This window comes from Notamacropus eugenii, chromosome 3 (genome assembly GCF_028372415.1).
Source record: "Notamacropus eugenii isolate mMacEug1 chromosome 3, mMacEug1.pri_v2, whole genome shotgun sequence".
Taxonomy (NCBI): domain Eukaryota; kingdom Metazoa; phylum Chordata; class Mammalia; order Diprotodontia; family Macropodidae; genus Notamacropus; species Notamacropus eugenii.
The window spans coordinates 192,395,224-192,467,312 of NC_092874.1; the positions used below are offsets into that span (position 1 = coordinate 192,395,224).

At 39.8% G+C, this 72,089-nt stretch overlaps 1 protein-coding gene, 3 long non-coding RNA genes and 2 pseudogenes across 4 annotated transcripts; 4 read left to right on the top strand and 2 right to left on the bottom strand.

Annotated features, from left to right (window-relative positions):
- Positions 1 to 2,578: 2,578 nt before the first annotated feature.
- LOC140531334 (tubulin alpha-4A chain pseudogene) lies at positions 2,579 to 3,923 on the bottom strand (annotated as a pseudogene).
- A 5,608-nt stretch (positions 3,924 to 9,531) lies between these two features.
- On the top strand, positions 9,532 to 37,441 carry LOC140531336 (uncharacterized). Its single transcript, XR_011976326.1, has 4 exons — positions 9,532 to 9,633; positions 17,933 to 18,014; positions 18,390 to 18,497; positions 36,788 to 37,441. It is a non-coding gene; the product is annotated as an uncharacterized lncRNA (long non-coding RNA).
- LOC140531335 (DDB1- and CUL4-associated factor 8 pseudogene) lies at positions 32,403 to 34,636 on the top strand (annotated as a pseudogene).
- Positions 37,442 to 57,439: 19,998 nt separating the features above from the next.
- Positions 57,440 to 58,764, top strand: LOC140531337 (uncharacterized). Its single transcript, XR_011976327.1, has 2 exons — positions 57,440 to 57,748; positions 58,226 to 58,764. It is a non-coding gene; the product is annotated as an uncharacterized lncRNA (long non-coding RNA).
- A 7,835-nt stretch (positions 58,765 to 66,599) lies between these two features.
- LOC140531339 (uncharacterized) lies at positions 66,600 to 68,073 on the bottom strand. The gene is made up of 2 exons (XR_011976328.1): positions 67,853 to 68,073; positions 66,600 to 67,316 (listed from the first exon to the last, which is right to left on the bottom strand). It is a non-coding gene; the product is annotated as an uncharacterized lncRNA (long non-coding RNA).
- Positions 68,074 to 69,225: 1,152 nt separating this feature from the next.
- Positions 69,226 to 71,553, top strand: KCNA1 (potassium voltage-gated channel subfamily A member 1). The gene has a single exon (XM_072650325.1). It carries the CDS (start codon positions 69,808 to 69,810, stop codon positions 71,290 to 71,292), a length of 1,485 nt encoding a protein of 494 aa, XP_072506426.1. The 5' UTR covers positions 69,226 to 69,807; the 3' UTR covers positions 71,293 to 71,553.
- The last annotated feature ends 536 nt before the right edge of the window (positions 71,554 to 72,089 follow it).

Consider the following 72,089-nt stretch of genomic DNA (forward strand, 5'->3'; position numbering starts at 1 on the left):
ATAAGGTCAAGTATAGGACAGCTATTTATTTCCTTTCCACAAAAGAATACTTCAGATACAAAAGACTCACAAGCCCATACTGATGACGAAGACTGAAACTTGAAGCAATAACTTATAACTATTATAATGTTCTCCCAGGAGACTGATACTTAAAATATTAAAAAAAGGAAGTACTTAGATATATTTTTGATTAGCCATTTCACCTTTACCCTGGCTTTAAACTATCCAAACAACTCCGTTCATGTCTTCTGGCAAACTAGGGCAGGGGTTGTTCTCATCTTCTCAGTGGTTATGGAGGTTATTTACTGAAGCAGCTGCAGAGGGCACTCATCAAAGTGCATCTAGGTTAGACTGAGGGACTCAGGAACTCCCAACATAGCTATTCCTATAAAAGACTATCTCTCAGTATGGCTATTCAGGCCTCTGTAGGCAGGGAAAGAAACACCAAGCAGAAGAAGTAATCAGATCCTGAGGCTTAGGTTATGGCTCATGTAGGGGACATCTATATTCAAGACCACCATAGGAAGAGGGAGAAAGTTTCAAGATGGAATGCCACAGGGTAGTCAGTCTATTGAGTGGGCAGTTTTTCTTTTTTGGCCTCTGTGGTGAATCCTTATTAATGCTGGCCCTTCCTCTGCTGGTATTATGGGGGTCAAAGAATTGATGTGTCATCCCAAAGCACTAAGTCTTTCAGCTCTGAACAAACATTCAGCCCACTAGAAAGTGATAGAGCAAATGTATCACTGGAAAGGGACCAGATCCAAGGACAACACATGTGGTACTGGAAGAGACTGAGATACAATCATGTTCAGTGAGGCATATTCTAGCCGGAGATGATCAGAGGGTCATGATTACACCTATTACATTTATACTACAAATATCTAGGTAGAAATAAAAAAAAAATATGCTTTATATTTATAGCAGCTCTTTTAGTGGTGGCCAAGAATTGGAAATTGATGGGATGCCCAGCCACTGGCAAATGGTTGAATGAGTTGTGGTATATGAATGTAATGGAATACTATTGTGCTATAAGAAATGATGAGCAGACGGACTTCAGAAAATCCTGGAAAGACTTATATGAACTGATGATGAGTGAAGTGAGCAGAACCAGGAGAATATTGTATATAACTGCCACATTGTGTGATGACTGACTTTGATAGACTTAGCTCTTCTCAACAAAGCAAGGATCTAAGACAACTCCAAAAGACGCATGATAGAAAATGCTATCTACATCCAGAGAAAGACCCATGGAGTCTGAATGAATATAGATTGAAGTATACTATTTGCTCTCTTTTTTGTTGTTGTTTTATTTTGTTTCTTCTTTCTCGTGGTTCCTCCCATTGGTTGTAATTCTCCTTTACAACATGACTAATGTGAAAATATGTTTAATATGAATGTATATGTAGAGCCTATTCAAATTACATGCCATCTTGGGGAGGGGGGAAGGGATGCAGGGGGAGAAATTTTAAAACTCAAAAGCTGATAGAAGTGAATGTTGAAAACTAAAAAGAAGTAAATAAATTAAAAAAAAATTTAAAAAAGAACTAAAAAGTGGATGTGGGAATGTAGAAGGTAGGGAATAGTAAGGGTTGTAATAAATGTTTGATATATATACATATAAAGGAAAAAATGCTTTAATAAATATACTAATAATATTTTTGTTAGTATTCAGTCATTTTTCAGTTGTGTCTGACTCTTGGTGAGCCCATTTGAGGTTTTTTTGGCAAAGACACTGGAGTGGTTTGCCATTTCCTTCTCCAGCCCATTTTACAGAGGCAGAAACTGAGGCAAAGAGGATTAAGTGACTTGCCTAGTGACTCTAGGCCTAGAACTCTATCTTCTGTGCTATGTAATTGCCCTAGTATTTATCCACTATATTAATCAGTCTTGTTCTATTTATTCCTTTTTCTTTACCCACATGTTGATCAATTTTGGTCGATCCTCATCACTTCTTCATGGAATATTATAATAGCTCAATTGATCTCCTCACTTCTGGTCTTCCCCCTCCCCCACTTCTCTTCCATTAATCAAAATTTTTTTTTTAAATTTTAAACTTAAAAATGAGAAAATAAAAAAAAATTGCCATATATACAGCAGAACATGAGGGAACTGAATATAAAACAATAAGCTTCCATTTCAAGAAAGCCTAGCTTTTTTTTGTTTCCTTGTAGGTTTTCTTTTGTTCTCTGCTATATACTTTCTTCCTCCCTCCTTCCATCCCATTCCAAAGAAGGCTACAATTAAACATGGATATAGGTGTGTATATACACACACACACATAGATATCTATAAACATACATATATACTTGCACAAACAGACACACATATATATGACTGTACTATGCTATTTTCATTTGTCATCCATTTCTCTGAAGGTGGATAGTATCTTCCTTCATAAATTCAAGTCTTTCCACATTTTTCTAAATTATTCAGCACATCATTTCCCTTACCGCAGCAAATATTTCAACCCAATCAATCCTATCTGAGAGACTGTCCATGAAAAATTTTCTCCAGTTTTCTGCATTTCTTCTATCCTTGGCTGCATAGATTTTTTTTAGTTTCAAAACACAGAGACTCTATTTCGAAAGGATTTTGCAGCAAACAGTAAAATGGCTTCAAGTGGCCACTCTACTCTTCCCCCTTATCCTCATCCTCATAGGAGTCGATGCCCATCTCCTCGTAATCTTTCTCCAGGGCTGTCATGTCCTCCCTAGCCTCAGAGAACTCTTCCTCCTCCATGCCCTCACCTACATACCAGCGTACAAATGCCCTCTTGGCATGCATCAGGTCAAACTTGTGGTCCAGGTGAGCCTAGGCTTCTGCAATGGCTGTCATGTCGCTCAGCATACACACTGCTCTCTGTACTTTGGCCAGATCTCCACCAGAAACCACAGTGTGTGGCTGGTAATTGATGCCAACCTTGAAGCCAGTAAGGCACCAGCCTACAAACTGGATACTTTGCTTGGTTTTGCTGGCTGCTATGATGGCATTAACATCTTTGGGTACCATGTCACCATGGTACAGGAGGCAGCAGGTCATGTATTTGCCATAATGAGGGTCATAGTACACCATCTGGTTGGTTCGCTCAAAGCAGGCATTGGTGATCACAAATACTGATAGCTGATCGTGGTAGGCCTTGTCGGCAGAGATGACAGGTGCATAGGTTGCCAGGGGCAACCTATTCGAGGGTAGGGCACCAAGTTTGTCTGGAACTCTGTGAGGTCCACATTAAGAGCACCATCAAAATGAAGAGAAGCTGTGATGAAGGAGACAATTTGGCTGTTGAAATGGTTGAAATTGCTGTAGGTGGGACATTCAATGTCTAGATTTATCTGAGTGCTCAAGGGTGGTGTGGATAGTCAGAATGGAGTTGTAGGTCTCCACCATAGCTGTAGAAACCTGGGGGCTGGATAGATGAACAGCTCTAGCTTGGACTTCTTGCCATAATCAACTGAGAGCTGTTCCATCAAGACGAAGGTGAAACCAGAGCTGGTGCCACCCCCTAAGCTATGGAATACCTTAAAGTCTTGGAGTCCTGTACACTGGTCAGACAGTTTGCAGATTCCATCCAGCACAGGGTCAATGATCTCCTTGCCAGTGGTGTAGTGACCACGGGCATAGTTGGTCGCAGCATCCTCCTTACCAGTGATCAGCTGCTCTTGGTGGAAGAGTTGTCAGTAGGGGCCATTTTGGATCTCATCGATTAATTACTGTGGGCTCCAGGTCCACAAAGCCAGCCCGAGTCATATGCTTACCAGCCCCAGTTTCACAAAAGAAGGTGGTGAAGGAGTCATCTCCTCCTCCGATGGTCTTGTCACTGGGCATCTGCCTATCAGGCTGAATACCGTGTTCCAGATAGTACCACAGGCATTGCCCATCTGGACACCTGCCTGTTCCACATGGACTGAGATGCATTCATGCATGGTGGGAATCTGAGCTGGAATGTCTCACGTTGAATCAGCGTGATGGATCTTGGTGAGAACTCCATAGATTTTATTTATAGAAGAAAATTTTAAAGTAATCAAAACTATCCATTTTACACTTCAACAAAACCCTCATCTTAGTTTAAGGTCTGATACTACTGAATCTGCTTCCTTTACTTCTTTTTCCCCTGGTTTCTTTGAAGTTCCCGACCTTTTGTTCTTCCAAATGAACTTTGTTATTATTTTTTCCAGCTCAGTAAGATTTTTCTTTAGTAATTTAATCGGGATGGCATTAAATAGATTAGTTCTATAAAATTGTCATTCTTATTATATTAGTTTTACCTACCCACAAACAATAAATATTACTATTTAAATCTGACTTCATTTGTATAAAAGGAGTTTTATGTTTATGTTTATATAGTTCCTGTGTCTGTTTTGGCAGTATACTGTCAGACATTTTATACTGTCTAGTTATTTTAAATGGTCTAAAACAGTATTGAATAATATGGGTAACACAGTGTACTTTCCCTATTTTTCTATTTTGATCAAATCTACTTTAGCTTTTAACTTTACCTGAGGTCATGATTATTACCCTTGCTATTTTTTTTACATAATAAATTGTAGTCCTACACTTTTTTTTAATCTTTGTATTTCTCATTTTTATTGTGTTTCCTGAAAGCAACATATTGTTGAATTCAAATTTTTAATCTGCTATCCATTTCTGTTTCATGGGCAAATTCATTCCATTCACATTCTAAACTATAATTACTTGTGTATTTTCCTGCTTCATATTTTTCCTCACTCCTTCTCACCCTATTTATCTTGTCGTTCCTCTCTCCTCTACTTTACTTCTATCTGCTACCTTGCCTTTCTGTTCCTTAAGCTACCCAACCCTCTAAGAATCTCTCCCTTGGTTTTAACCCTTTGTCCTCATTTCTTTTTGAGTTTAAAAGATTTTTATGACCTTCTAGAAATATATGTTGCTCCAACCCATTTTTGAGAGTAGGGTTCTCTCCCAAATAGTTTCTTCTGTATCATTTTTTCCTTTTATGCCTCATTTGTATGAGATTATTACTTTTTTTATCTCTCCCTAAAGTTTTATATTTTTAGGATTACCCCATCATATTCAGCTCAGCAAAAACTCTTCTTTCAAACTACCCAAATAATGACAGTCATAAAAGTACTGATAATATTTTCACATATAAGAAGTAAACGATTTTGACCTTAAGTTCTGCTGTTTTTGTCACAAATATGAAAGTCTCACTTTGTTATATATCCATTTTTTTTTCATTCTGAATTATGCTTAACTTTGCTGGTTAAATTACCATTGGTTGTAACACCAACACTTTTGCTGTATGAAATATAGTATTCCAAGACCTATCTTGCTAGGTCTTGTGTAATCCTTTCTGTAGCTCTATGTAGATTTTTAAATTGTTTGTTTTTCTTGTTGCTTCCAATATTTTTCCTTAACCTAGGAGCTTTGAAACTTGGTTATGATATTCCTGTAACTTTTCCTCCTGGGATCTCTTTCAGGTGGTGATTGATGAACATGTTCTATTTCTACTTTGCCATCTTGTCCTAGAACTTCAGGCAATTTTCCTTCATAATTTCTTGTTGTGTTACATCAAGATTCTTTTTTAATGGCAATTTTCAAGTGGTCCTACTATTTTTATATTATTCTTATAGTATTTCTCCTCAATCTCCTCTAGATCAAATGTTTTCTGATGAAATATTTTATGTTCTCTTCTATATTTCCTTCTTTTGATTTTTGTTTTATTGTTTCTTGGTGTCTTAAAATATCGTTAGCTTCCCTTTGCCCAATTTTAATTTCAAGAAATTTTCTTCCTCAAGTTTTTGATTCTCTATTTGAAGTTGGTTGACTTTCTTTTCATAATTTTCTTGAATTGCTCTTATTTTTTCCCTTCATTTTTCCTCAATCTTTCTTATTTGCTTTTAATGAACCTTTTAAATTCTCCAAAGAGCTCTTTTTGTGCTTGAGACCATTTGACATTTCTCATTGTAAAAGCAGTGGCTTTTCTTTTTGGCTCCGTTATTTTCCTCTGACTATGAACCCAAGTCTTCTCTGTCCCCATATTAGCTATCTGTGGTTGGGTTGTTTCTCTTTTGCTTACTCATTTAAAATATTTGTCTCATTCATCTATCTATCTATCTGTCTGTCTGTCTGTCATCTATCTATCTATAGCAGTTATTAGTGTAATCAATTTCTAGTCCAAAGGTATGGGGAATGACTCCCCAGGCTTCAGGTCCTTCTTGCTATTATTTTTTGAAGTCTGTCCTGTCCTGGGGCTTAAACTTGGGCTCTCCTCTCTACTACTAAGCCATGGCTGGGGCCCCCAGCCATACTGTTCCACAAATAATCTTGCTCCCTGCGGTCCCTCCAGTGGCTGCAAACTACAGTTGTCCTCTCTGAGCTGGAACTGAAACCAGGGACCCTTCTCTCCTGCAAATGCCCACAGCCAGCAGGGTCCCTGCCACCCCTCTGCTACTGCACTCAGCAGGTGTGAGCTAGTTCCTTCTCCCTCACAGTGGCAGCCCAGCCCAGGATGAGTCTGATCAACAGAGCTGGGCTTGGTGTCCCTTGACAGTAGAAGGTCCTTCAATCTTGTCCTACTCAGCCGTTAGACCCTTACACAGTCTGTGAGGTTGAGGCTGCCTCCCAACCCCCAGCTGCCCCCAGGACTTGCTTTCATAGATTTCCCAGGGTTGACCTGGACGTGTTTGCATTTCATTCAGACCAAACCTCCAGTGCTGGGGGTCAGGTCTTTCCTGGGGTCTTCTCAAGTTGTCTTAGGAGAACAACTGCTTTACCCTGATTTTTGTTTATTTCCACTGCTCTATGATGTTCTGTCTCTTTTTGTGGAGGGAATTTGTAGAGTCAAAAGTTTTCTGACCTACTCTGCCATGTTCCCAGAATCCTCTCCATCTCTCACCTCTTCAATCCATGCTCTATGTTTATAGCTGAGCCAATGTGCCTAATACACAGTTCTAATCCTGTCATTTCCCTTTGTAAGAAACTTCAGTGACTTCCTATTATTTCCAGGATAAAAGACAAGCTTCTCTGTTTGGCAGTTAAAGTCCTTCATAACCTTACCGAAATCTCTTTCCAGACTGATTTCACAGTCCTCCCCCTCATGTTCTCTACATTTTCACCAATTTCATCTATTTTCTGTTTCCCATACATGACATTAAATTTTGATTCTTTTTATTTTCCATGGCTATCCTTTATTCTTCCTAAGCTCTCATTCCTCGCCTCTGCTATCTGTAATCTTGAGCTCCCTTCAAAGCTCATGTCAGGAATGATTTCCTACACAAGGCATTTTTTGATCACTCTTTTCCCCAGAATTATTTTATATTTATTTGGCATGTGGAGAGATCTGTGGGGTGTGGGTGTGTGATACTAAGCTATGAGCAACACACTTGAGGACAACCATAAAAAAACACTATCCTTCAGTCTGTTGTGGTTTGATTCCTTGAAATTTTTTTTTTTAAATCAGGTCCATAAGTTTGCAGTCTAGTGCCAGTTAGGAAGACCTGAGTTCAAATCTAACCTAAGACATTTATGTGTCCACTAGCTGTATGACCCTGGGCAATATACTTAACTCCAATTTGCCTTGGTTTCCTCCATTATGAAATGGGGATAATAGTAATGCCTACTTTTCAGGGTTGCTATGAGGACCAAATGAGATAATCATTCTAAAGCACTTCATACAGTGCCTGGCATGAAGCACTATATAAATGTTGACTATTATTATTATACTCTGAAATATTATCATTAATTTCCAATGTAGCAGGTGTAGAGATGAGTACACTGCACATGCAAATTAGTTAAGATGGAGTGGGCTGTGCAGTCTGGGCATTAATTAACAATCAATCCAACCCTCATTGCTCTCTATTTGCTATTGGTTTATTTCCTTATGAATCATCTACTTTGGTTCCAAGGCAATCAAGAATCATGTTCTGATTTTACCTCAAAGTAATAGGAAAAAAAACTCTCATGAATCAATTAATTAGCTGCAAGTCCTCATCTCAATTTATAAAAGAGAGCAATATTTTCTCCCTAAGTGTCTGATCATCTCTCTATCTCAGATCTTCAGGTTTTGTTGATTTCAATAACTTATTACAGTACCAAATAATAACACAGACATAAACACGTATTTACAGTGTAACTAGAAGTCACAGCCACAGTCACGAAATCCACAGCCTTTGGGTTCTTTCAAAAGCATGGAAAAAAAGATATGGAATAAAAAATTTCACTCATGCTGCTGCTGACTTCTCCTCAGCTCTGGAAACATTTCTCTGAGGATGGTAAATAGTTTCAGAAATTTTCTCCAAAATATTTCTTCAGATTCTCCCAGGATCTAACAGATAACTTTCATACTCTTCTCACACACTCCTCACTGTGTGAGATGGTAAAACTCTCAGTCTCAGCCTTTCACATGAATGACAGTTCATGTTCTCTTACAAGTTCCAGTCTCTCACAAGAGGAGAGGTAATTCTCAGGCTTCTCACAACTCCTCTCAGCAAACAGTTAACTTTCAGTCTTTCCCTCTCCACGTAGGAAACAGCTATTTAAACCTAATTCTCTCATAGCACTTCTGTAGACTACTTCTGCCACCGTAGTTAAATGTCAGATCCCAAAGATTCTCTTTCCTCTTATATGTATGGTAACAGAGTCCACAGTATGTGGGATAGGCTACTGAAGAAAGAAAACTCTCCCTGTCTCTAAAGGGCTGTCACCATCCCCAGATACCATCAGGGACTTAGCTTCTTCCATGAGCTACTGTTCCCATACTCCTTTAATCTCAAGCCCCAGACTTATAAACAGACAAAATCATGATTGATGGGCATGTCATTTATCAGTATTATGACCCCATTTATTAGTGTTAATACCCCAAGACTCTGGACTGCATTACACAAGTAATTATGCAAGCTAAATAAGGTATAGGCTGGGATGAGGCTCACGGTCATAGTCATCTTTGTCTTAAAACAAGAGAAAAAATATTGGACATCACTTTCAACAACTCTCACCAGTTAATTGTTCAACCTCTTTAGGTTCTCTGACTCACACATATAACAAGAGAGTTCCTTCTTTGAGGTCACTGGAACTCCCAGAGTTTTGAACAAATGGAAACTTTCCATTAACAATCTAGTTTTCCTTTGAATGTCTGTTGAGCTCTTCCTAGAATCTGTTAACAGTATGGTCATCATCATCACAATCCTTGCTAGCGTTTATAAAACACCTACTATGTGCTACACGGTGCTAAGCACTTTATGATTACCATCTCATTTGATCCTTCTAACAATCCTGTGAGGCAGGTACTATCATCATCCTTGTTCTACAGGTGAGAAAACTGAGTCAAACAGAGGTTAAGTGACTTATCCAGGGTCACACAGCTAGTAAGTGTTTGAGACTGAATTTGAACTCAGGCCTTCTTGACTCCAAGTCTAGTGCTTTATCCCTTGCTTAACTGAGCTGCTTTCTTAGAATCCCAGTGAACAGTTTTCTCCTTCTCAGAACATCAGTTAACTGTTTCCATGAACTCTCAAAAGGCAAAACATCAACATTCTAAGTCTTTGTGATGCTGGGTCTTAGCAACTCAGGGTCACACATATATATTATATTTCCTTTTGGGCATGCATATGTCCTCCCTTCCCTCCACCAACAAGTAGAGTGTCAAGTTCCTTGAAGGTAAGAATTGTTTTCCTTTTTGTCTTTATATTTCCAGCGCCTAACAAAGTGACTGACACAGAGTAGGCATTTTATGAATGTGTGTTGAACTTTTGATTTGAATTTGAATTGAATTAAGAAAATAATATCTTTAAAAATTGCATATAATTAATGAATGAAAAATATGATAAGTAGATATTCACCATCCTATGATTTCCCCTTTACTTAACTGGGTAACTAGGTGACACAGTATACAGAGCTGAAGGCCTGGAGTCAGGAAGACCTGAGTTCAAATCCAACCTCAGACATTTACTATCTGCATGACCTTGGGGAAGTCACTTAACTTCTGTTTGTCTCAGTTTCCTCAGCTGTAAAACAGTGATAGGGTTATTGTGAGCATTAAAGGAGATAATAATTATAAAACACTTAGCACAGCAGCGTCTGGTACATAGTAAGCATTATGTCAATGTTAGCTATTATTAAACCATCCATATAAAATTTTATTTTTATTATTATTTTAGTTACGTTCCCAATTCTGAACTTAAAAACCAGATGAATAGAACATTTTAAAAACTTTTAAAAACAAATAACAGTATAAACTAAACTGATTAAAATCACATTTTATTTAAGTGATTTTTGATTGATCTTTTTTCTCCCTTTCCTTTCACATGTATCCCCTAACACCTCCAGCAGTTGTCCCTCATCATCCTCCCTCTTGCTAATCTTTAATCTCTCCCTATTTAGTGGTTCCTTCCCTATATTGTACAAATACACGTAGGCTTCCCCTTTAAAAAGTCTCTCTTGACTTCACAATCTCAAGCTACTGTCCTATAATTCTCTTCTTTTTCATGACTCTTTAGCGGGAGATATGATGTCTTTATTTATTGCCTCCACTTCCTTTTCTCTTACTCCACAACCCTTTGGAATTGGCTTCCTTCTTCATCACCCAACTGAAATTGCTTTCTCCAAAATGATCACTGATCTCTTATTCAAATGATTTTTTCTTAACCCTCATCATTCTTAGGTACTCTGAAGTATTTGACTTTATCGACTCCCATCTTGTTCAAGACTATCACTTCTCTTTGTATTTTTAGGACTCTGCACTCTCTTGGCTCTTTTATTTCCCAAACCCAGTTCTGAGCTCAGGCTCCTCTCTTGCATCATCATCCATGAGCCAGTTCATAACTGTGGATATACCCCAAGATGCTGGACTGTATCCTTTTCTTCCTCTCTGTCTCTCTCTTTCCCTCTTTCTCTCTCCCTCCTTATCAGTTCCTACATGTTTAAACGTCATGTCATTGCATACACTCAGATATAGAAATCTAATCCTAGTCTCTTTCCTAAGCACCAGTTCCATTTTATCAACTGCCTTTCAGACATTTTAACTGAGATGCCTGCTAGGCATCTCAAACTCTACATATCCAAAACAAAACTCAGGTAGATCCCACCAAACCCAGCTCTCTGCCAAACTGTCCTATTTCTGTTGGAGACAAACTTATCCTTCCAACTACCCAGTTCACTCTTCCTCAACATACATATCCAATCAATTACAAAGCATTATTTATACTTTCACTGCATCTTTCAAATCCATTCTCTCTCTGTAATTGCACGGCTACCATGCTAGATCAGGTTCTCGTCTTGTGTGGTTTTGTATATCTTCTCACCTGGTCATTCCATCTTGTCTTTCCCTTCTCTAATCCATTCTTCACACAGCTGCCAAAGTGATTTTCCTAAAGTTCAGTCTCAACTTTACTGTCTGAATAAGTCAATAAACTCCACCACCTTCTTTTTATGTCTAGGGTCAAATCTAAACTCCTCTGTTTGGCATTTAAAGCCCTTCACAAGGGGACTTCAATCCACCTTTCTAGCTTTGTTGTGTATTATTCTCCCTCATGCACTCTACGATCCAGCCAAACTGGCCCTGCTATTCTTTACCAATGACACTTCATCTTCCTCCTCCATGCCTTTGTATGAGCTGTCTCCTATGGCTAGAATAATAACGGTAATAATAACTAACTTTTACATAGTGCCTACTATGTGCCATGCATTGGCTAAGTGCTTGACAATGATCATCTTATTTGATCTTCACAACAACCCTGGGTGTTAGGTACCTATTACCCCCATTTACAGATGGGGAAACTGAGGTAGACAGGTTAAATGACATAGCTAGTAAATGTCTGAGGCTGGATTTAAATTCATATCTTCCTGACGCTAGGTCCAATTCTCTAAACACTGTACCACCTCATTGTGCTAAAATGGCCTCCTTTCTCACCTTTTGCTTCTTAGCATCCCTAGTTCATTTCTGTAGTGGGGGATTGGTACATGTACAGACTACCTCACATGTCTTCCAATTCAGAGAGGCTGGGGAGCTTCCTGCCAGGAAAGTTGTGATGTGTAATAACATGGAAGTAAAATGGAGAGTTGTTGGAGATTTGTGGAGACATTCTATGAATAGTCCTGGTTGGCCATGTGAACAGGAGTCAACTGTGATCAACTGTGGAAGCATTCAAAAAAAGACTAGCAGTGAGAGCCCTGCCAACATCACTGGGGGGCATCTTGGACTCCTTCACTGATGCTGTTTGATGAGAGACAAAATCATAAGGGGAGAGATATTAATTCCTCTCCTCATTTGGGTTAACATCGGGCCTATGAAAAGAGGCCTTAGGTCTTTGTCTGCCTTAGTGGTGTTTTCATTTTAAGGAAGAATGACATCCTGGTGTCTCAATGTCCAAAATTTTGCAGCCATTCCCTTACTTATGTCCCAGGAAACACAGTTTGGAATTAAGTAACTTGGTGGAACCAATTTTATGTAGCCATTATGTTAGTAGTGAACTCAATATCTCCAAAGACCTAGACAAGATTGGGGAACGTAGGCTGCCAGTTTTTCCCCAAATTGTTGGGGGGAAATGTTTGTACTTTTGTTCTTGGTATCGAGTTCATCCTTTGTTGCTGAAGAAGACCATGCCATCAGAGAAATGATGACACGACTTGCACTTGACTTTGTTTTGAGTGAGGGAGGGCTGTGCAGGTCACGAGCCTCACTTCTCCTCCACAGCCATCTGGATCCAGTGACCTGATATTCCTCAGGATGACTGGAGATGGCCCAGGATGCACGGGGCAACCTTGGACCCTTTTGGCCAAGGTCTTTGCAGGTACTCACTTAGGGCTCATTCATTGAATAGGCCTGTTTAAGAAGTCACCAGGGCATGGCCTCTTTAATGAGGTCAGGAAAAACAAAGACATCATGCTGGGTGAGAAACAGCAACAGTTCCTATTGATAATTACCCAAAAGCTAGGGCCCAAGGTCTCCCAGTGCATCCTGGAACTCCCCTAGCTTTAGAGTGTTCTTGGTATAACTTCAAAGTAAATATCCTTTTGTAAAAAGCAATTGACTTTAGTTAGAACTGAGGGGTTAATCATAAGCACCTACCAAAGGGAGTAAAACAATTGATGGGAGCTTGAGCCGCTAGGATTAGTGAAGAGATATGCCAAATCTATTAGGGCACCCTAGAATGCAGACATAACCAGCCTTGCTCTAGGAGAGTGAGGGCAGTGTCTTATTATACTTATAGTATAGTAACTATACTTATAGTTACTATAGTCACTTATAGTTACTATGCTTTGAAACAGCTCAATCATTCATTACCTTGTACATGATGGCTTTTTAGGCCTTCCAAACTGCTAGTGACTTACCATCGATCTTGCATTTTTATATTTATTTTGCATATCTTTTCACAAGTATTTAGGTAGTGGGAGTTGGACTGGAGTAAATCCCATGGAACACGTGCTGGACACCCCAGGCAACTTTTGATGACATGTGTGGCTAAGAACCGATGGGTTTGTCTCTTCATCCCTCACCTCATAACAGATTTAGGGAAAGGAGATGCTGAATCAAAAATGTGTCAGAAAGGACTGGCCACTAAGTTAGGAAAAGTGGGCACTCAGCGGATTTTAAAAGGAATGATTCTACTCTCTAGACCACTATGTCTCTTCCCATCCACTGACCATGTCTTCAAGTCTCTCCCTGGAGGACTGTGGGAGAATATAGTTATCTCCCCTACGGCAACATAAATGTCAAACGTTGACAGCTAAATTATACGTGTTGGCCAAGATGAGTTTGAGTCTGTGCTTTGGTTCATTGGTTTCACCTTCTGCTTTGTTTTTTTTCTATTTCTTTTTCTTGAGACAGTTAGCAAACCTTGAGATAAACATTTTCAACCTTGTAGGCAGCTGTGTGAGTTTGAAGGTTTTAGAGCTCCTGGGTCCTCTTATCCTTATGGCTGTATTTCAGGAGTCCCCAGCAATTAGGCCACAACTTGGAAAAAATGACCATCAACAGGAAGATGAACCCAATTCTCTGACCTGGAGGGATCTGATTGGACAGTGTACAGATGAGGTGAAGGTCAAATGCTGATTTAGTAGTCTTACAAAATGTTTCATGCTTTGTTGTATTATATTATCAGTCTCCTGGGAGAATACCACAATAGTTATAAGTTACTGCTAATTGTTTAAATCTTTGACAGGGAATGCTTGTGAGTCTCTTGTGCTTAAGTGTGGAGGAAATAAATAAGTGTCATATCTAATTTTCATCGCACTTTCTACTTTTTCCTTTTGGGGAAACTCTAGATATGAGCCAAACCTAAGTTTTAAGTGATTCTCCCCGGAACTCTGCATTAGGGATATAAAGAGTGAAATAATTTAGTAAATTTAGGCCTCTTTCTTGAGAGGCCAGCATCTTTCAGTATTGACCCTGGTCCCTATGTGTGGGTCTTCAGTTGATTAGAGTCCCTTAATGGAGAGGGAAAGAGCAAATGCCTTAGTCTTTGGGCCTAGAAACAGGGTCTTCTTGTTAGCATTTATATACATACGTGGTATCTCCCCAGTAGAAATGCAGGCTCCTTCAAGGCAAAGAATATTATTTTTCTGTCTTTGTATATTCAACTCCTAACAGCACCTGGTTTTAGTAGGCCTTTAATAAGTGCTTGTTGATCAGTTGATTGATTGTATCACTGATCAAGTAGATCAGTAATCCTTAATAGGAAAAAAACTGTCTTTCATCTATTTAAGTCCTACAGTTTCTATGTCTTTAGGGCGATACAGTAATTGTGCATATGAGGATGACTAGGAATTGTTGAAAGATTCAAAAGTAATTTAAAAACATTAGAAATTAAATTATTTTTAGTATATCCTTTATGAATTTTGAAAAATTATATGCTGATTCTTTGAAAATTGGTCATCTATGTATGATAATTTGATTAACCACAATATTCAATTACAACAGTACTTCATTCTTAAGCAAGAAGTTACTGTAAAACCAACAAATATAATGATGGGTTAAATAATTAACTTGGGAATTTGAATGTCTGAATTTGGGAAATTATTCAATGCTTTTAATGATCCCAGACTTCTCACAAAGACACTCATCTTTCTATCATCAATATTCTTCATGTGATGCTATATGGCTGTGAACCATGGAATGTGACAATCTCTAAAGAATAAAAGTTAAAGGTCACCCAAAGGACAAGAAAGAGATACATGATTGTGAATAGGCTGCAACACATTACTAATGAAGAATTATGTAAGAGTTACAGGGTAAAGGATGCCATAAGAGAGTCATATGGCAATCAAGAAAATTGTCATTCTTAATTGGTGTACTAAAAGGTAAAAGCTAATTTCCTAGTCTTTTTCTTTTCAGTTCTGAGAAATGGAAATTCAGGAAGTAGGCATGAAAAAGATGTCTTCACAGTGAGCACCCCATAACATTTACTATAACTATTTAGAAATCCTTGGGTTTGATCAAAAATATAGTCATATTTTCAAAAGCAAAGAATCAATTTTTGTGTAAGAATACTACTTTTTATGCTTTTAAAATGCTAGCTGAAATGACAAAATTAAAAGTACATAGTTTGATTTTCTATAAATATTCTAATATTTGTATATATAGATAAATCTTGTTATTAACTTATGACTCTATGCTTATAATTCTAAAAACAATAACACTCCATTTCCCACTGTAGTATATCTGCTGTTGACAGAGTTCATTTTGATATCTTTTAAAGTGTTACATATTTCACAATTTCCTTCAAATGTTTTTGATGTCTCATTCTGAATTACAAAAGCATATCAACTGGAGGAAATAGAGGTTTAGAAAAATCACAGAATTAAATAAAGAATGGGAAAAATATTCAGAATTAAGTGGTAGATCTAGAAATTGATTAAGATACAGTAACCTTAGTATTGTTAACAACCCTGAAAACTTAGAAAAACAAAAGAATATAAACATTTCTATCTTTGGAAAAGGGGAAGTCCAAGTTTAGAGAGGTTAGGGCCTGGAGCTATGAGTTAGTTGGCAAAGGGATCTTACAGGTGAGGTAACTCTTAGTAACCTTTTTTGCAACTTATAGACTTAGAGAGGAACCTAGAGAGAACTGACAAGATAAAAGACGTGTTCAGGGTAATATAGCCAGAATTTATCAGTGGTAGAATTGAAACTCAGATCTTCTTTGCTTCAAGGCCAGCTGTCTATCTTCTAGGGCACTACAATGTCTCTTAAGTGAGGATTAATGTAGAAAAATAATAAGAAAGTTTATATTCTCTTCTGATGGAGGAAAATATACCTCTAATTGTTGTAAAGCTAAATGTTAAGGGTCTAAATTATCCCATAAAATGAACAGGCAAGGAGATAACATATTTATTCCACCTATGGAAGAGAGGAATGGTTTTATCAGTCAAGGAAATTAAAGATATTATTAGAGACAAAGTTAATGAATTTTATTATATATGGGTAAAATGATTTATTACACCAAAGATTACTACTTCTAAAATAAAAAAAATAAACAGATTGAGAATATACTAGCAGTAAATATATAAAAATTTGATAACTAGAATACATATATATGTGTGTGTACCTAAATACATATGTATATTTATATATGTACATATATAAATATACATACATATTTATGTTTATATACACATATACACTTCTCACAGGAATAGTTATCCAAGGACATAAATAGCTACTTTTCAAGGTATACAAACTGTTAATCACCAAATAAAACAATAATTCCAGCTCAAACTGTAAAACAATGACTTCTTTGTATAAATGAATAAGTAATACTGAGTAAGTAATAACTAAATAAGCAATTTTTCATAACTTGATGAGTACCACAAAAATATGGGCTAGTTCTTAGTATCACAATAAAGAAAGCATTTGGAAACATATAGAAGTTGTTTCTATGGAAAAGCAGTGGTGGTTATTTTCAGGTTTTCTAATTCACAGGATATTAATATTGAAATGAATCCTTTTGTATATCCTTCTTGTATGTCCTAGGCAGTCAAATACAAAGAGTTGTCCAACTTATCCCATATATATATATATATATATATAAGTTTGCAAATGAAAGATCCAGAAAAATGAAATGATTTTGTTCAAGGTCAGAGAGATTGCTAATTGCAAAAGCTAGAACTTGAATCCAAGTCTTTTGACTCTGTTCTAGTGTTTTCATTAGTATGTCATGCCATTTAAGCAAATCTCCAAGGTACCAGACTATTTCCAAGGTATAAGGCTGTAGAGAGCATGGAATTTTGCCAAGGTCAAAGGGCACACAGAATGAGTTGGGTCAATATTAACAAATACTTCTATTTGTAAGTAGTAGGCAGCTTTGGGGGTATGTGTAGTCAGCTACCTGATCCTCTAAAGCCAGTGGAAAATCTTAATAGCTCCTAAATGAAAGCCAACATTCGATTTCAGTTTCTGAACAGAATTCAAACATACTGAATTTTCTATTTATTTTTCCATTCTAGCCTTTGAATGATGCCCTGGGTTCTTTAAGAACAAGGATTGTATCTTGCTTTGTGGTGTGCACAGCTCCTAGCAAACTAATGAGCACAGAATAGGTGGTCGATTTTTGTTGATTGAAATGGCTCTCTCCAACTTCTGTTCACACCGTGTTATTTTTCACCCAACTTATGAAGCAAGATTGACCTTTTGAAATCCAATTTAACTTTAACAAAATTCTGGACTTACAGTCAACCATTTTTTTCATTTATTGATTCAAATATTTATTGATGGAAAACCTATAGTTGATCATCATCTTATGCAAAAAAGCTTCCTCCCCTGAACAAAGTAATTTCCCTATCATCAGTCTGTGTCATGTTCTCTAACTCTATTCACACACTCAATTATCACCTATTTACAATCAGATAGCAATGGACATCATTACTACCCTCAGTCATCATTTTAGCTTGTTTTCAAAAGTGACTCTGCAAAAGAAAAATTTCTTCCGTATCTTACAGGAGCTGACTTTCTTTTTTTCAGGACTGAACTCCATATATCCCACTATAGGTACTCAAATCTCTGTTGAATGATTCATTGGAAAAGAAAGGACTATATGATAGAGGTAACTTTACCATGCTTCTCTCCCATCATACCCTTCTTTGAGATATCTCTAGTTTCTCAAAAGTAGAATTAGATAGTGAAGTGAAACAGTGTGAGCCATTTCAGAAGACCAGCCTGTAAACCTGGTGGACTTCTCATTGTTCCCTTATTTTTAACAGGCATAATGATCTCCCTGTCTTGTAGTGTCAACACTTCAGAAGAAAGATTCTCTACCCATTATGATGTTTTAGTACTGGAACAGGTCATTTATTAATACTGATCCTCTAGAAAGTGGGGAAAATGTTATTCAGTTAAGGCCTCTTAAAACTTTTTTGTATGCAGAGAGGAAATTCATGCCCTTGAAATGCTACTAACCTCAAAGGTTTACATTGTGTAGATTTTCAGAGTGACTTCAACTTGGTCTCATTCCAAGAAGAGTCAGAAAGGACAAATGGCAAAGCCATTGGACTATGACAGGCTGTGCAGACTGTTTGAGATGAGAAAGGTAAAATGGGATTATTTCTTTATTGCTTACCTTGAAAACTTACAGAATACTTTTTATCAGGTTTTGAAGTTAGAGGAAAACTGAAATTGAAGGATTTTATACTTTTACAGGCATGGTTGATGTCTTATATTTCTATCAGAATTAAGGCAGTCAATTCTTTGGGGTTTGTTTCCAAGGAAGAATTAATGTAGTAGGATGTCTTGCGTCCACACAAATAAGTGGAATGGGTTATCTAAATGTTTGACATAAATGAAAAAGAGAAGTGAAATAATCTAATACCCTCTTGAATAGAATGAAATACTGTCCTACCTCATTTAGCTTCTCCTTAAGCTTAGCCTTATGGCACCAGAACAGAAGATAAAAATGTTTACTGTTTGGAACACACTATTGATGAGAGGTCAGAGAGCACTGGCTGCAGTGATTCCACTCAGAAGGATATGCTTACAGTGCAATACTACCACTACCCCACAACATCTATATAACTTCTCTCCTGTGAACATACCTTATTTACTGGGTAGAATGACTTGTCTGTGCTTTTTCACCACCTACCTGTCCAAAACTTACCTCAACCAAGAAGTCCTCCCAGATTAATGTTACTCATCACTTATCAATGCAACTCTTTGTAAGAGCAAGAATCCAGGAAAGTACCAAGAACTGTGGCAGGTGCTCCAGGGAATAAAAAGAGAAATATGACACTTTTCTTGCTTTCAAGTAGCTTAAAATTCAGTAAGGGGATGAGATATCTATATGACTATGTAGCATTTATGATACTCCATCTATCGATCCCATGGTGTCCCCAGAATAGCTACTCCAGATTCAAGGTCTTCTTTGGGTCCACATCTACTAAAAATGGTTCTCTATTCCTTATTGATGCATGTTTTTCTTCTATTGAACCAGAGGAAACAATTTATTTGAAGCAAAAGTATTTAATGAAAAAGCTCAATGAGATTTGCAAGAGAACATTCTTCCCCTAAATGTAGAGTACACTTTCCCACAAATATATGCCCCATGAGAGTAATAATTAATAAAGATCATACATAAGGAGCCTACTCATGGAGTATATTTGAGGAGGGGCAACTCCTACATGCAATGATTAAGGATCCCTTCTGCTGTCTTCTCAATGCTGTCACTTGATCTGTTCCTACTTGGGTGTGGTCTTTGCTGGGCATGTTGCTCTGTGAGGCTCACTAAGCCTTTTCTTCAAAGGGCACAACATCTCTGCTGGTCCTATCCCTTTGATGTGCGTTGCTCCAACAGGCTCTGCTGGTCTGGGGCTCTAGTCTCCACTGGTTGCCCTTTTGGTCCCAGTATCTTTCTTCTGGGTCTGCTCTTTGCTGCTACTATCTTTTGGGCTTGCCTCTTCAGGACCAGCCAAGTCATCTCTGCTTCAGGCTGCTAGGGTATAATGGCTAGAACCTTCTCCTTTTTAAGATAGTACTGAGAGTTCTTTAGTCATAGCCATTATTAGCAGTTAACAAAAGAGACAGAGGTGTCCCAGGCTAAGATTAGAGATTTGCTTCCTGATTATTACATCTAGGTCAGAAATCAAAGCCTTTTGTTACACATAATGGTCTAGTTCAAGGTTCAGACAATCTTATACATCCCCGAATTCCTCTAATACTCCAAATGAATTTAAGCCAGAGAAAAAGGTACACCGATAGCTCCGAACCCACAACCCATAGAACGGCTACAGGGAAGTAACTCACGGCAAATTCTGCACCCAGAGGCCACGGAACATTGGAGCGAGGGAGATTTCTGTTCCAGAGAGACCTGCAAACCTCTCGCAAAAGGTCCTTCACGCTGCGGACTGGGTGCCAGGACTGGGAGCTGAGTGCAGCCCTGCAGTGGTCGCGGCACCAAGAGGAAAAGATCCGAGCAGGCTTCAGGGACAGGATCTCCAGCGGCCACGTGGGTCCCTCCACCCACAGAGGGACCTGCAAACCTCTCCCGAGGGGTCCTTCGCGCTGCGGACTGGGTGCCGGGACTGGGAGCTGAGTACAGCCCTGCCGCGGCCGCGGCACTGAGAGGAAAAGATCCGAGCGGGCTTCAGGGATGGGATCTCCAGCGGCCATGCGGGTCCCTCCACCCACAGAGGGACCTGCAAACCTCTCGCAAAAGGTCCGTCGCGCTGCAGACGCGGAGCCCAGCCCAGACCTGCCGCGGCCAAGGCACCAAGAGGTACAGATCCGAGCAGGCTTCAGGGACGGGATCTCCAGCGGCCGCACAAGTCCCTCCACCCACAGGTGACGGGGGTCGGTGAGAGAGTCTCTTTGGCGGGTCGAGAGGGGAGTGGGGTGCCCCCATAACTCAGGCCCCCCCGGGAGGTAGAAGCTGAGAGGCGGCCGCAGACCGGGGCTCCCCAAGCTGGCGGGAGCCTGGATCCATTGTGGAAGGTCTGTGCATAAACCCCCTGAGGGAACTGAGCCTGAGAGGGGGCCCTGCCCCGACCTCAGCACCTGAACTTAATCTCACACTGAATAGCAGCCCTGCCCCTGCCCAAAGCTCTAAGGCTGGAAGCAGCATTTGAATCTCAGACCCCAAACGCTAGCTGGGAGGATCAGGAGGCGAGGTGGGTGTGAGGAGAATATTCAGAGGTCAAGTCACTGGCTGGGAAAATGCCCAGAAAAGGGAAAAGAAATAAGACTATAGAAGGTTACTTTCTAGGTGAACAGGCATTTCCTCCCTTCCTTTCTGATGAGGAAGAACAATGCTTACCATCAGGCAAAGACACAGAAATCAAGGCTTCTGTGTCCCAGCCCACCCAATGGGCTCAGGCCATGGAAGAGCTCAAAAAGAATTTTGAAAATCAAGTTAGAGAGGTAGAGGAAAAGCTGGGAAGAGAAATGAGAGACATGAAGTCAAAGCATGAACAGCAGATCAGCTCCCTGCTAAAGGAGACCCAAAAAAATGTTGAAGAAAATAACACCTTGAAAACTAGCCTAACTCAAGTGGCAAAAGAGGTTCAAAAAGCCAATGAGGAGAAGAATGCTTTCAAAAGCAGAATTAGCCAAATGGAAAAGGAGATTCAAAAGCTCACTGAAGAAAATAATTCTTTCAAAATTAGAATGGCACAGATGGAGGCTAAGGACTTTATGAGAAAGCAAGAAATCACAGAACAAAGCAAGAAGAATGGAAAAATGGAAGATAATGTGAAATATCTCATTGGAAAAACAACTGACCTGGAAAATAGATCCAGGAGAGACAATTTAAAAATTATGGGACTACCTGAAAGCCATGATCAAAAGAAGAGCCTAGACATCATCTTTCATGAAATTATCAAGGAAAACTGCCCTGAGATTCTAGAACCAGAGGGCAAAATCAATATTCAAGGAATCCACAGAACACCGCCTGAAAGAGATCCAAAAAGAGAAACTCCTAGGAACATTGTGGCCAAATTCCAGAGTTCCCAGGTCAAGGAGAAAATATTGCAAGCAGCTAGAAAGAAACAATTCAAGTATTGTGGAAATACAATCAGGATAACACAAGATCTAACAGCCTCTACATTAAGGGATCGAAGGGCATGGAATAGGATATTCCAGAAGTCAAAGGAACTAGGACTAAAACCAAGAATCACCTACCCAGCAAAAGTGAGTATAATACTTCAGGGGAAAAAATGGTCTTTCAATGAAACAGAGGATTTTCAAGCATTCTTGATGAAAAGACCAGAGCTGAAAAGAAAATTTGACTTTCAAACACAAGAACGAAGAGAACCATGAAAAGGTGAACAGCAAAGAGAAGTCATAAGGGACTTACTAAAGTTGAACTGTTTACATTCCTACATGGAAAGACAATATTTGTAACTCTTCAAACATTTCAGTATCTGGGTACTGGGTGGGATTACACACACACACATACACACACGCACACATACATAGAGACAGAGTGCACAGAGTGAATTGAAGAGGATGGGATCATATCTTAAAAAAAAAATGAAATCAAGCAGTGAGAGAGAAATATATTGGGAGGAGAAAGGGAGAAATTGAATGGGGCAAATTATCTCTCATAAAAGAGGCAAGCAAAAGACTCATTAGTGGAGGGATAAAGAGGGGAGGTGAGAGAAAAACATGAAGTCTACTCTCATCACATTCCACTAAAGGAAAGAATAAAATGCACACTCATTTTGGTAGGAAAACCTATCTCACAATACAGGAAAGTGGGGGAAAAGGGGACAAGCAGGGTGGGGGGGATGATAGAAGGGAGGGCATGGGGAGGAGAGTGCAATTCGAGGTCGACACTCATGGGGAGGGAAAGGATCATAAGAGAATAGAAGTAATGGGGGACAGGATAGGATGGAGGGAAATATAGTTAGTCCTATACAACACAACTATTATGGAAGTCATTTGCAAAACTACACAGATTTGGCCTATATTGAATTGCTTGCCTTCCAAAGGGAAGGGATGGAGAGGGAAGGAGGTAAAGAAGTTGGAACTCAAAGTGTTAGGATCAACTGTCGAGTAATGTTCTTGCCACTAGGAAATAAGAAATACAGGTAAAGGGGTATAGAAAGCTATCTGGCCCTACAGGACAAAAGAGAAGACAGAGACAAGGGCAGAGAGGGATGATAGAAGAGAGAGCAGATTGGTCATAGGGGTAATTAGAATGCTTGGTGTTTGGGGGGGGGAGGGGATAAAAGGGGAGAAAATTTGTAACCCAAAATTTTGTGAAAATGAATGTTAAAAGTTAAATAAATAAATTTAATTAAAAAAAAAAGAAAAAGGTACACCAAGGAGTCAGTCAGGATTCTCCACCAGACAAACCTGAATTCCTCTCTTAATTACACATATCTTTCAGCAGCAAAGACTGAGTGGGCTTCGGTGTTGTATTTGGGAAAACAAAGATCTTAGTGTCCCCAATAGTCCTTACAGTATTCCCAAGGGGATAAGTACATAGGAGAAGTCAAAAAGAGCAGCATAGGAAATTCAAGTAGGTAGGGACTACTCTATCAGGGGCCATTAGGGAAAACTTTATGGAGGAAGTGGCAGCTAAATGAGTTCTTTAAGAAAAAGAAGAATTTAAGTAGACAATTTCATGCATAGGGAATAGTGTTTACATGAAGGTGGGAAAAGACAGAATAATATTTAGGAATTATTAGTACAGTTTGACTCCAGTGTTGAGAGTAAAGGGGATTAGACTGAAACAAAACTGGTTAAGGTATATTGGAGTCAGATTGAATGTCAAATTTAAGAGTTTACATTTTACTTGGTAGGGCATGAGGAGGCACTGAAAGTGTTTGAGTGAGGGAGTGATATGATCAGAGAGAACAGTGCACTAGGAAGAGTATGTAGGTAGAAGTATGAAGGGGTCTTTGCTTTTCTGATCCATTGACCCCTCCTTATTCTCCAAGGTCATAGCCATACTTTGATTTCACTTGCCTGTATTCCCAGTCGACACCATAATCTGTCATATTAATAGTTCACTGACCATTACTCTAGAATCTCTCACCTCCTGTACCTTTCACTATTCCCATCCTGCAGATTTCTTTCTCTGGATAACCCTCACCAATGACTCTCTCAAATGGCTTACTCATTACAAAATCCAATGGACTTTTAAAAAAACTTATATTCCTTAAGCACTATACACTATTAACCTTTTTCTGTATATATATTCTTCCTTACTTTCAGAGATACCACAATGTCCCAATTTTCTCCTACCTTTTTTTAGTAGCTCTTTCTCCTGCTCCTAATCCCTTAAGGTAAATATCCCTCACATCTCTGTCCTCTCTGTATACATTGTCCCTGGGAACTTCATGTAGTTTCATTCTTATATAACTTCAAGTATCCATAAGAGAAAATTTGACTACATCAGTCCCGTATTCAATGGGGATAGACTATTTATGGCCTCTAGAATAAAAAATGTAGGCTTCTTTGTTTAGCTTTTAAAGTACTTTATAACCTGACCCCAATCTATCCTTGTAACCTCATTGTACAGTATTCTTTTCTCATGCACTCTGCAATGCAGCTAAACAAGCTTTCTTCCTATTTCTCATATATGACGCTCTATCTCTCATCTCTGTATGTAGTAGCAAGTACTCTAGCACATCCAGGATAGCCTGCTAATACACGTTCTTTGATCTACTTTTCTAAAGGAAAGACAACTTTTAAAAGAGTCAACAATCTTACTTTAATAACAGAGAAGTAGAAAGAAGTGTATAGAAAATACAAGCAGAGAAATTAGCTCAGAGATTAAACAGATAGGGCTTCAACTGTATGAATAAGGCAATACAACAACTTATATACACCACCAGACCAGGAGAGCACCAACATCTGAGTAGTTAGAGGGAAGGGGATCTTAACAAATAGCTACTCAGAGTCCGGTCCAGAGAATCAAAAGTTTCTTCTCATGAATGAGCCCCCAAAGCAAAATGCCAACCTCCCAGAATATATAACAAAGACTCACCCATAACTGGCTCAATGCCAGAAGGCACAAAACCTATGTGACTTAGCACAGCTGTGAATTATCAGGGTTCAAAGGACATTGATCCTTCAGATGTTTACAATTTAGCATGAGCCTGGGAAACCGAACTCTAGAAAGAAAACAACAAAAAATCCCACTTGACTTACACTTACACTGCACTATTCCTTATTCCTGGATTATACTCCATTCTAACTTGTGCCTCACAGAATCCTGTTTCCAAGGGCCACCTTGTCCATGAAATCCTTTCTGATTTCTCCTACTATTAGTGTCCTCCATCATAAATTACATTGTATTTAATGATTTTGTGTTTATTTGCATTTATCTTCTTCACATTTATTCTGCATATACTCAAAACATGTATTTATCTCCTCTGTTAGGACCAGGATCCTTAAGAATAGGGATTATTTCTTTTCCCTGTATTTGTATCCCTAGTGTCTAGTACAGTGTTTGTGTACATATCAGTGCTGAATAAATGCCTGTTGGTTGATTAATTTATTCAGATCCCTCTCAAATCTATGTAATGTGGATGTCCAGCTATTGTCCTGGGTCCTTATCGCCCTCTATATGCAGTCCTCTATTCTGGTACTGATAAATATGGCATGATATTCCTATTGCTGCTACTGAGGAAAATTTTGATCCTGCATTGATGACATTTCCTTAAAAAGGTTAAAGAATAATAGATTCACAAACCAAGAGCTGGAAGAGATGTTAGCAACCATCTAGTCCCTTCCTCAGGTTTTACAGATGGTGAAATTGATGCCTGGAGTGGTTTAGTGACTTATCCATTGTTATACAGGTGGTCAGTGTCAGAGCTGGGCTTCGAAGCCAGGTTCTTTGGTTCCAAGTCCAGTTTTCTCTCCAGTGAGCCATTAGGTGGAACTTCCTTAAAAAGGTTAAAGGAATCTTTGATAATGTATAAATCCTTTGTTATGTCCTGGATACTTATTTTCCCATTTACATGATGATCCTATCTGTTCATAGTTAGGGTAGACACTAATGACCAATGAGAGAAATGATTATTTTAAATATTATATTAATAACCAATTATTAAATTAGGATCAAGGCTTTTCCTTTCTATTCCCTCATTCAAGGACCTGCCCTTGTAGGTCATTTAGCTAGTCTCTGAAGGACATTGCTGATAGATGAGATTGCCCAACTCCTCTGGGTACATGCTCTGTGATCTTGGGTGGGCCCTTACTCCACTAGAAGACCTTACAAACAGAATCCAGTCTAGACAAGTTTTTACCCTTAGGAAATAAGCTCCTTGGAACCTTCTATTAGAATTTAGAGTAGCTCAGCTTATAAAGGAGAAAACCAACCAGAATGGTCTGAGTAGAGAGGGATTCCTTTGTCCAGATTGTTGGAGGTGACTGAGTCTCATGATCAATTCATGTTCTCAGCAGGAGGAGTTGAAGATTTTTAGCCCACTTCCTCATTAATATGTCCATCCCCTTATCAATTGATCACCAATCAGGGTTGATTTTCAACTATTAGGGGCACCTCCTTTTCCAAAGATGTTTAAACATCCAGGGATCTCCATCATTTTGTCTTTGGTAAGGAGAGAGACCCCTGACTATAAATTTGATTATTTGCTGGCCTAATTAATAAATTGATTATTAATTACCCAGAAGCTCTAACTCTCAGGATTCTCATTCTTCACACCTTTAAAGGGAGGTCAGAAGGCTACGGCTTAAAGAAAGGGAAAAGATCAGACCAAGGAGGTCAGAAAAAGAGATGCAGGAAAAATATTTGTGGACTTGGTTCCCTGAAGGGAAATATAATTAGCAAAGCAATTCTTTCAGGGTAGAAATGTAGCCCCTGAAATGGCAGCAAAAGGGTGTCAGCTTTGGAATGATGGAGAGTTCTGGGACTAAGTAGAATACATCCTAGACTGGTCTGGGTTCTTGTATTGTTCTGAGTTTCTGGATTCAGTGGAAGAATTCCTCAATCAAACAGGATCCTATCGGGGAGTAATAAAGATCAGAACCGTAATGTAGAGAAGTAAATTCAGACTTTGTGCTTTAATGGCATTATGAATTATGTGGGAAGTGGGAGAGTTGGTGGAGTGGGAGGGGAGTTAATTCTATGCTCCCCAAGTGCTTTTCTATTGTGGGTGGGCTGCATCCAGGGTGGCAATGTATAATTGTCCCTACAGAAGTGGGACTAAGTAGAAAGGGAAGAAAGTTACCTTAGTGGTTTTTGTATCTAACATTTTCTACTTTTCTCAGCTTATTCTGAACTTTAGTGTTAGCACCATTTAAAAAATTAATTAATTTTTCGTTTTCAACCTTCACTTCTATAAGATTTCAAGTTTTAAATTTTTCCCCCTTCCTCTCCTCCCCCACTCAAAGATGGTATGCAATCTGATATAGGCTTTACATATACATTCATATTAAATATATTTTCACATTAGTCATGATGTAAAGAAGAATTAGAACTAATGGGAGAAACCATGAGAAAGGAGAAACAAAACAACCAAAGAAAAAGAGAGCAAACAGTATGTTTCCATCTCCATTCAGACTCCAAAGTTCTTTCTCTGGATGTAGATGGCATTTTCCATCATGAGTCCTTTGGAGTTGTCTTAGATCCTTGCATTGCTGAGAAGAGCTAATTCTATTGTTGGTCATTGCACAATGTGGCTGTTACTATGCACAGTGTTCCCCTGGTTCTGCTCACTTCACTCAGTATCAGTTCATATAAATCTTTCTAGGTTTTTCTAAAGTCCATCTGCTCATCATTTCTTGTAGCACAACAGTATTCTATTACATTCAAATACCACCAATAACACCATTTTTTATAGGTTCATGCTATATTTTTTCACTAATCTTTCACTACCTGACACTTTTTCCATCTTCTAAACATCTTTTCAAAAATCTAAGTTTAGTACCAATCTTGCTTTTTTGTTGTTAGATTAAATACAACCTGCCCTTTGTTGAATATATCATATTTGCCTGAGTGCTTACATTGAAGTTGAGGGTTCCTTTTCAATTTTGTAAACAATTAGATATGAACTAAATTCTGATGTTAGGGAGATAGCATCAATACCAACACAAAAGGCATTAAAGTCCCAGGACAATTCCTGGGCACCTCCACCGTGTGTGTATGTTCCCAGCCTTGCCTTGTTTCTGAAACCTGGTCCTGGGTCTCTTCCTGGACATCCCACAATGCTTGTTCAGTGTGATGCCTTAGGGAATGGGCAATTTGCATAAAACATTATATGGAAAGACAGGGTGAATAGGTCTTTCCCCAATTTCATCTGTAGTAGTGACTACAATCTGGACCCAGCAAGTAGAATTATATGCAACACCTATTTATCCAAGGAGTGACCAACAGAACTTCCTTATTTGTAACTATCTATAAGACTTATGTGATTCTGTATACCTAAGATAGTATAAATAAAAGTGAATGGAACTTTTGAAGTCTCATCCTGGATAAGGCTTATGAAGACAGGCAACTCTTTTTGCAGAAGCTTGTCAGAGTTTCCATTTCCTGCTGTAAATGTGAATGTGTCCATCTAATTTTTTTTTTCTATCACTGTCTATAAAAGTTCTTTTTGTTACTGTTGTGGTTCTCCTCCTGGAGAATTCAAACTCAGACTCTTTGCAGGCAATGATGTCTCAACAGTGGATTGCATCTTTTCCCCAAGACCTGGTTTCTTGCTCTGATTAAATTATTTATGTAACATTCAATCTCCCAAGTTCAAAACCTTGGTGTTTTCTTGGAATCTGCCCTTTCCCTCACTTTTTAAATCCAATCAATAACATTAAATCCTACCCATTCTACCAAAAGATTTCTTCACAGTCATACAGATATTCATTGCTATCTGCTTGTACTACTGCAATAATCTTTTACTTTCGATTTCCATCTCTAATCCAACCTTAACTCCAACACCAGAATAATCTTTCTTTTCCTTAGAAATTATGCTTTGTCTGTGCTTTCATCTTTATATTATTGCAGGCAGGGGACTAGGGAATTGTGGGGGAGAAATATAATCCTCCAGATTCAACCCTCCTTTGTAACAAAGAAATATAATTAAGCAAGAACACCACATACAATGACCATTGAAAATGTAGTCTGCTCCTTTATGGACTTCTCTCCATTTCCTCCTTTCTTAAAGGAGATATGCTCCATTGTCTGTTCTACAGGATCATTAGTGTTTTTTCAATTACTCAGAATTTAATTATCTGTTAAGGATCATTTACAGTTATAGACATTATATATGTTATTCTTTAGGTTCTGTATATTTCATTCTAAGTTTATACTCTCTTCTCACATATTCGGCTTATGAAAAATAGCAAATTCCAATACTTTATTCCTCCTTCCTCCACTAGTGTTTCCTTTCACCTCCTTCCTCTTTCCTGTCTTCAAATTCTTAGAACAAAATCAGTCTATTTCTAGGATCACTATTTTTCTTATATAATTTCCTTGCTATCTTTTGAAAACATCAAGTTTCTGAAGGAACTTTTATTTCTTTTCTCTTTATTAGGTTATTAACACTACATAGTCACATAATTCCTTTCAATTACCTAAATAAATGTACCTTTCTAAATTTTTCTGGATTGTTGTGTTTGTACTCTGATCTTTTCCTCAGAAAATTCTTGAAAGATCAATTCCCCCTTCACCACCCCTTTTAGGATTATAGTCAGCTTTGCTGAATAAGTTGTTAGTTGTAAGTCTATAGCCTTTTGAATATTATATCAAAGATCTCCTGCCATTTCTAGTAGAAATTGTCAGATCTTGTGTGATCCTGGCTGTATATCTTGGAACTTGAACTCCTTTTTTTTCTGGATGCATGTAATATTTTTTTCTTGGATGTGAGAGCTCTGCATAACAATCTACATGACAGTTGGCTATGACAATCTTGGGACTTTTCCTTTGGGAATTTATTTCAAGAGGTAATAGTGAATTCTTTCTATATTCACTATTCTCCATGATTTTAATAGGTGTGACCAGTTTTCATTTATCATGGTTTTTTTGTGATATAGTATTCATATTGTTTTTAAATTGTAGTTTTCAGGAAATCTCATGATTCTTAAGTTATGTCTTTTTGATTTGTTTTTATATCAACAAGATAGTGTATATTTTCTTTTATTTTTATTAATCTTTTGAGTTTGTCCTTGATTTTTGTCCATTTCTTGATGTCTCATAGAATCATTAATTTCTACTTGATTTAATACAGTTTTCAGGGAATTCTATTTGGGTAAGTTGTAGTACCTAAATATTTATTCTGCTTCTGATTCTTTCCTCAAGAGTTTTAATTTCATTTTCTCTCTTGCCAAATTTATTCTCTCTTTCTTTTGAGGGATCTCTAGATTTGCAATGAGTTACAGTACTGGTTGGTGTTTTAATTGATTTACTGCTATCTTCAACTTTATTTCCTGAACTGGAGCTTTGCTGGATCCAGGGTCTACCCTATCCTATACTTTCAAATCGGGTATTAGGCCCTGTTTGGCCTCAAACTGGGTCATTTGTGTTTCTGCTCTGACCTCTATCTCCAAGAATGAGGCCCCCTTGACTCTTTAAGGTTCAAAGTTTCCTGGGACAGAATTCTAGAGACCTAAGCTATCAAGGTGTGACACTACCCTGCAGTTGTTGTCACTATTTCAACCTTACTAGCCACTGCTGCTCCCAAAGGGCCCTTTTTGTAGATTTGTATAACTTTCCTAAGGGGCTCTTGGGCCCTCCATTTCTGCCGTATTCAGAGAGACAGAGAGACCTGCAGCAATCATTTAGCAATGTGATCAGTAATTCACTGATTATGCTAGAAGGCTGGGCTTGTTTGTCTGTGCTGGTGCTAATTTGGGGTTTTTAAGCTCCATTTTCTATTACCTGGCTGACTTTTTGTGTAGTGTGGGTGTGGCAGAAGTAATTTTCTATTTTCTCTTATTTCTTTTTAACTTCTTAATATTTCTTAATATCATTTTAAAATTTCTTATTCATTTATTTCTTAATCATTATTTACTCTGGTGCTAATTTTCTAGTGTTTGTTGGAGTGAGGGAATTCAGGAAGTCACCTTGGCTGAAAGTCTAAAGATTTAAATGAATCCTGTAGACATAGAATATAAAATCTTGGATAGAATCATTTTTGTGTGAACCACTTTGAAAATACTATGTGCTATAATGAAAAGAGTACTGAGTTGGGAGTCACCTGACATGGAGTGGAGTCCTTAGTCTACCACTAATTCCTATGTGACAATGGGCAAGGTATTTCCCAACTCTGGAATTCTAAGGTTGCATTGTTGGACACAAGGCTGTGTCAGTGACACACATCGGTGAGCTATCATCTGATGTATGAGTAAGTTAATGGGGACAGATGAATACATTGAGCAGACCTCTAGGATAATAGACCCCTTCTCAGGTAGTTTCCAGAAATTATGGTAACTGTTGCCTTACCTTCACTATCACCTTAACTGTTCCTACCCCTTCCTAGGATCCACTCCTTCTCTAAGAGTGCAAAAATAGCTTCTCCCTTTGGGGGAAATAAAGACCTCTTCATCTTAGATCTTCTCGCCTATGTTTAATTTGATATCTAGTTTCAAAGTATTGCCTTACCCCTATCTTCCATTATACTTCATATACCCCTTCTCCTCTCCAAAGTAAGGTAAATTTGGATGGCCAGAGGATGCCCAATTAACTTGGGGTTTAACTGGCTAGATTTCCTCCTCCCCTCTCCTCCTGTCTCTTCTCTCTCAAAACCTTAAATACTGCACTCTGAAGCCCATAGATTAGACAACAATAGGTCCCTGCTCAAGCTCCACTTAAAGGCTGTTTCCTGGACCCTCCTGGTTTGAGTGATTATCAATAGTAACTGTTGCTCTTTCCCTCCCAGCTTGATTTAATTATTTTTCTTTTGCTCGTTAAAGGGCACACCCCTTGATTACTTCTTAATCAGACCTGTTCACTGAACAAGGGCGTTATCTCACACTGAGTGAGTACCTGAATAGTCCTTAGACTAAAGGGGCCAAGGTCTCCCATTGCATCCTGGGCCATCTCTAGTCATCCAGATGAATATCTGGTCACTGGAGAAAGTGAGGCTTGTACAGTCCTCCCTCACTCAAATCAAAGTCAAGTACAAGTCATGTCATCATTTCTCTGATGTCATGATCTTCGAAAAGAAAGGATGAACACAACAACAACCCCACCTCCTTCAAAGCTTTACTCCTTCAGAGTCCCTGCTAAAGCACACTAGAAATAAAAACATACAGACAATATAATCAGTACAGAACATTAGAAATTATCCAAAGAGTGGGTCCTAAGAGGGTCCGGAGAAGGGTAAGTCTCCTGCTTTTCAAAAAAATGGAAAGTTTGCGAACTACAAGCTGTCCAAAAAGTCTTAGGACAGTTTCAAATAAGTTTGATTAATCCAATTTAACCTTGTAACTAATTAAATCAAGCTTAATTAAATCTGCACTAAGACTTTTGGGACATCCTGTATAGGCCCTTGAGGGGAACTGTGTTTCTTGGCAACCTCCTAGAATATAAAAGGTATAGAGTTGGGCTGTGGCCACGGCAGCAGCAGCGTTGTGGTGGCGACCGGCCAGTTTCTTCAGTGAATCTACAGAGCTATTTTCTCCGGAGTCCAGTCAGGCCTTACTTCAGCCATAAAGTGGTAAGTCTAGACTAGCTACAACAAATACAAGTCATGATGTCTGGTAAAGGGAGCAGCACGGATGGCAAAACAGACCTTGCGAATGGAAGCTTATCAAGCTGTCCTGAGGAAATGTCTGGGACAGAAGAGGAGAGAGAAACATCCTCAGGCATGGAGGTGGAGACTTCAGATCTAAGCCTGAGTCTAACTGCAGACGATGGGGGGGACCCCAACAGCACCAGCACAGAAAGCCGAGGCACAGACACAGAGAGCTCAGGTGAAGACGAGGACTCTGACAGCATGGAGGCCACTGGTCACTACTCCATTAATGATGACAGTTCAGAGGAGGAGGAGGAGGAAGAAGAGCAGCCCCGACGCGGGGTTCAGCGCAAAGGGGCCAGTCGTGAACAGGACTCATTAGATGATGAACGAGCTCTTGAGGACTGGGTGGCCTCAGAGACATCAGCTATGCCCCGACCCCGCTGGCAGGCCGTTCCAGCCCTGAGAGAGAGGGAGCTGGGCTCAAGTGCTTGTTTTGTTTATGAAGCTTGTGGAGCGCGAGTCTTTGTGCAGCGCTTCCGTCTGCAGCATAGGCTAGAGGGCCACACTGGTTGTGTCAACACCCTGCACTTTAACCAGCATGGTACCTGGCTGGCCAGTGGCAGCGATGACCTCAAGGTGGTGGTGTGGGACTGGGTTCGGAGGCGACCTGTATTGAATTTTGAGAGTGGCCACAAAAGTTACGTCTTCCAGGCCAAGTTCCTTCCCAACAGTGGTGACTCAACTATGGCCATGTGTGCCCGGGATGGGCAGGTGCGGGTAGCAGAGCTGTCTGCCACACAGTGCTGCAAAAACACCAAGCGTGTTGCCCAGCACAAGGGAGCCTCCCATAAGTTGGCTGTTGAGCCAGACTCCCCTTGTACTTTTCTATCTGCTGGTGAAGATGCGGTTGTCTTCACCATTGACCTCCGACAAGACCGACCAGCATCGAAACTGGTGGTGACGAAGGAGAAGGAGAAGAAAGTCGGGCTATACACAATCTCCGTGAACCCCGCCGACACTCACCAATTTGCAGTGGGTGGGCGAGACCAATTTGTGAGGATTTATGACCAGCGCAAAATTGATGAGAATGAGAATAATGGTGTACTGAAGAAATTTTGTCCTCACCACCTGGTAAACAGTGAGTCCGAAGCAAACATCACCTGCCTTGTGTACAGCCATGATGGCACAGAGCTCCTTGCCAGTTACGGTGATGAAGACATCTATCTCTTCAACTCTTCTCACACCAGTGGTACCCAGTACATCAAGAGATACAAGGGGCACCGAAATAATGCCACAGTGAAAGGCGTCAACTTCTATGGTCCTAAGAGCGAATTTGTGGTGAGCGGCAGCGACTGTGGGCACATCTTTCTTTGGGAGAAATCGTCCTGCCAGATCATCCAGTTCATGGAAGGGGACAAGGGAGGCGTGGTGAACTGTCTAGAGCCTCACCCCTACCTGCCTGTGCTGGCCACTAGTGGTCTAGACCAGGACGTCAAGATCTGGGCACCTACGGCTGAGGCTTCCACGGAGCTGACTGGGTTAAAGGATGTGATTAAGAAGAACAAACGGGAGCGGGACGAGGACAACCTGCATCGCACTGACCTGTCTGACCCCCCCATGTTCTGGTTCCTCATGCACCACCTGAGGCAGAGACGAAATCACCGGCGCTGACGGGAGCCCAGGGTCGGGGCCACAGATGGAGACTCAGATGAGTCCCCCAGCTCCTTAGATACATCGGACGAGGAGGAGGGCCCAGACCGGGTGCAGTGCATGCCATCCTGAGAGCCCTGAACTCCCTCGGGAGGGATGAGGGATGAGGGGTAGGGAAGGCGAGGCAGCTCTGCTTCTCAGTGGGGCATGAGGCTGCTCTCCTCCTGACCCACCCGAGGCCCTCACATTCAGCAGCGTTGCGCTTTGGACTTTTTGCTTTAGAAAAAAGACATTCAAGGGGGAAGAACAGACTCAAGGAGGGAGGGACACAAAACATTAAGATGCGCAAGGGGCAGGTTGAGTCCAGGAATGTGGTTGGATGGAGAGGTGCACGGGACTCTGCAAAAATGACCTCTCTCCAAATCTTTTCTTTTTCTTTTGTCTTCCTTTTTTTTTTTTTTTTGAGCCTGTCGTGTTAGTGTGTTTTTTTTTTTTTTTTTTGTGGGGGGGTAGGGGGGCAGAGAGTGGCAGTGTTACTTTTCCTCTCTTTCTTGTTTCTTTGGGGGAGAAGGCCAAGGCTGCTCAGCACCATGAAGCCAGAGTAGAAATGGAGGGGCCACTTCCTCTTTGGTTTAGGTTTTTTGATATTTTTTCTCTATTTTTTTTTGAAGCCTGGGAAAGTTGCATTTTTCTCCTCCTTTCTCCCCCCTTTCCCCCAATCCCTGCTTGTTCAGGGTAGTTTCCACTCCCCACTAGGACTGCTGCCTCTGTACCCCAACCATCCCACTCTCCTCTTCCCCTCTTTGTCATCCTTTACATATCAGTGTTTTGCACTTGATTTTGCCCTCTTCTTTCTCCTTTCATCTTCCACCTCACCACCTAAAGCAGGCTGGCTAAGAGGTGGGGGAGAGGGATGAGGATGGGGGGAGGGGGTGGGATAGGAAGAATGTTAACTTTTCTGTTACTTTTAAGGAAATGTATGTTCGGTGGCGGTGATGTCCCTTTCCCTATCACTGTTAAAGGTCTCATTTTATGTCTATAAATATATTAAAAAGCAAAAAAAAAAGTGTAGTTAATAGACATCTAGAAAAAAGTGGTAATTACAAAGAACCAGCACAGATAGCTTCATCAAGAACAAGTTATGTCAAATTAACTTCACTTCCATTTTTTTTTGTGAAAAATTACATAGGCTGGAAGTTTAGATTAATAGTAGATATAGTTTACCTAGATTTCTGCAATGCAGTTGTGAAAATCCTAACTGTTACCGTTATTGACAAGATGGAGAGATGTAACTTAGAGACAGTTGTGTAGTTATATTCAAAATTGGTTGAAAATCCAGACCAAAGAGGTACTTAATGCCATATAACTCATTTTATTAACACAATGATATTTAATTAATGTCAGCTTGGAATGAGGTCTCTGGTGGTTTGCCCCAGTGTTTTATATTTGGATCTGGGTTTTTAAAATTATTTTTTATTTACAATTTGACTGGGCTGGAGGGTTAACATCTTGTATGACATAGTTAAGATCTAAAGAAATCTCAAAAGGCTACAATGGTAGGTTGAATCTATAAGATGAAATGTAATAAGGGCAAATACATATCTATGACATATTGAGTTTACAATCTTCTGAAACCCCCAAATCTTTTTTCAAATAAACTGCTGCCAGCACAGCTAATGGATGTATGTTTTTGCATAATTTCACGTATAATTGATATCATTTCTTGCTTTCTCAGTGGGTGGGAGGGGAGGGAAAGAGAAAAGTCAGAGCTCAAAATTTTTCAAAAGAATGTTAAAAATAAATACAACAGGAATCCTGCCCCCTCTCCCCCCCAAGCTATTGGAAACAGGCTGTATGAAGCTAGGTGGGGTGTCCACAGTGAGGGAAATGAGTCCCCCAGTATCTTGGGTGGTCCTCCCACACCTGGAGTATTGCACTGATTTAGTCATTGCGTTTCAGGAAAGACATTGATAAGCTGAAAAATACCCAAAGGATTGACATCAGATGCAAAGGACCTTGAGATCTTGGTGTATGAGGGCTGAATGAAGGAGCTGGGAATGTTAAATCTACAGAAAAGACCAAAACGAGACACGATGTCTTACTTTAGATATTCCAAGTAGGGTTATATGGAAGAAGGAATATAATTGTTCTACTTAGGCCCAGGGGGCAGAACTAGTTGTCTTTTGTAGAAGTTTAAAATGGCAGAGTTAGCCCTGAGAGAAGTGAGAACAGACTTCATCGATGCATTTGGGCTCAGCTTACACAACCTCTTCATGAAAAGCTTGTTTCTGGGAGAATCATGATGAGATTATGGAGCATGCCTACACATTCTGTAACTGGTTCTGGTTGGCAAAAGATTGGGGGGAAAAAAGCCTTTTTAAAATTGCTGTGGAGATAGAATAATCAGTGATTTCAAAAAGGCCCGACTCATCTTCACCTGCCTCTTGGCTTTATTTCAGTTTGGAGGAGCTTTGTGATTCATTCTCTCTGGGGCATCCAGTGAGAGGGACCTCAGGGCCTTATTACTCTGAGGCCATTTAGCCTAGGGAAACAGGCCTCAGTCCTGGGCCTTGTTTCACATTCTTTTCTATTCTAGGTGCCAGGAGTGGAGTCTCTGAACATGAGAGAGTGAGCCACAGGAATCCAGAAATTAGAATCCAGATCAGCCCAGTATAGATGTCTCAAGGAACCAGGAGTCACTGTCTGGACCCTTAGCAGTAAAAGCTGAAAAAAGAACCAGCAGCAATGTGGCCTTTGGACATGAACTTGGAACCAATGCTGTTAGGAAATGAGATCAATTTTGAACCTGTTCTTTAGAGGCCAAGATGCCGTAGGGGAGAGTAGTTCCTCACAGGCAATGTTTAACAACTGTCTTTCCAGAAAAAGTCTCATTCACTTTTAAATTTAATCTATATTATTATTTTCTTCATCACTTTTTAAAATCTAGAAATCAACAAAACAATAAATCAAGTCCTGATGTGTAGTATTTGCTAATATTCAAGGTGTAAATGCTTGCACTGAAATTTTAATAATCAGCTCTCACAGCTAGTTCAAGCTGGTTAGCACACTTCTGCCTGTTGGTATTGGGGAAGAGGCTTGTACATGTGTTCTTAGTACATATTTAAATTAAACATCCCTTAAAAGCTGTCTGATATTAAGTTGTTAGATGGAACTGGAGTGCTGGTCACAGGCTTATACTGAATGGGGAGAAACAGTGGGGCCTCAAGATGATGACATTAGAGAAGAAAGACATGGCAACCTTCTTGGAGAATTCTAGAACTCTGTGGGGTCAGTAACAGCCTGGTTCTGAGAGAATGGGGTTGGGGCAAATATGTTCCAGTGTTTCATAAGTAAATTTTTGATGCTGAATTTTAAAAAATTACAGAATTTTTCTAGGAGCCATCACAATTGAGTAATGCAATATGATGTGAATTTTTATATAGATAAGGAAAGATGGGTCATTAATAAAATATGGGTTTGGGGTGGGGGTTAAGGAAAGGTGGTGAAGCGGGAACGAGGAGAATGGTGGGGGGGAAAGTGACTAGTTGGTATATTCTTGCATGCTATGTGAAGTCCTAGTGTGTGCATTGTGTGGTAGAATAGGTTGGGACATAGGACTGAAGGGACTTAAGTTCCATTACAAATGAATAAACTAAACAGAAGAGGGAAAGTGATTTGAGTAAGGTCACACAAAAGTGGTAGAGCTGAAATTCAAACCCAGGTTCTTTGACTCCATATCCAGCACATTTTCCATTCTTTCACGCCAACCTGTCCCATATCAGGCTTGCTGTATCACGCTCAGTCATGCAATGAATCTCTCAACATGAAACTGACTGTTCTCTCAGTAATGTGCCTGGTATATTTTTTGTAAACATCACTATTTTTTCTAACATTGGTTTTTTAAAGTGTTTCATACTTTGTAGATGTTAGTGTACATTTACTTAAATTTTCTGTGTGTCTCTTAAGTGTTATATCAATCATCTGAATGATCTCATAAAGCTTGATATTCAAATTAAGAAAACATATGAATTGTATTTTGGTTAAGTGATCAGGATAAGTCTTGTGCTATATATTACTTGTGTTTTATTAGTCCTTTGCGTTTGTGATTCCCATGATTTGGAAAGAACAAAGAGATCAATCATTCAACAGATTGCTATTTTTGCTTACCAAATATAAGTTGTTACAAAAGTCTTACTGCAATTTAAACTTAAGTAGCTTTAATAGAGAAGGTAGCTAGGTGGTGCAGTGAATAGTGGGGGGGCCTGGAATCTGGAGTCAGGAAGAACTGAGTTCAAATATGGCCTCAGACACTTATTAGCTGGGTAACTCTAGACAAGTCACTTAACCTTGTTTATTTCAGTTTCCTCATCTGTAAAATGAGGTGGAGAAGGAAATGACGAAACCAGTTCAGTATCTTTGCCAAGAAAACCCCAAATGAAGTCTCAAAAAGTCAGACACAACTGAATAACAACAACGGCTTTAAGGTATTAAAGCTAAAAACTACACTAAAACTTTTTTGGGACACTTTATATATATGTATTGATCCTCCACGTCTAAGTTTTCTACAGTATTCAAATCTGCCATCATATGTTGTAACAGCAAGGACCCTGACATAATCAGGAGGGCATCTGTACAGGTTCTTATATCTGTTTTTCTAAAAGGAAAGCAACTTTTGAGGGGTCAACAATCTACTTTAATGAAGCATGCATATATCATTCCCTTAGTTCAGGGGAAAAAGTACCCTTAACTTCAGAGAAAATACAAACAGAGAAATAAAGATCAACAGACAGGGCTTCCAACTATCTGACCATAAGCTATACATACATCACAAATCAATGGACAGATCCATACATACATAGTTACCAGAGAGAGAAGCACCAACAGCTTTGTTTTTAAAGCTGGGGGCGCTCCTTAACAGCTTCCTAGAGTCTCCTCTGGCACACAGACTTTCTTCCCAGAACTAAGCCCCATATGAGCCTCACCTCACAGTATACATACTCTTTTCAGGGCTAGAGGGCAGGACACTGATCCAGTGCCTCAGTAGAAATTAACAAAAGGTATTGAGGTGTACTAATGAGTGGGGGAGATATTTAACTCTTTCCCCCACCCACCATTAGTCTTAAATTACCATTGCATATGTAAGACCTGTTTTACACACGAATTTATTTACACCAAAACTTGTAATTTTGATGAATAAGGTAAATCTGATGATTGAAATCTTAATGATAAAGTTTAGCATGACAAGGTTGGCTATTACCAAGGTGATGTATACCCTATTTGAAATATCCTTTTTATCATCTGAACCTCAATTACTCGAGAAGACCTAAATGATCTTGTTTATAATATTAGCATATTCAAAAATCAAACTGAATTCCTAGCCCTTGCACTAAAAGGCTGAACTTTTGTGAAAGAAGACACCAAAATAGCATAAAAACATGAAATTTCTACTGAGAAGTATTAAATATGAAAAGTATTATTGTCATATCTATGAGGAGCTGAAAAGAATTGCTCTTTTACTAAGATTACAACTCATTTTATCGGATACTGAGGCTTTGTTTGTGATAGGGAGAGCAGAAACAGAAAAAAAAAATGAAGAATACTTTAAAAAAACCAAGCAAATTGTGATACCTTGGGAAGATCACTGATTCTAGAGTCAGATGACTTGGGTTCAAGTTCTGCCTGTGATATTTGCATATGAAACCTTGAGTTTCTTCAATTTCCTCATCTGTATAATGAAAGCGTTGAACCAAATGTCCTTTGAGGCCCCTATCATTTCTAGATCTATCATATTATCTACCATGTTAAGGAAAAGAACTGATTGTATAAAAGAAAAATGTGGTAACTTATATTTGTGAAACTTATATTTGTGAAAAACTGTCAAACCAGGAGATCAAAATGGAATATTTTTTCTTTATTGAAAAAATAAGTTTCTAAGAAAAGGTTAAACTCAAAGAAGGGATATTTGAGGATCATTAAATAAAAGAAATGACACAAGGTGAAGGAACTGTTAGAAACACAATACCAGCATATTCGCAGTTGCATTTTTCTGGCAGCAAAGACCAAAACAAAATAGAAAATCATGAACTGGGGAGTGACTGAACAAGTTGAGGGTATATGAATGTTAAAAAAGTATTTTGTATTATGAGAAATGATAAATATGAAGAATTCAGAGAAATGTAAATTGCCACAGTGAGACAACAAGGGAAGGTGACCAAGGAGACATTAGAAAAATAGGAGAAAACCAGGTAAATATGGTGTTTCTGATGCTTAGGGACAAGAGATTATCTGCTTAGGAGGAAGAGCACACTAGAATCGTAAGAGAAGTATAGAAGTACAGGACTGAACAGAAACCATTGGGTTTGGAGATTAATAGGTCATTAGAGACAGTTTAAATAGCAGAGTTAGTAGAATAATAATAGAAAGCATTGGTAGGTCTTCAAGATTATGACGTATTTGGTGTTAGTAATTTTTTTCTTCAAGATTTTTTGGAAGAGGAGATGGTTTAGTAGTTAGATCAAATAACAAAGTAGGAAGAAGTTATTTTTTTCTTTTAAGGTAGATGAGACCTAAGTATTTTTGTAGGCAAATGAGGACAAGGCAGAACCTTACAAAGAATTTAATCCCATTGTGTTCTACTCTGGTTTTGGTGGGGATAAATTCTTTAATTAGATTGCCTATGGCTGGGGATAATTTAGAAGAAAAGACAATATAAATAGGTCCAACCTCTTATTGGAATATTCATTCTCTCTAATTAATTATTAACCAATCAGAGTTGATTGCCACCTTCTAGATCACCCACTTTTCTAAAGCCATATAAGCCTTGAGCGTGTAGCCACGAGGGCCTTTGGCATTCAAGAATGCCATTGACTTCTATTATTCAAATGATAGTATTATTAATAAATTTGCTAGTTAGTAGAAAACCAAAAAACCAAAAAAATGAGCACAAGGGAGAACATGACATGGACAAAGAAGAAATACAGATAGAATGCTATGAGATGGGGAAGAGATCACTTTCATCTCGAGAGAAGGGGTACATATCATGCAGGAGGCAGTCCTGGAGCTGGATCTTAAAGCAAGAGAACAAAATAGGAATAAAGATTTAAACAATCACCAGTAACAATTATTACACTCTATGGTGGTTGATACTTAACCATCAAAATATGAAACAGCATTTCACCCTCACCTGGGTGCTTCATTATCCAAACAAATCCTTCCAGATCCACATTTTTTTGCTGCAAGATTGTGCCAGACTGCTGCTCATCTTCTCCAAGAAGGGATGGAGTAATTGTGAGGAAATCCTGAAGCACAGTCGGTGCTGACTGGGGCCTTTGAAATTCTCAACCTCTCAAACTCCCAGGGTTGCCTCCAGGAAAGTATGGCAGCAAGCACCCTGACACACATACAGTTTGGCCTGCTAGCAAGGTTCTTAGATCTGCTTTTCTAAAAGGAAAGAAACTTTTGAGGGGTCAACAATCTTCTTTAATCATATATAGCAACAGAGAAAAATATAGGCAGAGACATAAAGACCAACAGATAGGGCTTCTACCCTGTCTGACCATAAGCAATGCATACATCACAGATTAACAGACAGATCCAACTGTCTGAAAACTAAATACATAGTTACCAAAGACAGAAGCACCAACTTCTGAGTTTTCCAAGCCAGGGGACATTCCTTAACGGCTACCCAGAGTCTCATCTAGCACATGAACCTTCTTTCAAAGAGTAAGCCCCAAAGCAAAACCTCACTTCAGAGTATATATATATATACTTTTCTGAGCTGGAGCTCATCACAACCCTCATGATGAAGTGCTTCATTAACAATTAACAAAAGGTGTGGGACTTCCTTCAAAACAAGCCTCCCCTAGCCAAGCATCCCTTGATGGGCTCCGACTGAGGCCTATTAATGGGCAGGGAAGATCTTTACATTACAGAAGGCTAACTGAAAACACCTATCTCAGGACTTCAACTCAGCTATATCCACTCAGGAAAGAAACAGAAAGGAGATTGAGATCCAGTCTCAAGCTGACTTGGGCCAGCATGTGTGCTGGCTGCCACTATTTCTGCCAGGCTGGGAGTGACCGCTTCTATTCTGGGCCTGTCCATTCTCATTCTAGACAAAGCTACTCAGCTATTCTCAGGCCTTTGAAGTCGTGTTAAGCTATTTTAGTAAATAACTGTATTAAGACTGGGATCAGCAAATCCATCCCACTCCCTTCTTTAGGCTTCCAGGGGTTTTTACCTATAGGGCAAGTAGAAGGTTACATGTTAAAGAGCAATGTAGGCAAACCTCTGAGGGAGTTATCCCTTTCTCAAGAGGAGAACAAGGCAGCTTTTATCTCATCGTTCCTTCAGACTTTAGAGTACTGGAGTTATCTGGCTGCAGCCCTTCCTAGCTGTGTGACCTTGGGCAAGTCACTTAACTTCTGTCTATCTCAGTTTTTGGAATTGTAAAATTAGAAGAATAATAGCCCAGGGTTGTTGTAAGGATCAAATGAGAATATATTTGTAAGGAACTTAGTAAAGTGTCTGACATGTTTTGTTGCTGAGTCTTTTTTTCAGTTGTGTCTGACTCTCTGTGATCTCATTTGGGGTTTTCTTGGCAAAGGGGCTGGAGTGGTTTGCCATTTCCTTCTTCAGTTCATTTTACAGATGAAGAGATTGATGCAAACAGGGTTAAGTGACTTGCCCAAGGTTACACAGCTAGTGGCTGAGGCCAGATATGAACTCAAGAAGATGAATCTTCCTGATTTTAGACCTGATACTCTATCCTCTGTGCCCCTAGCTAACCCCTGTGGCATGTAGTAGGTACTTGGTTTTTTTTCCTTCCTCATGGGTCAGATGTTCTGACCCTGGGCTCTGGTCCATGAAAAGATTTCAGGGGTTCTGTGAACTTGGATGGGAAAAGTACATTTTTTTCTTCACTAACTTTTGTAATCCTATGTATTTTATTTTATGAATTTAAAAACATCATTCTGATAAGGTGTCCAGAGTCAATGGCAAAAATAAAGATTAAGAACCCTTGTTATAGGGGATTGTTTTGGCAACTGAGGATTGGTTGGGAAAGAGAGAGAATGGAAGCAGGGAGGCCAATTAGGAGGCTATCACAATAATTCAGGTGAGAAATGGTACAGGTCTGATCTTGGGTAGTGACTACCTGAGGGGAGAGAAAGTATCAAATGTAAGAAGTGTTTTTCTGTTAGAATTGACAGAACTTGGGATCACATTAGATATGAGAGAGAGAGGAAGAGAGAGGAAGGGAGAGAGGAAGAGAGAGAGAAGTAGAGAGAGAGAGGAAGAGAGAGAGAGACACAGAGAGAGAGACAGAGAGAGAAAGGGAGAGAGAGATGGAGAGACACAGAAAGAGACAGAGAGGGAGAGAGGAAGAGAGAGAGAGAGAGAGATATCAAGGATGACTCCAAGGTTACAAAACTGAGATTTGGAAGATGTTGGTGACCTCAACAGAAATAAAGAACAAGGTTAGAGCTTGGTACAGTAAGAAAAAATTGAATCTTTGATGTTGAGATGCTGTTGTTATAACCAGATGGAGATGACCAGCAGACAATTAGATGTGAAAGAAGGAATCAGGGAGAGATTAAGGTTGAATATATAGATCTACATAGACACTCCTGGGGAACCTGGGAAATTGACAAAGATGATGGCACATAGAGAAGAAAATAAAATAGAATTATCGTTTGTATTTTCACATAATCCATATTTCTCCTCTGCAGAGCCTCATGGTTCCATAGGACAGAACTTCTAACCCTTTGCTTTGGAGGCTCATATCATCATAGATGTACATCTGGAAAGGCATCAGAGGCCATATGGTTCAATTTCCTTATTTAGCAGATGAGAACATTGAGGAAAAATTCCTTAGTTACTCATTGGCAAAGTCAGTACTAGGGAACAGGTCAAGAAAAAGGAAATAGCATCTAATATTGTTACAATTCTCTAAGTCAATGAAATGTCCTTTAGGCCTAGACTAAAGGCAGCTAGGTGGGATGGTAGAGTACAAGAAGATCTGAGTTCAAATATGGCTTCAAACACTTACTAGCTGTGTGACCCTGGGGAAGTCACTTATCCTTTGTCTGCCTCAATTTTAAATTATAATCTCCCAAGGTTGTTGTCAGGATTAAAAGAGATAACATTTATAAGGTACTTATCACAGTGCCTGGCACATATTAGGCATTTAATCAATGTGTATTTCCTTAGACCCATGAATATTTAGAACCCTATTTGCAAAACAGGACTTTCAACATGTTAAAATAAAATCTTTCCAGTCTTTTATTTAAAAGACTCCAAAGAAAGTGTACGGCAAAGGGAAGAATAAAAACAATCATGAAAACTAAAAACAAAACACTGAACTTGACTTGGAATGAAAGCTTTGGGTTGAATCTCAGCTATGCCATGAATTTGCTGCAAGACCTTGGGTAAGTCTTTTCTCTCCTGAGTACCTAAGTTTCCTCACCTACCAAATGAAGTGTCTGACTGACCATCTCCTAGGTGCCTTCCAACTCTGATGCATTGGGCTATAATAATGGTTTTATAGAAAATGAAGCCCAGAGCCATTTTAATCAACTTGAAACTTCATTGGAAAAACCCTTTGTGGAGAACTTTTTTTCCAGATCATAGCCAAACCTTTCCCACCAGCGACTGCAGAATTGAACAGTGATGGATAGAGCAAGCCCTGCCAAAAAGGAGCTGCTCACAAAAAATATGCAACGGAGACAATAAAAGATATGATGGTAAAGCACGAGTCAGAAGCCCAGGGAAAGCAATGAAGATTATAGACTGCGGAGTGTGCTGCACTTGGCTACTTGCACAGACCGGTATTTATTTGGAAATTCTCTAAAATATAATTTCAGAGCAGGAGCCCTAGAGGCATTGAAACATGAGCTGATGATTACTCCAGGGACTCCTCACCCACTCCCCTCAACTATTTAGAAAGCCAAAACATTCTTCTTTTAACCTAAGTGGAGGCTCAGATATTTGACAACCTCAGAGAGAGAGATTATTTCAATGCTTAGGTGGGAAAGGAAGCTACACGGTCTCCAATATCATCTTATCTACTCTGCTTAGAGTCAGCACAGTATAGCAGAAAAGGTATTGGCTCTGGAGTCAGAGGGCCTGGTTTAAAAATCTTTCATCTGATGCATTTTCTTCTCTCCTTTTCTTCCTTCCCGCCCCCTTCCCTACCTTCTCGTCTCTTTCCTTCCTTCCTTCCTTCCTTCCTTCCTTCCTTCCTTCCTTCCTTCCTTCCTTCCTTCCTTCCTTCCTTCCTTCCTTCCTTCCTCCCTCCCTCCCTCCCTCTCTCTTTCTCTTTTTCTCTGTCTCTGTCTCTGTCTCTCTCTCAAAACCTTAAGCCCATTTCACTCTGAAGCTCATAGATTAGACCACAATAGGTACCTGCTCAAATTCCACTTAATGGCTATTATGGTAACCATTTATCTTTGGAACAGCAACTCTAAGGGTCTTCCCCACTCAGCTTCATTTCTTTTTATCTAATTAAAGAGGCCATCCCTTGACTCACTTCTTAAGGAGGCCTATTCACTGACTGGGCATTACCTCACTCAGAGTGAGAACCTGAAAAGACCTTAGCCTAAAAGGGCCTGGGTTTCCCATTACATCCTGGGCCATCTCCAGGCATATTGATGAATATCTGGTCACTGGACCCAGATGACTCGGGAGGAGAAAGTGAGGCTGGTGGCTTTGCACAACCCTCCCTCCCTCAAATCAAAGTCAACTACAAATCACATCATCATGTCCCTGATTGCCATGGTCCTTTTCAAGAACAAAGGACAAACACAACAATAACCTCTCTTACCTTCTATTCTCTCTCCTGGAGTCAATGTTGGGCAGATCACTTCACTTTCCTAGACTTTATTTCCCTAATCTGAGAAATGAAGGTGTTGGACTGGCTAGCTCTCATGGTTCCTTCCAGCTCTATGACTCTCTCTCTATGCAGGAGTAGAATTCTGCTCATGCCATGGAAGGGAAGTCTAGTATAGTCTGGAACGTCTTGAGGAAATGAGATTTTATGAAACTATAGGATTACCTATTTATTTCATAACCCAGGGAATTCTTCAACTTAAATTTATCTTTTGTTGAAATTATTATTCTATATGTGCACTATTTTAGACAAGCAACCTAAAGTTTGCAAAGTACTGTGCTAGGCTCTGGGAAAGATCCAAAGTTTAGGCTATGAATGATCCTTGTTATTATGACGCCTAAATGATGGAAAATATAGGAGGTCTTGATTAAATTATTGCTAAATTTCCTTCAAATTCTTATAATACAAAATAATGTATTATAATACAATATAATACAAAATAATGTATTGTAAGTGTATCAGAGAGGTAAAAAAAAAGTATTTTCTGAGATAATTATTGATTAAGGATGGTAGGAAATTAAGAAAGACTCTCTGGAAGAAGTAGGATGGCCCCAGGATAGTGGAGAAGGAAGGCATCCACTCTAGGCAGGGAGGGACACTGTTGCTAAAGAGCACCACCGTGGTGTAGGAAGTATGTGTGTGTCTGTAGCACAAGACAGGGACATCATGATAGATTTAGTCTGGGGTCAATTTGTAGAGCTGTACCTCCATGGGCAATGCCATCCAGCAGGGGAAAAAAAAAGATAGATGAATTCCTAGGACCATTTGGCACCAAGAATGGTATAAGGGGTGGGTGAAGGGAATACAGATTCAGAGATGATGACACAGCGCTCCCTTTTTGAGGTGCCCCTTCCATACAACATTGGTTCTTTCATGATTTAGTATTTCTAAGAGTGATGCACAGCATAAAAAAAGAGATGTTGGGGCAAAAGTCATAAAAGCAATGACATAGAAATTGGTTGGAAGAGGGAAATCAGACTTGAAGTTTCAGAAACTTTAATCACATAAAGAAAATAAATATAATAATAAAGCAAGAAAAAGGGTATAGGCCATAAAGCAGAAAATAAAATTCAGGACAGACTGAAAGAGAAGATAAATAATGAAGAGAGCAAAACAAATAAAAACTTCTTAGAAAAAGGCACAGTAAACATTCTAAAAATAAGAAGTCTGTGTGTGAGGGTGAGTGCAGTGCCAATGCAATATTCACAGCACCTACAGCAGCCATGAATATGCCAGTGCAATTCTGAATCGCAAAATACAGCAGACTCTCCACAAGGAAGACAGAATCAAAGCATGTATTCAGAGACCAGAAAGCCAAATCCATCATAATCTATACACAATAATAATGAAGAGGACAACACCATCCCCAAGTTGTCCCCCTGCTAGGCTTCCCACAAACCAGCTCCATTAACCAAATCACAAGCAGGCTCCCTTAAACAAAATCACAAACAATTGTTTTCACTCATGCTAGCCAGTTGCTTGCTTACTTGTGTCCTTCCCAGTTCTGCATAGACTCTGACCAATTTGCTCTCAGCTTTGTTCTAGCTCTGCCTCTTCCTGTTCCATCTATTCAGCAAGCTCCTCCCATTACAGGCTCCATGTAACTCAGACTTTCATGTTTCCCAGGCAGGTCACATGGGCCTATTAATGAATGGGAAAGATCTTCCCATTTAAATTACCATTACAAGGTGGTTCCTCAGAGGGATGTCTACATAGCTACACCTAAAACCTGAAAGTAACAGAGGTAAACACGGTTGGGGGATGGGAAGAGTGTGAGGAGAGGGTACATTCTTTCTTACTACTTTAGATCCTGAGCCCCCACTGATGTGGTACCCATTTACACAAAGCAATCACAATGATGTCATTGACTCAGTCAGTCAATAAACATTTATTAAGTACCTACTATGTACCAGGAGCTATACTAAGTGCTGGAGATACAAAAAAAAAAAAAAAGGATTTTTTAAACTAATCACTTAATTGAGGGGGGAAAGAGAAGGGACAAAGGAGGGAAAGAAATAGATCACCAAATATATTTTTTTGGGTAAACTATTTTTCCTAATTATATGTAAAGATAGTTTTCAACATTCATTTTATATAAGATCTTGAGTTTCAGTTTTTTTCTCCCCCTCTCCCTTTCTTTCCCCTCCCCAAGACATCAAGCAATCTGATATAGATTATACATGTACAATCATGTAAACAAATTTCCATATTTCCATTCATGTTGTGAAAGAAGAAACAGAACAAAAGGGAAAAACCACAGAAAACAAAAAAAAAAAAAGAAAAAGAAAAAGAAAAATGAAAATAACATTCTCTGATCTGTATTCAGACTCCATGGTTCTTTCTCTGGATATGGGTAGCATTTTCCATCATGAGTCTTTTTGGAATTTTCTTGGATCATTGTATTGCTGAGAAGAGTTAAGTCTATCATAGTTGATCATCACACAATGTTGCTGTTGCCATGTACAATGTTCTTCTGGTTTTGCTCACTTTACTCAACATCAGTTCATGTAAGTCTTTCCAAGTTTTTCTGAAATTTGCCTGCTCATCATTTCTTATAGCACAACAGTGTTCCAATATATTCATATACCACAACTTGTCCAGCCATTCTCCAGTTGAAGGGCATCCCCTCAGTTTCCAATTGCTGCTATAAATATTTTTGTACATGTAAGTCCTTATGAAATACATTTTAAAAAGAGATAAAATAATAAAATCTAAGGTCTTGGGCTAAGGTGAGTGAGAGAAAAACAGAGAGAGAGGCAGAGACAGAGACAGAGAGACAGAGGGAGAGAGCGAGGGAGGAAAGAGAGGGAGGGAGCAAAGAGAGAGTGGTAATTGATTAGAATCAAAAGAGTTTAAGCAAAATTAATCACAGGGACAAAGTTCTAATTGAAAAGAGATAGAAAGGGAAACACTAAAGAAAGATGCACAGATAAACACAGGCCTAGCAGACATAATTTTAAATGTGAATGGATTAAATTATGCAATAAAATGAAAGAGATTGACAGACCTTGTTAAAGGATGGGTTCTCTATAAAATCCTATTCTAATACCTCATTATGATGTGGAGGTAGCCCTGACCTCTCAAAGACTATTTCAGAGAAACACAAGTTTTGGCAGTTTCTACTATACTTGAAAGGCTTTTGCTTGGCAACAGAATGATTCTGCTTTCTGAGGGTCAGCCCAGAAGTTCATCACTAGTAAACTAGTGATGAATTCTTAGGTCATGGCCACCCATGAAAAAAAGTAAAATATTTTATGACCTTCAGTCCTATGTACATATTCTGCAATGATATCAGGACTCCTTTAACTCTCCTTTTTTCCAGATTAAATATTCTCAGTTCCTTCAATATATTTTTATAATTGTGGCAGAAGAAAGTTGGAAAAGAGAGATGATGCTAATAATTGTAGTTTTAATATTCTAATTTGACTACTGGTACTTTAAATATGAAATCCTTGTCTAATGACATGAGAATAGATATATGACTGAAGTAATTGAATCATTATCAATCTTAACTTTCTCAATAAAAACAAAACCAGAAAAAGGGAGTTAAAGTTAAACTGGAAGGAGCTAAAAAGAAAAAAAATGGAGATGGACTTGATTTTATCATATTCCCTGATACAACAAGAAATATCATTTAGTCATTTTATATTGAAGTGCTCATGATAAGTTTTGGAAGGAGACTGCCATGAAAACAATCTATTGAAGATGATAATAAAGTAAAGAAATGTTATGATGATTTGATGAATCTACAAATTAAATAAACCATACTTTGATGCTTAATGACTTCAGTTCAAAGGTTTTGGTTGTTGTAATTTTATGTCATATCTTTTTTTTAGTTTTATGCTTTCTTCTACCTTTCTGCTAACTTTGATCCTTGCTCTAACAAATTGATAGTTTGACTATACATAGCTAGCTAATTCAGGAATGACTCTTATAATAGAAATGAGTCATTCTCTGTTAAATGTAATCCCTTATGTTTTATGAAGATTTCTATGTGTTCGTCCTTTGGTGCCAAAGAAGATCATGCCGTCAGAGAAATAATGACATGACTTGCACTTGACTTTGTTTTGAGTGAGGGAGGGCTGTGCAGGTCACCAGCCTCACTTTTCCTCCAGAGCCATCTGAATCCAGTGACCAGATGTTCATCAGGATGACTAGAGATGACCCAGGATGAGGCAATTGGGGTTAAGTGACTTGCCCAAGATCACACAGCTGGTGAATGTCAAGTGTCTGAGGTGAGATTTGAACTCAGGTCCTCCTGACTCCCATGAAGATGTCTAGAGCTTTCTTGAATAAGCCTCCATTATACATAGCAATGAGACTTCTGTGGGGTCCATAAACCTTTTTCTCTTATTCCTTATCCCTTATCTATATTTTTCAATTTATTTCTCACTATCCATTTGTCACTTTTGAACTGAAGTCATTAAGTATTAAAGTATATTTGTTCTAATTTGGAGGCTCATCAAATCTTTCCTAACATTTCTATAACATTTGGCTTGAACTGTATGTCAACATTCCAAGCCACCTATTTAAATTACACTGGAGGAAAGAAATGTAATGGGATATAAGCAATGTGTATTTGTAGAATAACAATGTACTTGAATTTTCAGATATTTGCTGAGGGTGCTTATGATTCCCTTTATGGTTCTCTCTAGCTCAAGAGAGGAGGAAATAAAAGGGAAGAGACAGGGTTTGTGGTTGGGTTTCTGGGAGCTATTCTAATTGGAAGAGAGGCATTATTGCTGGGAGTTAGTTGGAAAAAGTAGAATTCTTCTGACTGAAGGCTTGTCTGGTTTGTGTTGTTCTTCAGGGCTCAGCTCTGGGAGCAGACCTGGAAAGTTGCCGATGCAAGGCTTAGGGCTGCTGTTTCAATGGAGTAGTGGAATGCTGTTATTTTTTGCTAAAAAAGAAAAAGTTTAACACTTTCTCAATGCCCTGCCAAAAGTAGCCGTCTTGTGTGCTGAAAGAGCTTGGCTCATGGCTTCAGAAGCTCTGGAGTAGCAGAGAAGCTGTTTTTCCCAGAAGGAGAGTTGTGAGGATGAGAACAGGTAATAGAAAAATGATTTTCCCAGCAGGTGGAGAGTGGCAATATCAAGGACACCAAGGTCTGCAGAGCAGAATTGTGATGGATCTAGGCACATGGGTTTCATACTTATGTACTCTGGTTAGGTTTTGATAGATGTGAAACTTAAATCTCATCAGGACTCCTTGACCCTGGGTCCTCCCTCTCCCTCTCATTGCAGGGGTGGAGAGCAGACATTGGAGAGCTTCTTCCAGATCTGCATTTAAGGAGGGTGACTAGGACAGTCATCTCATTATTTCCCACCCAGCTACGCTTCTCTGGACTTCATCATGTTCCCAGGTTAGGTACCCTCCCTTTCCTTACCCTCATTTCAGTTTCTTTTTATGTGCTTTTCCACAATTAGATTGTGGGCTTCTTGATGACAGGGATCATCTTTTGCTTTTTTTTTGTATCTCTAGCACTTAGTATAGCTCTGGTACATAGTGGGTACTTAATAAATGTTTATTGACTGACTGAGTCAATGACATCATTGTGATTGCTTTGTGCAAATGGGTACCACATCAGTGGGGGCTCAGGATCTAAAGTAGTAAGTACGAATGTATCCCCTCCTCACACTCTTCCCATCCCCCAACTGTGTTTACCCTGTTACTTGGAGGTTTTAGGTGTAGCTATGTAGACATCCCTCCGAGGAACCACCAGGATCTGCCAAAAAGGATGAAAAAGGAATGAGACAGTCTTAGTCAAAGTAGGTATCACACTCAAGTTACACATACATAGCCATACACGTACACAATGACATACAAAGCCATTTTAGGCTTTGGGTTCAATCTTATATTTATCATTTTAGAAAGGTTATTTTTAAGTATATATATATGTGTGTGTGTGTGTGTGTGTGTGTGTGTGTGTGTAAATATATATGTATATACATATATGTATGTGTGTGTGTTGATAGCTAGCATTTATATTGCACTTCACGGTTTGTAAAGAACTTTCCATGGTATGTCATTTGATACTCCTTTGAGAGAAAAGCAATCCCCTCCCCGTTTTTTACAGTTGAGGAAACTGAGGTTGAGAGGTTAAGTAACTTACCCAAGGTCACAGATTTAGTAAGTGTCTGAGACAGGATTTGGACTTAGGTCTTTGTGACTCCAAGTCAGCATTTTATCTACGACCACCCCCAGCTGCCCAGGCATCTTGACAGAGTGAATAGAAACCTGGTCTCAGAGTCACGTGTGTATATATATATATATATATATATATATATATATATATATATATATATATATATATATATATATTCAAACCTGCCTCTGACATATACAGTATTTACCTGTATGACTCTGGGCAAAACATTTCACCTCTAAATGAGGCAAAGTACTCTCTAAGATCATAAGTGATAGACTAATTTAAAATACGTGTTGGTGGAGAGAGTTTCTTTATGTGAAGTTTCCTACAAACACAATGAAATCAGAGTTTAAAAAAAACCCCCAATAATTATTTTAAATAAATTTTATATTTTATTTTTTATATTTATATTTTAAATAAATAATATAAATAAATAAATAAAATAATAAATAAAATAAATTATTTTAAAAAGATATGAAACATTTATTCTAAAATTGACCCCCTTCCCTATCAGCCTTCATCTATATCGGAAAAGGTACTAAGTACTTTTAAATAAAGCTCTCTATGTAACTTTTAGTACTCATGACTCAGTACTTCTTTTCCTTAATTCCTTAATACTCTTCCCTCCAAAAAAAACTCCTCCCAAACAAGTGAATTGAAAGAGATACCTTCTTCATAGGACCTCAGAGCGCTTTGTATGGTTTTTACGTACTTGCTATGTTTTAATCAATAATACTTACATGTGTCTTTGTCTTATCAATTCTATTAGATTATAAGGTCCTTGAAGGCACAGATGTTTTCTTTATTTTTTATCTTCCCTAGAATTCACAATAGTAGGCACCAATATAGGTTGAAAGTCAATGAATAGTTGAGCTTCTGGGCTGGAGGCTGCTGGTTGAGGAGAGTAGGTGAGGACCATTCCTTTACAAAACTTATGGGAAAGGGAGGGAGACAAAAAAATCTGGGAAAGAGCTCAATGGTCATTGTAATTGGTGAATTGAGTTCCAAGACAGGGCAGAGAAGAAAGTTTTCTTCTGAAGTTTGAAATAAATGGCTCTTGAGTAATGAGTAGGCTGAAAATTTAGATAAATGTAGAGCTATTTGGTGAAGTCTTTGAGTATTTGCAATGTTACTGTACTATATATATTTTGTATATACATACATACATACATACACATATATATGTATATATACATACATACACACACATATATATGTATATATACATACATACATACACACATACACATATATACATACATACACACATACATATATACATACATACATATATACATATATACTCTTCTGCAGTGGCCTTGGAGATAGAACAGAATTGTCCCAGGAGAAGCAATTAATTCCAAACCATCTCACTGCAGTCCATAAAATATTTACACTGTTATTCTACATGTACACATTGCTTATATTCCATCGCATTTCTTTCTTCCCGATGTGATTTAAATAGGTGACTTGGAATTCTGACAATATAACCCAAGCCAAATATTAGGAGAAAGGGCAATAGAATTATACATTTGAAAGTCCCATGAGCAGTTATCAAGTCCATGGCCCTGCCCCTTGACAGAGAAGTACCTAAAGTACTTGAAATAAATTAGCATCTATCATATATATATATATATATACTTATTCTGTGAAATTTTAGATATTTAAACAATCTCTCTCAATCATTACTCAGTCCTCAAAGGAAGGATGTTTTTAAAATCTCCCATATCTTCTTTTTTTTTAAAATTTATTTATTTAACTTTTAACATTCATTTTCACAAAATTTTGGGTTCCAAATATTCTCCCCATTTGTCCCCTCCCCTCCCCCCAAAACACCAAGCATTCTAATTTCCCCTATCACCAATCTGCCCTCTCTTCTATCATCCCTCCCTTCCCTTGTCCCCATCTTCTCTTTTGTCCTGTAGGGCCAGATAATATTCTATATCCCATTATCTGCATTTCTTCTTTCCTAGTAGCGGGAACAGTACTAGACAGTTGTTCCTAAAACTTTGAGTTCCAACTTCTCTTCTTCCCTCCCTCCCCACCCATTCCCTTTGGGAAGGCAAGCAATTCAATATAGGCCATATGTGTGTAGTTTTGCAAATGACTTCCATAATAGTCATGTTGTGTAAGACTAACTATATTTCCCTCCATCCTATCCTGCCCCCCTTTGCTTCTATTCTCTCTTTTGATCCTGTCCCTCCCCAAGAGTGTCAACTTCAAATTGCTCTCTCCTCCCATTGCCCTCCCTTCCATCATCCCTCACCCCTGTTTATCCCCTTCTCCCCCACTTTCCTGTATTGTAAGATAGGTTTTCATACCAAAATGAGTGTGCATTTTATTCCTTCCTTTAGTTGAATGTGATGAGTAAACTTCATATTTTTCTCTCACCTCCCCTCTTTTTCCCTCCACTAAAAAGTCTTTTGCTTGCCTCTTTTATGAGAGATAATTTGCCCCATTCCATTTCTCCCTTTCTCCTCCCAATATATTTCTCTCTCACCCCTTAAGTTCATTTTTTAAAGATAGGATCCCATCCTATTCAATTCACTCTGTGCTGTGTGTGTGTGTGTGTGTGTGTGTGTGTGTGTGTGTATGTGTGTAATCCCACCCAGTACCCAGATACTGAAAAGTTTCAAGAGTTACAAGTATTGTCTTTCCATGTAGGAATGTAAACAGTTCAACTTTAGTAAGTCCCTTATGACTTGTCTTTGCTGTTTACCTTTTCATGCTTCTCTTCATTCTTGTGTTTGAAAGTCGAATTTTCTTTTCAGCTCTGGTCTTTTCATCAAGAATGCTTGAAAGTCCTCTATTTCATTGAAAGACCATTTTTTCCCCTGAAGTATTATACTCAGTTTTGCTGGGTAGGTGATTCTTGGTTTTAGTCCTAGTTCCTTTGACTTCTGAAATATCCTATTCCATGCCCTTTGATCCCTTAATGTAGAAGCTGCTAGATCTTGTGTTATCCTGATTGTATTTCCATAGTACTTGAATTGTTTCTTTCTAGCTGCTTGCAATATTTTCTCCTTGACCAGGGAACTCTGGAATTTGGCCACAATGTTCCTAGGAGTTTCTCCTTTTGGATCTCTTTCAGGTGGGGATCAGTGGATTCCTTGAATACTTATTTTGCCCTCTGGTTCTAGAATCTCAGGGCAGTTTTCCTTGATAATTTCATGAAAGATGATGTCTAGGCTCTTTTTTTGATAATGGCTTTCAGGGAGTCCCATAATTTTTAAATTATCTCTCCTGGATCTATTTTCCAGGTCAGTTGTTTTTCCCATGAGATATTTCACATTATCTTCCATTTTTTCATTCTTTTGATTTTGTTTTGTGATTTCTTGGTTTCTCATAAAGTCATTAGCCTCCATCTGTTCTATTCTAATTTTGAAAGAACTATTTTCTTCAATGAGCTTTTGAACCTCCTTTTCCACTTGGCTAATTCTGCTTTTGAAAGCATTCTTCTCCTCATTGGCTTTTTGAACCTGTTTTGCCAATTGAGTTAGCCTATTTTTCAAGGTGTTATTTTCTTCAGCATTTTTTTGGGTCTCCTTTAGCAGGGTGTGGGCCTGCTTTTCATGCTTTTCTTGCATCTCTCTCATTTCTTTTCCCAGTTTTTCCTCCACATCTCTAAATTGATTTTCAAAATCCTTTTTGAGCTCTTCCATGGCCTGAGCCCATTGAATATTAATTACGGATGTTTGGGATACAGAAGTCTTGACGTTTATGTCTTTCCCTGATGGTAAGCATTGTTCTTCCTCATCAAGGATGGGAGGAGATATCTGTTCACCAAGAAAGTAACCTTATATGGTCTTATTTTTTTTCCCTTTTCTGGGCATTTTCCAAGCCAGTTACTTACTTCCAAGTTTCCTTTCCACACCCACCATGCCTGCAGATCAGCCCAACTAGGGCTTAGGGGCTGATATTCAAATGCTGCTTCCCAGCCTCAGGGCTTTTGGCTGGGGCGGGGCTGTTATTCAGTGTGGGATTAAGTTCAGGTGCTCAGGTGGGGGCTCAGGGGGTTTATGCAGAGACCTTCAACAATGGATCCAGGCTCCTGCCTGCTTGGGGAGCCCAGGTCTGCTCCCGCCTCCGCTGCTGCCTCCTGAGGGGGCCCGAGCCATGGGGACACTCTGCTCCCCTCCTGGCAAGCCAAAAAGACTCTCTCACTTGCCTGTGGGTGGAGGGACCTGTGTGGCCGCTGGAGAGCTCGGATCTGCTCCTCTTGTTGCCACGAGGCTGAGGCAGGGCTGGGCTCTGCTCCGGGTCTGGTGCACTACGGACCTTTCCTGTTGGTTTTTCAGGTCTCTCTGGAACAGAAATCTCCTCCACTCCATTGTTCTGTGGCTTCTGCTGCTCCAGAATTTGTTGGGAGTTCTTCTTTACAGGTATTTTATGGGCTGTGGGTTTGGAGCTAGCTTATGTGTATCTTTCTACTCCGCCATCTTGGCTCCTCACTTTGAGAATGGCATATCTTCTTTATTTTGTAATTAGTACAATTCAATTCAACAAATCTTTATTAAATTCCTATTATTCTCAAGCTAAAAATAGGAAAAAAATTGCATAGGCAATTTTTAAGAAACTTACAACCTTCTTGGGCCAATGACAGAATGCTATTAGGAAGAACAAATTAAGGAAAAGTCCAGACAAAGCGCTTTAGGAAACTGAAGGAGGGAAAAACCACTTTGAGTTGGAAGGGATTTTGCTGCAGTTGTTCAGTCCTTGGTAAAGATACTCGAGTATCCAACAAGATTAAGGGACTTGTCCAGGATCACCCAGTTAGTAAGGGTCTGAGGACAGATTTGAACTCAGGAATATGAGTCTTCCTGACTCCAAGTCTGGTGCTCTACTCACTACACCACCTAGCTGCCCTGGATGGAATTAGGTGATGAGGGTGGTTTCTGAACCCCTAAAGGAAAAGACCATGTCTTTGGGATCTGGACCCCAAAAAGGAAAAGCCCCTGGACTTTCCTGTGTGACCCAGGTCCCTGGCCTGAAGTGCCCAGTTCTTCCCAGTTAATAATCTTTTCATTGTGGCTCTCAAGGTCTGCACCTGGCCCCACCTTAGACCATCACTCCTTAATTCCATCTAGACCTCTCCTCTGTTCTCAGACAGCTTGACCACTCCTAGATCAAGTCTAGATCTTACTACAGTTCTTATTATCTCCTTTAAAGTGCTCAGATTCCTTAAGAATCTGACCTGCTTTCATTAGCAATACAAATGCTCAGATTCTTAAAATCTGGGGAATAGCTTGCATTCTTAGAATCTCGCCCATCCCAACTGGTGTTTGAATAAACCTTGGCTGTGACTGAAAGAGGGTCTGGGTCGAATTCATTCAAGGCAGGATCCATGACTTTTGCCCTTGAATTTCGGGGTTCCCAGAACCCTTAGACCTCAACATAGGGAAGACATAAAAGAGAAAACTATACTTTTCTAATCTCTGTCCTTCTGTTAGAATCTGACGCCTCAAATTGGGAAGGTAAACTGGAACCAGAGAAATTCAGAAATGAAAGCCCCAGGGTCAAAGGTAAAGATCTTCAGAAAAATTTATATAAAGGTATATGAAGAATAATGATGATAATGACAAATATAACAGGGTAGACAAAAAGCAACTGGAATACATCCTTTAGCAAAGGGTCTAAAATTCCTAATGTTTGTAAAGTGCTTTACCTACGTAATGGAGGAGGTGGGCCCAGGGGGAGGCAAACAGAAGTCCAGCCCTCGTCTGCTCTAGGAATAGCAGATGACATGAAGTGTTGAAATTACTTTGGGAAAAACAAGTGACTCAGTGCTTAATGACGTGGTTCTTTGGGGTTTTGCAGAAAACCCTTGATCTGTCCTCTCCTCCCCCCCAACCCCATTTCTTTCCTTGATGGCTGTAGTTTGGGGAGGGGGATTGGCTACATAAAAAGACTAGACAATGAGCCATAAGAAGTGGCTCACCCCTCAAGGAATCAAAGAGGGAGTGACTTCTCACCTTTTGGATCTTTTTTCTTCACCCCAGAATGAGTAACATGAAGGATATCTTACCGGGATTTCCCTGGGAGCTGTGAGATTCTCCCCCTTCTCCAGCAGCATGGAAACTGGGAGTACATGACAAGATAAGACATCTTCCCCAGGCAAATGTGATGGTGGATCTTGGGTTACTCTTCAATGGTTTCTTCCTTGAGAATAGCAGTGATTCTGAGAGGAAGATTTCCAGCCTTGGAAGCAGTGATTTTGGAGATTGGAAGCTCAGTTCCTCTGTTGCTGATTGGCTACACTCTAAGGGAGCCTGACTGCTCCTACTGTACTCTTTGGAGAAAATGGAAGGAAGGAAGGAAAGAAGGAAGAAAGGAAGGAAGGAAGAGGACAATTGCCCAACTGGCTGTTCATAAGACATAGACCTAAAGTGAATAGGCCAAGGGGGAGGTAAAATGCCAATTCACCAGTCCCACCAACTGTTTCATATTGTGATGCTTTGAATCTCAGTATAATAGTGGTTATAAATGATTGCTGCATGTTTGTTTTGTTTTGGTCAATACACACTTGTGAGTCTTCTGAGTTGAGTATTCCTTTTTTTTTTTTAATGAAGTAAAGTGAATAAGCATTTATTAAGTATCTATCATGTACCAGGCATTATGTATTTTTTTCTTTTCTTTATTTATTTTTCCAGATTTATTAATTTATTTGTTTTCAGTTTTCAACAATCACTTTCATAAGTTCCAAATTTTCACTCCCTGCCTCCTCTAGATGGCATGCAATCTTATATGATCTCTATACATACATTCCTATTAAGCACATTTTCACTTTAGTCATGTATTTCTTTTGTTTAGAAGAAATAAATGTTTGTCTTGTCCCTGATTTATATTGTAAATTGAAATCTTTCTACTCTTCCTTTTGGTTACATCCTAGACATTTTTCCAGGGTTTAAGGGTGAGAATAATATAAACAGCCAGAGAGTTTGAGAAAAAGAGCCTGACCTCTTTCTGTAGAAGCGAGGATCTCCTAGAACTGAACATGGTCTAAATATGTGGGTCCAGAGTTGACAATGGCTCCTTAAAAGAGAGAGAGCATAGGTCCCTGATAGGATCAACATCAGTTCTTACTATTACAAAGACAAATTATATTTATAAAATTATTATAATATGTATTTGTGCATATATAAAGATTGTATTTATAAGATATTTTCTGGCCTAAGTCATAATCAGTCATTATCATATTTGATCCTATTGATAACTCACACTACAAGTATTACAAGTATTGTCCTCATTTTAACAGAAAAAGAAAAACCAAGATTGAGAGAGGTTAAGTGATTTACTCAAGGCTACAGAATTAATAATTGCCTGAGGGTAGTAATTGTCTGAGCAAGTTCAGCAGGAACTGAAGTAGAGGTAGTGATGTGCTGACAAATGTTTAATAACCAACTCTCCAAAAAACTGTAGGCATGGCACACTTTAAAATTTGTTCTCAAAAATTTATTAATAATAAATATTCATACTAATGTTAATATTTTCTCCATCATTTTAAGTTCAATTAACTGTTCAATACAATGAATCACTCTCTGATTCATAGTGCTTACTGATTTCCAGTGTGTAGATACTCGCACTGAAAATTTAACAATTGGCTTCCACAAGCTGGTTCAAGCTGGCTGCAGCACACCCCTCTATCAGAGCAAGTTTATGGAAGAGATGTGGACATTGAAAGAAGAGAAGAATTTCAATATATAGAGATGTGGAGGGAGTATGTTTTAGACATAGGGAATGACTTCTGCAATTGAATGAATGCATGAAAGGGCAAAATGAGATCAAGGAATTAGTTCAATTTGCCTAGAATGTAGGGTATGTGAAAAAGATTAAGTAAAATAAGATTGGAAAGACAGATTGGATCTAGGTTGTGGAGGACATTGAATGCCATACTAAGGACTTTGTATTTTATTCTGTAGGCAATGAATATAGGACCATTAAAGAGTTTGGCTCAGGATAATGATATGGTCAGACCTGTGCATTAGGAAGATTATTTTGGCAGCCATGAGAAGGTACTGTCAAAGACAAAACTGACTTAGAATACAAAATCATTTGTATGCCATTACATAGTAGGACAATAGAAAATTACAGGCAGCAATATCTCCTCATAAAACACTGAGAAGTAGGAGAGGGGGAAATGAATCTGCAAAAAGCTTGATATGAGACTCAGCAAAGCTAGGTCATCCCAGGAGCATTGGGAGATGAAACTGGATGTCAGCACTTTTATAATCACTGATTCTCATCAATGGTGATGGTGACATTGCTACCTCCGGACTTTAACTCTTCAGTCCCCAAAGTTTCCACAGTGAAATGGAGGTGGCAGGTAAGACTATATAGCTGGAAAAAGTGCAAACCAAGTACATGGAGAAGAAATCTGTGCTAGAAAGAACACAGTTTTAAAAACACTGGTTTGAGGTTTTTATGTTTTCTTAATAATGAATTTTGTTTTATATACTGTAATCACTTCCCAATAATCCCCCCTCTCCCCATAGATTCTTCTGTTATCACAACATGAACAAATCAGAGAAGTAACATTACTGAATACAGTGATGATGGTTGATGGTGAATGTAATACTCTATATCCGTAGTTCACCATCTCTGCACATAGAAGAAAGTTCTTGTCATCTAGAACCACTATCGATCATTGAATTTGCTCTGTATTCTATTTTCTTTTAGCTTTGTCTTGTTTTACATTATGGTGATAATGAATAAGTTGTTTGACTCTTTCTGCTTTCTTCTGCATCATTTCATAAAGGTCTTCCCATGTTTTTCTGAATTTTTCATTTCTAATGGTCAGTTAATAAACACTTATGAAGTGCCTACTATGTGCCAGGCACGATGCTAAGCACTGGGGATATAAAGAGAGGCAAAAGACAGTCCCTGCCCTCAAGGAGCTTACAGTCTAATGAAGGAGAAAACAAACAAACCAATATGTATGAACAAGCTATATACAAGATAAATAGGAAATAATTGAGAGGGAAAGCATTAGAACTTAGGAACTGGGAAAAGGTTCCTATAGAAGGCAGGATTTTAATTGGCACAAAAATCTTCTATCACATGCCCATAACACAGTTTGTTCAACCATTTTCCAAATGATAGATAAATCAAATCAATGAGCAATCATCAAGCACCTATATGTTTCTGGAACTCAGAACCTGGAGGACCCAAGTTCAAGTCTTGCTTCTGAGACATGCTAGCTGCATGACCCTGGGCATGTAAGTCACTTCACCTCTTAGTGCTCTGGTCAAATCTAAAAGATTATAAGTTGGACAGAATCTGCTGATTTGCATTGGTAGAGGAAGCTTTCACAATGGAGGGTTCCCTATGTTAATGAAATCACAGGTCATGTCCCAATCCCTTTGTTTCAGGCACTGTCTAAGGTGCTAAGGACACAATGACAAAAATGAAATAATTTCTACCCTCAAAGAACTTACATTCTACTAGGAGCATGCAATATAAACACAGGCAAACACATCCAAAGTACGTCTAAGTAAATACGAAGTAAAGAGGAGGAAGGGGAGAGCAGTGATAACAGGAAAGAACTTGTGAAGAAGGGAAGATTCTAGCCAAGCCTTAAGGGAACTCTAAAAGTTGAGATGAAAAGAAATATCATTCCAGATTTGGATATAGCCTGTGCAACAGCATACAGGCAGGGGGTAGAATGCCATGTAAAGTAGGTCATTTTAGCTGGAACATAAAGCGTGTGAGGGCGAACAATGTCAATTAAGTCTGAAAAGATGGGATGGATCCAGATTGTGGAAGTCTTTAAAAGCCAGAGAATGGCTTATATTTTATTCTAGAAACCAAATGGAGACACTGAGGATTCTTAGAAAGGGAAGTGACATAGTTAGACTTGTGTTTTACAAATACCAATTTCATAGCCACATAGAGAATGAATTGAAGAATGAAGACACTATAAGCAGGGATATCAATTACAAGCATAATGTAATGGTTCATGCAAGGGGTGATAAAATCTTGAGCTGGTGTGGTAGCCATGTGAATGAAGAGAAGGGAAAGCTAGCCTCTCTACCTATGTTCTCGATACTTCCTCTATGAGCTTGTCCATTCAAATAATCTACTTTCTATTTATAATCTTCAATTTTTATATAGTGGTTCTTTGCCCATTGCTTACAAACATGCCTGGATCTCCCTTATCTTTAAAAAAAAAGCAGAAAACAAACCTTTACATGACATTACTGTTTCCTTAAGCTATCATATTACATTTCTCCCTTTTCATTGTCAAATACTTAGAAAAGAGACTGTGTTCCTTGCTTCGCTTCCCACCCTACCACTCAATTAGAACTATGTCCTTACTTCTAAGACCAGTGGCCTTTTTTTCCAGTCCTCTTCCTTCTTGAACTTTCTGTAGATTTTGACACTGTTGATAACTTTTTCTTTCCTGATATTCTCCCTCCCCTCCCCATCCTTGGGTCTTTGTGATGTATCTTGATTCTCCTCCTATCTGTCTCACCTGGTTTTTCTGAATCTCTTTGGTTGGATCATGTCTCACCCCTCGAAATGGGTATATCCCAGATTTCTGTCAAGGGCCTCTTCTCTGTACATATTCCCTCTCCTAGTTATTCCATCAGCTCCTATGGCATTGACTATCATTTCTATATAAGTGACTCTCTAATCTACAAATGTAGTTTTTTTTTCTCTTGAGCCCCAGTCCTAGTTCTTGAATTAGCTATTGGACATTTTTACCTGAATGTCCCATGGACATTTCAAATTTAATATGTCCAAAACAAAACTAATTATTCTCTTTCCCCCCAACTCTTCTCCACCCCCACCCCCATTTCAAACTTCACTAATTCTATTACCACCTTTCTAGTCACTCATATTCATAACCCAGGGATCATTTCTCAACTCTTCGCTTTCACTCAACCCTCACATACAATAAGTTGCCAGGTACTGTTTATTCTATCACTACAATATCTATTTTATCTGTCTTCTCTCCATCCATACAGCTGTTACCCTAGTCCTCATCACATCTCACCTAGACTACTGTAATAGATTCCTAAATGTTCTTCTTCCATCCAGTCTCTCCCCTCTCCAATCCATTCATTGAAGAGTGAGTGTGTTCATCCTTTGTTGCAGAAGACCATGCCATCAGAGAAATAATGACATGACTTGCACTTGACTTTATTTTGAGTGAGGGAGGGTTGTGCAGGTCACCAGCCTCACTTCTCCTGCAGAGCCATCTGAATCCAGTGACCAGATATTCATCAGGATGACTGGAGATGACCCAGGATGAGGCAATTGGGGTTAAGTGACTTGCCCAAGGTCACACAGCTAGTGAATGTCAAGTGTCTGAGGTGAGATTTGAACTCAGGTCCTCCTGACTCCTGAACTGGTGCTCTATCCACTGTACCACCTAGCTACCCTTCCAAATTGCTATTATTAACCACAGGTCTTAGCCAGATCACTGGCATACTCAAGATGCTTCACTGACTCCCCATTTTCCCCAAATCAAATACAAAATTCTTTGATTATTTTTTAAATCACTTCACAATCTGGATCTAATTGATCTTTGCAGGCTGATCATAAGCTCCTCCTCAAATACTCCATATTCCACCCAAATGCTTATGCTTACCTATACATGACATTCCTTCTCCTTTCTTTTCATTTGTACATGCTGTTCCCCACAGTAGAATTCTCTGCTTCCTCACCTCTTCCTAGTAAACTTAGTAGTTTCTTTATAGTTCAACCTTCTATGATCTCCCTCAGTTGTTGGTACTTCCCCTCCTACCCCTGAAACTACTTCATATTTACTTTATATATTCTTACTTGTGCACATATCATTGCCGAGCAGTAGAATGTAAGTTCCTTGAGAGCCGGAACTGTTTGGGTTTTGTCTTTGTATTCATAATGTTAGGATAGTAAGGCACTCATAGTGGATGTGCAAGTAATTCTTGTTGAAATCAATTGATCTGAAGTGGTGATCACTGAGAACCACCATGGCGATAAAAAGTTTCCGTAGTCAAACTCATCTCACTACCCTATTTAATAGTGTTGCTGGGCTAGTAGACCAGACAAACTTTGTCAATGCTGTTTACCTAGATTTTAGATAAGTGGATAGCTCCCATTCTTTTCTTTAAAAGATGGAGAGATGTGGTTCAAAACTTACCTTTGATGCTTACTGCATGTATGACCTTAAGCAAATTACTTTACTACCTCCTTGGGTCTCATTTTCCTGATCTGTTAAATGAGAGTGTTGGACTAGATGGCCTGAGATCCCTTATTGCTTTAGGTCTGCAATCCCATCATTCAATGATCCTTGATTTATTTTATCTGTCAACATGTATCCTTTCAGCAAAATATAAACTTCTCGAGGGGAGGAATTGTTTCATTGTTGCATTTGTAGCCCTAGCACCTAGCTCAGCACATAGTAGTTGCTTAGTAAACGTTTAGTAAATATATTAGACTAGATCCGTGCCTTTATGCAACTTACATTTGGGAGAGATAATGATTATGTACGGCAGCTAGGTGGTAAGGTGGATTGAGCTGGTCCGGAATCAGGAAGACCTGAATTCAAGTTTGGTCTCAGATACTACCTAGCTGTGTGGCTGTGGGCAAGTCATTTCACCCTGTTTGCCTCAGTTCCTTTATCTGTGGACTGGGCTACAGAAGGAAATGGCAAACTGCTCCAGTATCTTTGCCAAGAAAACCCCAAGTGAGGTCACAAAGAGTTGGATGTAACTGAAAAAATGACTGAACAACAACAAAAATGTTTATGTAAATAATCATAATATAGAAATAGAAGAAGGGGATTGCAAAGAGCACTACAAACAAAAATTTGGGGGTGAGTTCTGCCATTCTCTTATTTGGCATGAGTAACACCAAACAAGACCGGGAACCTGAGAAGACAGGACCTAGTTTCATCATGGAATCACAGATCGGTAGAGTCTCAGAGTTGGAAGGAACATTTAGTCCATCTCAGAATCCTCTCCCCAACATATCTGACAAGTGGTTGTCTGGGCTTGAATGCTTTCAGTCAGCGGGAACCTATTACTTTCCAAACTAGTGAGCATTTTTGGATAGATCTAACCATGAGGAAGCTTTTCCTTAAATCAAAACTAAATCTGCTTCTGCAACTTTCACCTGCAGCTTTTAGTTGTGCCCTCTGGGGCCATCCAGAAGAAAACTAATCCTTCTTCCATGTGATAGCCTCTAGAATACTTGAAAACTGCTCCAACCCATGTCTTCTTGTGTCCAAGCTAGGTAATCATGAGCTCTTCCAACTGATAATCATGTGACATTAATTCTACCATCCTAGTTACCCTCTACTTGTAGATTATTAAAAGCCTTTCTAAAACGTGGCACCCAGAACTAAATATTACATTCCTGACGAGATCTGCTTAGAACATAATTCAGTCTTGATCGCTATGACTTTCTTCATGAACCATAAAATTGTTATCTCCATTGACTGCCATGTCACACTGCCTAATGTTTATCTTAGAGTCCACTAACTCCCCCAATATTTTTCTGACAGATTGCTATCTAGTCATACCTGTTCCCTTCATATTTGACTCATGAACTTGATTTTTATAACCCAGTGTGACTTTATATTTATTTAATTTAATTTTTTATTTAATTTCATCTTTTAAATTTTGGCTGAAATTTCTAAGCCTTTTGGAAATCCTGCCCCCCTCTCATTAATATACTGTCACTCCAAGCTTTGTGCCATATATCAATTTGATGAGCATATGATCTAAGATTTTATCCACGTCAGTGATTAAAATGTTAAATAGCACATGATCAAGCCCAGGTCCCTGGGTCATTCCTCTTAGAGACTTCTTTCCAAGTTGACAACAAACTATTAGAGTGAATACTCTCCTAGTCTAATATTCAAGTAATTCTGAATCTACCTACTATTTCTAGACCACACCTCTCCAACTTATTCACAAGAAGAGCATGGGAAGTTTTGTCAAATGTTTAATAAAACTTACATAAACTCTATATTTACAGTATTCCTCAAGCCCGCAGGTCAGTAACCCAATGGAAAAAAGGAAATTATGTTTGTCTGCTATGAAATATCTTGGATAAAGTCATGCTAGCTTTTCTGGATCACTTCATCCTTTTCTAGACTCAAGTTCTTTTAGGACTGCAATCTCCAAATGCTGAGTCAGCAAAACTAGAGTGTGCTTTTGCAGCCCCGACCAGGAAGACAGATAGATTCTATGGGTATTCAATTCAATTGAACTCAACAAGCCTTTATTAAGTGCCTCTGCTAGGGTCTGGGAATGAAAAACAGGACAAAGAGTTATGGAGCTTACATTTCATTGGAAGATGTAACAGGGATTCCCAGGGGAATAATCTTGACTGTAGTTTATCTTTAGGAGCAAAATTCTAAATAAAACTGCTTAAACAATATGCCTAATTCTCCTTTATTTCAAAGCCCAAATGTTTGTCAAATCATACAGCATCTAATAGGACAACTCGTTCTAGGTAGTTGGGATGGAGGGAAATCCGTATTTAGAGAGGATGACATTTGGACTAGTAGCTTAAGACTGAGGGAAAGAGGTACTTATATAAGATACCTCAGCATCCTCAAAAGGAATGCAGGGGTGTGAGTATGGGGGGGAGGGGGGAAGGGAACACATAAATAAAAAGGAAAGCTTTAACTCTTTCTTTTCAAGTAACCGCTGAACTGCTATTATAAGTGTCCAGGGAAGCATGGAATCCATTAGACATTCTCTAGAGTGAGCCAAACAGGGAGGTTGGGGCCACTGACCTTGATTAAAGAGATGGTGTAAGCAGAGGAAGGGGGGGTGAATGTGTGTATGTGGGGGTGTTGGTGCCAGTACATCAAGGAGAACCAATCACTGGCGACTCCCGCTTTCCCCTTCTGTGTCTTAAGAGGCTTAGCCGCAGCCCTAAAGAGCTGGAGTGTGCTCTCTGGCTTCCCTTCTGCTGCAGGTTTAGGCGCAGCGCCTACGGGGGCACAGCTGGCGCCGTGTGCCTTATGCGCCCAGGCTCCTCGTGCCAAGTACTGCGTCCTACTCCGCATCTCACCGCCTGGCGATTCCATGGGGGCGGCTTCCTGATTGGAGAAGTGGCAAGGACGGCATGTGGCTCCGTAGGGGGGATCTACCGGGAAAACAGTAGATCGAGAGTGAGGAGGAAAGGGCAGTGTATGTGCTGGGGGTGTTCAGCTAGGTTTTCCACTTAACTGATTTTCAATTGGCATCAAGTGGGTAGGATACGCCACAAAGCTAAGGCGAAACCGTCCCCTCACGGGCAGGCACATCTTGTCTAATTAAAAATAAACAAGAAAACTTCATACCCATGTTAGGACGCAAGGAGATGATTCCTTCTCTTCCCCTCAAGAATATCCCAAACCCAAGTGAACCCGGATTGCTGACTTTTCGCACTCCAAAAGATGCACTGCCAGGGAAAGGGCAGAAGCTGCCTTGGAGTAGAACTACCTCAGGCAACGGAAGCTCTTGGGGTGGTGGGGAACGTGTCGGGTGGGTGCTGGGAAGGTGGAGAGGGGTTTTCGGGGGAAATGATGGGAGAAGGGAAGTATGCCAATAATGCAATCACACAGTGACTAAAGAGACTCAATGCGGAACGGACACATCTCTACAAGCATCCACATAAAAGCCACCAGAGATTCTGCTTGCCTTGAGTGCTACATCCTGCATTGCGTAGAAAGTGGTCATTTGCAATGTTAAATCCCCTGGGAAGGTCGCAGCTGGGTAGTTTCGCGTGTTGAGGTTCCCATTTGGGATGGGCTAAGGAGGGAGAGGGTGAGGTTCGGGGGATGGGTGTTCGTTGGAGGAGGAGAAGGATGGCTGACAAGGGTGAGAAACTCGCTCCTCTGCACCCCCCCTCCCCATCCCCCGCCCACTTCTCTATCCTCCAGCTCCTTCCTCCTCCCCCTCCCCATCCCACGACCCTGGCGGGCCAATCCCCGCTCCGCACCAGAGGCGCCTCCTCGGGTTTCTGCTGATCTTGCAGGGTCCAGAAATGGACCGCGCCGCCGCTCTGCCGTTGCTACCGCCGCGGCTGCTGTCACTACCGCAATAGTCCCGCTCGACTCCGAGGCTTCCCAAACCCCAGGTGTCCAGCGGAGCTTCCTGGAGGACTAAGCTAGCGGGAGGCGGGGTGGAGGTGCTGGAGTAGCTATGTAGAGCCGGGGGCGGCTCTCTCCTGCCGCCCACAGCCTGGATCTCCCCCCGCTCCCCTAGAAGCGAAGCGGAGACTCCTGGAGTGCCGGGGGGAGAGACATTTTTTTGTTTTGAATTTTAATTTTATTTTAATTCCAGGGCTTTTGGAGAGATACCTCTCCTCCCCACTCCCTTGCCCCCCTCCCCCCCCCCCCCCCGCCTCCCAACCCTTTTCCATCTCCAGCAACCCCTTGCAACTTGGAACTGGAGAGGGGTCCCATCTTTCTCTCTCTCTGTATAGAGCATCGAGTTAGAAATGGGGGTGGGTATAAATATTTCAGCAGCAGCGGACCTATAAAGCGTCCTCTGCAAGGAGAGGAGCGCAGGAGGAAAGAGCTGGAGGCTGAGTTTGCCACTGCGCCTTTTGGATGCTGCTGCTGCTACCGCCGCCGCCGAGGAGACTTGCCGCATTCCAACAGGAACTCGTCTCCCGAGTCAACATCGCCGCTGACGCCTGCCCAGACACCCCCTCCAGGTAAGACGAGAAGCCCGGTAGGACTCAGCCATTCGGGGGGCTGGCTGCACGAATCAAAATGGGGAGGGTGAGGGGGAGCGGGGCGGGAGAAGCCTGGATCTCTGGTAGCCCCCACCTTTGGGCTGACTTGTTAATGAAGTTGGTAAACAGATCAGCTACAGGGGGAATCTGGGAAGTGGGCAGGAGAATCTAGAAAACTTAAAGTGTGTGTGTGTGTGTGTGTGTGTGTGTGTGTGTGTGTGTGTGTGTGTGTGTGTGAGTGTGTGTGTGTGTGCGCGCGCGCGCGTGTGTGTGCGCGTGTGTGCTGTGCCTGGTGCTTTCCAACACGGGAAAGGTGGATAGATGTATGTGCCTTTGCAGTTTCTGTAGATGCGTTCCGTCTGAATGCTTTTGATTTTTTTTTTTTATACCTCCCTATCACTTTCTGTTTCTCTGCAGCATCCATCGATCGCCCTGGTGGGAGCTTAAAAAGCAGCAGAAGAGGGGTAGGAGGGAGGTTAGACCAGAGAAAGAGGGAGAAATGGAAGGCAGGGGAATCTGCTGAGCTGACGCGGCACCCAGTCCTATTCTTATGACGATTTAGGGCGGGGGTAAAGGGGTGACCCCCCTAAAAGCAATGTTGAAGTTTGCCAGAGCAACATTACCTTGAGGGGAAAGAAAAACCACGCTTCCCTCCACAACAGAATAGAAGCCAGGTGTTGCTAGAAGGGGGAATTCCAATTTGGGGAAAAACTAGGTTGGGGTGAGAGTAGATCGATTGAGCCCACGTTAGTTTCCTTCCTCCCCTTGGGCTATTTTCCCCAAGGGGTGGCGGATTCAAACACTCTAGGTGGGGGGTGGAGGGGAACTTGGTTACCCTCCCCCCCCTCCTTCCAACATCTTTACCACCCCAGTTTCCCCTCTCTGCTCCACACCCTTCCACCCAGCTTAGACCATGACGGTGATGTCCGGAGAAAACGTGGAGGAGGCTTCTGCCGCCCAGGGCCATCCCCAAGACATCAGCTATCCGAGGCCAGCAGACCATGACGACCATGACTGCTGTGAAAGGGTGGTGATCAACATCTCTGGGCTGCGTTTTGAGACACAACTTAAGACCCTGGCGCAGTTCCCCAACACGTTGTTGGGGAATCCCAAGAAACGCATGCGGTACTTCGATCCCCTGAGAAATGAGTATTTTTTTGACCGCAACAGGCCCAGCTTTGACGCCATCCTCTATTATTACCAGTCTGGAGGGCGCCTTCGGAGACCTGTCAATGTGCCCCTGGACATGTTCTCAGAAGAGATCAAGTTTTATGAGTTGGGTGAGGAGGCCATGGAGAAGTTCCGAGAGGATGAGGGTTTCATCAAGGAGGAAGAGCGTCCTTTGCCAGAGAAGGAGTACCAGCGCCAGGTGTGGCTCCTCTTTGAGTATCCCGAGAGCTCTGGGCCTGCCCGGGTCATTGCTATTGTCTCAGTCATGGTAATCCTCATCTCTATAGTTATTTTCTGCCTGGAGACCCTGCCCGAACTAAAAGAAGATAGAGAATTCAGCACCTTTCAACCAAGTGACAACACAACGCTCTACTACAAATCCAACATTTTTACAGATCCCTTCTTCATCGTGGAAACATTATGCATCATCTGGTTTTCCTTTGAACTAGTGGTACGCTTCTTTGCCTGTCCCAGCAAAACAGATTTCTTCAAGAACATCATGAATTTCATTGACATAGTGGCCATCATCCCCTACTTCATTACCCTGGGCACTGAAATGGCAGAGCAGGAGGGCAACCAGAAGGGTGAGCAGGCCACTTCACTGGCCATCCTAAGAGTCATCCGCTTGGTAAGGGTCTTTAGAATCTTCAAATTGTCCCGCCATTCCAAGGGGCTTCAGATCCTAGGTCAGACTCTCAAGGCTAGCATGAGAGAGCTAGGGTTGCTCATCTTTTTCCTGTTCATTGGGGTTATCTTGTTTTCTAGTGCTGTATACTTTGCAGAGGCAGAAGACGCTGAGTCTCACTTCTCAAGCATCCCCGACGCTTTCTGGTGGGCTGTGGTGTCCATGACCACTGTAGGATACGGTGACATGTACCCTGTGACAATTGGAGGCAAGATCGTGGGCTCCTTGTGTGCCATCGCTGGTGTGCTGACAATTGCCCTGCCTGTACCTGTCATTGTGTCCAATTTCAACTATTTCTACCACCGAGAAACTGAAGGGGAAGAGCAGGCTCAGTTGCTCCATGTTAGTTCCCCTAACTTAGCCTCTGATAGCGACCTCAGTCGCCGTAGCTCCTCTACTATCAGCAAATCTGAATACATGGAAATTGAAGAGGATATGAATAATAGTATAGCCCATTATAGACAGGCTAATATCAGAACTGGCAACTGCACTACAGCTAACCAAAACTGTGTTAACAAGAGCAAGCTCCTGACGGATGTTTAAAAAAATTAACATAATACACACACACATATACACACACACACACACACACACACACACACAAATTCCACTTAGCAACTTGAAAGACTTAATAGAAAAAAAACAACCTCAAATAACAATAATCACAAAAAACCTAGTGACTTATGTCACACTCTGTAGATACTTTACTAAATAGTCTTTGAATGCTCTATTGAACTGTAAATGCGTTATTGCATTGCAGATTTTTTGGCTCAGCGAACCAGAAGCTTTCAGGATCCATAAAAAAAAAAATACAATTTTCATTTTATTTTAAAAAAAGAAAGAGAAAGAAAGGGTATTTTCCATAACTGGTGAAAAACAAATGAACAGTCTTTGAACTAGTCTAGGTAAAATAAGACTCATATGCTTCTCTATATAGAAATGTTTTTCATCCCTCTGCTTGTTTAACTTAATTTTAAAGAAATATTTAAAAACAGATGATCATTTAGAAGTATAAAAAAATGAAATATGCATGGGACTCCAGTTAAAAATCTCTGCGAAATGCACAGACAGTATATCAAAGAAAGTGTATCAACTACCTATACATATAAGATATATGTATAAATGAATTGACCAAAAAGCATAAAGAATATTGACCGTTTTTATTTGAATCAGCTGAAGTGTATCTATCCTCTTGAAAAATCAGTAAGTCATGAATGGGCCATATAGCACCTTAAAACATAATATTGGGCCTGATCTGTAATGATCTCTCTCTTTGCCCCATTCTCCTTCTTACCCAAGCCAAGATTTCTTTCCTTTTTTTTTTTTTTTTAGGGAAAAAA

Excerpts from the sequence above, each read along its gene's own strand:
- KCNA1 (XM_072650325.1), top strand. The coding sequence starts at position 69,808 with ATGACGGTGATGTCCGGAGAAAACGTGGAGGAGGCTTCTGCCGCCCAG.